We start from the raw sequence: 60,948 nt of genomic DNA on the forward strand, positions 1-60,948 counted from the left end.
TAACCTAATGGATTGTGGCATGACCCTCTATTGGCTATTTCACTTTAGGCACCTAAATAGATAAATTACATAGATATCACATGTATCTGTCACACTGCACGTCTAATTCCGCAATAGCTAGCCTTTTCACTAGACATTTAGAATTTATGGTACAAAAAATTGATCATAAACACGTTTTACTTAGGCATATCCTAGGCTTGTGAGGGACCATTAACATGTGAATGACTAATTTTAATATTTCTTGAAGCAATAATTAAATGTTTTAGTTATACCTCTCTAGCTGATGCAGAAGCAAAGGTGACCATATGTGCCATGGCAGGAATAATGTAAACTGTGAAGCTAACAAGAAGTGATCCAACTGTGGAGTTGATAGGCCCAAAAAATGGGAAGATTATGGCAAGGAACCATATCGGAATGACCACCGGCAATCTGGTTAGAGCGCGCTTGAACAAGCTTTTAGTTTCGTGTATCCCGACAAATTTCTCCCACACGAAATACAGAGGAGTGCACGCGAACCCGAATGTTATAAACTGTTTGGAGAATACATCAATTTCTTCATCAAGGACATAACTTAATTAAAATATAAAAGAAATTAATAAAAATATATGGACCTGGTGAATGAGCATGAGGACTATAGCAGCATCTCTAAATCTAGTTCTTGGTAGCAAAGATAAAGCATTTGACCTATTTAGAAGCAAATCTCCAAAAGCCCAATAAACAGCACTTGCTGATGGAAGGGTTAGTGTTAATACATAAATTGTTGCCAACAAGTATATTAGCTTGAATTTTTGTGGCTTCCACATTGCATGCATTATTTCCCTACACAAAAGAAATGAAAAAAAAAATCAGTATGATCATTAATTAATATAACCAAAGACTGGAAAAAAAATGTTGTTCATGAGGAAAAATTACAAGAACTTAATTTATCCTTTCTAACTCACTCTACTTTATATATATAGGAGGGCGTCTTTGGCTGCAAATTTGTGATAAGAGGAGGAATAAGAAAATATAGGAAAAATATAGAAAAATATTGTCACGTCAATACCTGATGATAATATTATCGTGAACTAGAGTTAGAAAGAATGGAAAAGGGGCTGCTCGGAATGAAAAATCATCCTACTCAGCAAAAAAAAAGTGAAAAGAATGAAAAAAAATAAAAATATATATTTTCTACCTTTCTCATTAGTGAGAACGCCTCTTGCCTCTTCATGCGGAAAGTGTATATGTTTATTAATTTATGTGTATTTTAACTTGTTTAAACAACCTTCACCTTGAACCTGAATCATGTTTTTACTAGTCTTTCATTTTTCTACAGAAGCTTTGACCATGTTTCCATGAAGCATAGGAAAAAGTGTTAAAATCCAGCTATGAACTTTTCATATGGATATGCAACTTGCATATAATTAATAGTACTATAAGTTTTCCAATCCCTCTCTACTCTGTCTCTCTCTCAAAAAAACAAAAGTGAAAATTTGAAGAAACTCACACTGTGACAGCATGCCCACCAAATGTATAAAGAATGTTTGTAGCTCCAGTAAAGTAGAGAACCATTTTTGCTGGCCCTGAGTGCTGCACTCCTTCAACCTTCACTTACCAAGATCCAGTTCAAAATCATTATCTGATTAAATAATTCTTTCAAGTCCAAATCAGGCCAAAGTTCCACTTTAATACCATGATTATATTGAGGTAATTAATACTAGTCCAATGAAAATTATGATAATATTTACTTTAGACAAAAAAAAAAAGAGTTAACCTGTCCATGTAGGAGGGAAGCTATGGTTAGGTACCATGCTGTATAAGTTGTCATAATAAGGCCCAAAAAAGACCAGATCCTGTAGTTATGGAATGATGGGATGAAAACAGTTGTAGCACAGCATGCTCCAAATATGTATGTCCAAGTCCTCTTATCAAGGTTGTCATTTATGTAATAGATGTTACTGCAAAACAACAAAGGAGAAGTTCTTCACTATTCAACCTTTTTTCCTTTTTATCATTTCAGATATAAATATATAGTTGCAATCTCATGTCAGAGAAAAGATGAAAGTGATGGATGATCACGATAGATACTGCACCCACTGAAATTTAATAATAGTATCATAACAATTAGCTAGACAAAGATTTATGATTGTGCCATACCTTGCACATGCAATGAGCTGAATAACAGATCCAAATAGAAGGAAAGTGCAGTTGAAAAAAAGGCCTATGTTTCTCCAGTGTTTCCCCAGCAGCCCATCAAGAACCTCAAACCACTGCAATCACACACATATATATATTTCCATAATTTAAGAAGAAAAATAATAATAATAATGGAGATGTTGAAGCTTCAATTCATCCAAGAGTAATTGAACCAACCTGGATGACATGGTTCCTAAAATCAACCTTCTCTCTCTCCTTCCTAGTTCTGTACTCAACATAAAGCACACTGATAAGATAAGCAGTCCAGCTCCCCATCAATCCATACAACAGCTGAAATACAATCCCAGATGCCATTCCAAGTTGTGAAAATGAATAAGGCAGTGTAAGCAGCACTTGAGCAACCTGAAAAAATGAGTATAAATTTAGTGTTACTTTTTTTCAAGATCTTACAACATTTCCAATAACATAGAAAAAAAAAAAAGTTGCCTGATTAGAAGCACAGCTGAACCATGCATCATAAACTGAGCCACCATGCCAAAATATGCTTGATAATTTGCTCTTGGTGGAGGTGGATTTCGCATCTTCTTCTCTCTCCATCTCCACATAGTTTCCAGCAACCACAGTTTCCACTTTCTCTGAAGCCATTTTTTTCTGTTCAGAGAGAGTTACAAGAAAAGCAGTGGAGACTTTGAGGGAGTTTGCATATATAATAGTGGAATTATTTCATTTTTTCCTTTTTAATTTTTTAAGGAAAAAAAATATTCTGAAACGGAAAACGTTATTATAGATTGGTCATATAGTATATGCGTGCTTGTACAAAAAAATGTGTAGCGTTTCTTGAGCAATGATTGGGTCACCCATGAAGGGACCTGGTTCGCTCAGCTTGCAGCATGTTATTTTATTTTTTAAAAAAGCATTTAGAATGTTATTCATAAATCTTATATTGAATTTATATGTAATTCGCCATATTTGTTGAGTGTAGAGTTTAGTATAATTATTTTATATGTTCAATACAATTATTTTATAAGTTAATTAAGTACAGTAAATCTCCCAGTAAGAATTTTTTTAATTGAACCACTCCATGTATATGTATACCGTTAATTGGCTATGTGGAAAAAGATTATGAATTTGTATATACGTCGGTGTGTGTGTGTGTGTGTGGGGGGGGGATGAGATCCATAAAGTGTGATACACTGAATCTCATTCCGGGTGGGGGAGAGGAATATTAGTTTTGTGGTGATTTTTTTTTCTTTTCCCTTTTGTTGGCATAATTTGGTTGATTTTAGCAGCAGAGGCAGACAGGGGAAAAGGGTATATATGTTAATTTTATATCCACCGTTTATATTTTTACATAAATTGGTATACACTGATGCATATACAGATGTAATATAATGAATATGTTTTATTTTACATAATTCACTCAATTTAACTTCTACTATAAATTGAAAACCTACATGAAGAATATTGATTGCAGTTTGATACATCTCCTTTTCTAGAGCATCTTTAAGGTAATAATACTATTCATCAGATTTTCTAGAGCAGTTTGATACCGTATTATATTATTCATCAGTTCATAACTTAACTCTTATGTCAAGAACAATCAGTTGCAAATATTCTAATTCATTCATTGCTAGGATTAGCATACAAGGAAAGAATGGGATCGATTGGATCTTTATGTTATGGGTTTTTTCTGTTTCAGTGTTTTGAAACATATCATCAGCAAAAGATATCATGGTTTGTTTGTGAATGATTGAAATTTTTATTTAAGAAACATATCTTGCTATCACTAGTCACGCATGATTTCACATGTGACAATGTTATAAACTTATAATGAACTAATTGATAGTTACCATTCCATATTATCAGACTTAATAGTTTTGCAAGTATTGTAAAAATAGTGAAATACACTATTTGCTCTAAAAATAATTAAATAGGATTATGATACTGGAAAATTGAAGAGGCACTTCTGGTACATTTTGTTTAATTGAATCTTAAATTGTGATGAATAAATTCCAAATAAAAATTAGTATTAAGTTTTAATTGGAGATTAATAAATTTTAATGAAAATTGAGAATTGCTAAACTCCCCTACCAAAACAATTGAGAATTATGGCCTATTTTTTTTTAGAATTGTTAAACTATAATTAAAATTCCAATTAACCCTCAATTAACTATTATTTTATAATTAATTCATTCGTTACTAATAATTTTAACTCAATGCGACCACACGCAAACAGAAATAGATGGTTCAAAATCATTAGGCATTGTGCATCAATAAAACAAACGACAATATATATAGAACCAAAATAAATAAATTAAATAATTCGTACAATAAGAAGATGGGATTGGAACCCAAAATGGTGCGTTTCTCTTAAATAATATGCCCTCAAACAAGCATGGCCAACTAATTAAAATAAAATTCCTAATTTCAATCTCATCAACATTGATTATTTATTAGAATCTTGTCACAATCGCATATCTTCTTTTGCTAACGAGTGCTACAGTCGAACTATAGTTGCAACTAAGATATGTCCAAGTCGCAGGGGGGAATGACAGCTTTACCCCTCAACTACTATTTTCTTTTCCGTTGATGGGCCTAATGGTAAGGTTCATGGGCCTCGCCTCCCATGTTCGCACGAGCGGGGTGGCCCACAAATGATAAACTTTTTCTAAAGCAGCCCAAATGTTTTTATACCACTAATTAGTCATGAATATACGCGGCTGCAAAAAAGTATAAAGGCATAAAATAATAATTTCGAATAAATATAAAGGAGGAAAAATACTTTATTTTATTTATTTTATTGCCATGTAAGGGAATTAAAGTGTAATTTGCCATATAATTAGGCAGATATATGGAGACAATGATAGCATAGGGGATAGGTTTAGTGGTAAACATGATTAATGCCACACGTGTGACAACTGGATTCACAAAAGGAGATCTAATTAAAAGCTACTTTGTTTGGATTTTTATTAGGATAAAGCATTTTGTAATTTCGATTATTGATTTTCAAAACCATTGTCTATGTATTAATTTCTGCTTTTGGTCCCCAAAATGAAGTTCTGCTAATCATGATCACCAGGTTTGGGGGGTAGGACATTAGAAAAAAGTTAGCACGTCAATAAATAAATAAATAAAATAATGTAAGCACATCTTAATTCGATAACATTTAGAGAAGTTTCAGGGTTAATTTTTTCTCTAGCATTGGAGATATAACGTATACTTCCGATGTCCTGTAAAAATAGTTCCAAGAGAAAGACACAAAATTTAATAAAAATGATTAATTATATGGTCTTAATTTAAAAATAATATTAATAATGATAATTAATTATATTGTGAGTGGAAAAATGATACTCCTTCTGTCCCGCTATTCATGTCTCGTATTCCTTTCGGGTTGTCCCACCAATAATGGCTTGTTTCTACTTTAGGCAATAATAAGGGCATACTTAAAAAAATTAACTCACTAATTGTAACAGTAATAAACCCTTAATTATTTTCGGATTTCAGCCACCCTAATTCATTTACCCTCTATTTTGATTCTCGGTTCCGCCGCACCAGAAAACCCAAAAGGCTTCTCTCTCGAGAAGCTTCCCCCCCTCTGCGTTCATCCTCTGCCTCTCCACCTCTCATCGCCTTTCTTGGGTATAAGTCGCTGCCCCTCTGCAGTCATCTCTCACCTTTTCTACCTCCACCATCACCCATTCCCGAATAATCCTTGTGATGTAGATCCACCTGTAATCTGAAGCCCTCTCTCTTTCTCTTCCGCCTTTCGTCGAATAATACTCTCCGGCTATTTTCTGAGGGATTTGACTGAATAAATGTCGAAATCCTACGGAGATAAATATGATTTCGAATGGATGACTGAGTTGGAGGTTTGGATCAAAATGTTGGTGATTGAAGATGGATGCAGAGATCGGGTTCGCCAGGCTTTAGCCCAAGAAGGTAAACGGCCATTTATGCCTTCTAGCCCCTCTTTTGTGATGAACTCCTGTGAAGAATTGGTTTCGTCTTCAAACCCTAATTCTTACTCTGATTCCTTTTTTTCTTTTTGAGGAAAATGGCAACACAGCGAAATGAGCGACGACGAGTTGAGGATGTTGAAGGTCCTGCTTCCTGCCTATTTTCTGGTGAGATCTACCCTAATCTCTATTCTGATATTGGCTGTTGTCGATCCCTTGTTCTTATTGTTTGGTTTAGGCTGTTGGATGTGGGATTTGCAGTGTTTGTACTATGTGGTATGTGTGTTTATGTGGTCTGAAATGATGAATTAATGCTCATATGTTCATATGTTATGAACAAAAAAATGCTCATATGTTATGTCCTTGTTGTATTTTAGAACTATGATTGAATTTACTGAAAATGAGATGAAAAATCCCTGATTCTTGACTGTTCCCATGTTCTTATGATTTGGTTTCCTTAGTTCTAGTTTGATTGGGTTGTTTGAGTTGTTGGTTGGCTGTTGTTTGTTGGTGTTGTTGGTTGGCTGATGTTTGTTGGTGTTGTTGGTTGGCTGTTGTTAGAGTTTTTGCATTCATTCATTCATAATGTAACCTTAATCACAACTTTACAAATGTAACATTAACATTTTCTGCATTCCTTCATTCATAATGTAACTTTAATCACAGCTTTACAAAATGCAACCTTTACAAAATGTACTTCTTGACCACATCTTCATTTTCAAATAATTCCTTCTTCTTCAAAGGCCTGCATTTTCAAAATGGATCATTCTTCTTCACAGTACTTCAATTCCTTGAATTTGAAGGTGATGCACCATCATCTCAACTTCATCTGTGCATCCTGCATGCACTCTCAATTCCTTCATTAGTGTATCACTAATTGACAATGCTCCATTGTCAATTAGGTAGGATATACACTCCCTAACAACTTCACTTATTATCTTTGTAGATACCACACAACATATTATCTTTGATATATTAGCTTATTTACTTATTTTACCATATGATGTACTCCCCACTACAAAAAAATGTGTAAATAGCGACGAAAAATAGTGACGGCGCCGCCGCTGCCGAAAATTACCGACAGCACGGCGGCGGCAAAAACGACGACCCGTCTTTTGCCTATTACCGGCACATTACCGACAGCAAAATAGCCGCCGCTAATTAGCGGCGGTTGCGCCGTCGCTAATTTAAATATATATTATTTATTACCGACGGCAATTGCCGTCGCTATTTACCGACGGCATCCGGCCGCCGCTAATCACCATTGCCGGTGACATCCGGCCGCCGTCCGGTGGAAATTACCGACGGCGGTGGCGCCGCCGCTAATTACCGACGGCAAATGTTAATTACCGACGACATTTGCCGTCGGTAATTAATTTTTATTTTTTTTTCATTTATCATCTAATAAGTTGGTCAAAGATAATAATACAAAAATATTAAAATTAAATATATATTGAAATACAAGTGAAAACTTAAACATTGATTATTACTAATCTAAGATTATTACTAAGAATTCAAGATTCTTAGTATAAACTTATAATTATAACTTAAGAGTGTTAATTTGATTAGTGATTCACTCATCAATCATCACTAATCTAAGATTATTACTAAAAATTCAAGATTCTTAGTAAAAATCTTATAATTATAACTTAAGAATGTTAATTTGATTAGTGATTCACTCATCAATCATCACTAATCTAATATTATTACTAAGCACTCAAGATTGTTAGTAAGAATCTTATAATTATAACGTAAGAATGTTAATTTGATTAGTGATTCACTCATCAATCATCACTAATCTAATATTATTACTAAGAATTCAAGATTCTTAGTAAGAATCTTATAATTATAACTTAAGAATGTTAATTTGATTAGTGATTCACTCATCAATCATCACTAATCTAATATTATTACTAAGAATTCAAGATTCTTAGTAAGAATCTTATAATTATAACTCAATGGCTAGTTTGATTTGCTTGTTATGGCCTTATTAGGTCCTTTGTGTTTGAAAACCTATTAAAATAAAGCTGCAGGCCCTTTAAAAACACTTGGCCCGGCCTTAAATCATTGATTTCTCGAGGAAAGCTAACCGAAGGCCTCCCTTGGTTAGCTAATCTTGGGTTTTACAGAATTTCGATTAAAATACTTTCTTCCAATTTGCCCCTCTTTTTCAAATTCAACACTTCTTCATTTTTTACATCCGCCGCTTCTACTGCGAGAGCTTTTCAAGGGACCAGGGCGCAGCAACGAGTTCACGCCATTCAACACCTTTTTCTTCAATCTGTGGGTATGTTTGCGTCTCTACGAATAGAGATTTCAATTGAGTCAATTTTTGAGGAGCAAACTCAATCAAGTTTTTCTAGGATTAATAGAGATCTCATTCCTTCATATTTCGTCATCTTCAATGGTGGTTAACCGGTGCTTGCATTGGATTACAGGGACGCACGATTTGCTGGGCCTGCCATCGTCGAATTCGATTGGCGTGTAGTTGTTGCCGGGTGTCGTCCAATTGAACATCTACTCACTGTTGTCATCTAGGGTTTTCTGTCCTGTGAGTTTTTCAAATCCATTTTATTTGCAATTAATGATTTCGACCTGTGGAGCACCTGTAGTGCGTGTGATAATTGACAAAATTATTCATATTTCGTGGCAATTATGTGTCTCAGTATACGTGCCTTCTTTATTTCTCTGTAAATTTGCCAATTCGAAAATACCTTACTGTGGAATTGTATATATGGTGCAATGGTGAAATTGATGTTGTGTTGTTGCCATCATATGTATGTACAACAGTTTACTGAGGTTTGTGGTGTGCATTTGTGAATTATTTTTGATTGTATGTTGTATGCTCAGCGTCATGGATATTATACGGCATAAGAAGGCTTGTGTATATATGGCCGTAGAGGAAATTTTGCATGATCAGATGATGCAGATAGCGGTTGTCCTTGATGTTGTTGATAGGGCAAGGTCCTGGAAACGTAAGCGTAGAGTTCTAGTTGTGCCATATGGGATGCTACATAGAATCCCTGATCAAGTGAAGCACCTTAATCGAATTATAGGTTTTAGCGATGTCGATTGTTTAATAAATTTGAGGATGGACCGAAATTCATTCGGTAGACTATGTCTGCTATTGAGAGACTTAGGTGGGCTGAAAGATTGTAGATTTGTGACTGTGGAGGAGCAGGTTGCGTTATTTCTGTCTGTACTTGCTCACCACAAAAAAAATCGTGTTGTAAAGTTCGATTTTTGGAGAAGTGGGCAGACAGTGTCACACTATATTCATGTTGTGTTGAGAGCCATCCTGAGTCTCCATGTTATACTGTTGGTAAAGCCCACTGCGGTGCAGGAAGATTCAACCGACCCGCGATAGAAATGGTTTAGGGTATGTGACAAAACTATATAACAAGCAGTGAGATATATGTGCATATATTCTGATTTTATGATAGATTTACATAATTACATTGTTTTCAGGGTTGTTTGGGTGCATTAAACGGTACATACATCAATGTTATGGTGCCGAATATTGATAAAACCGCGGTATCGAACGAGGAAGGGACAAATTTCAACAAATACACTTGCAGTTTGTGACAAAAATATGAAGTTTGTGTACGTTTTGCCGGGATGGGAGGGATCAGCGGCGGATGCTAGAATCTTGCGCGATGCGTTGAACAGGCCTAATGGATTCAAGGTACCCAGGGGTAAGTTGTAGCCATATATCACAATAGCTAGTAATGTTATATCTGCAATTCATTCAAAATTAATATTTCATGCTTTGGTGTAGGCTCATACTATCTCGTGGATAATGGATATGCCAATTGTGAGGGGTTTCTCGCTCCCTACAAGGGGGTTCGGTATCATCTCAAAGAATGGGGACCGATGGCTGCACGACCACAAAATGCTGAAGAATTGTTCAATATGCGCCACACGAAGGCTCGAAACGTCATTGAACGTGCCTTTGGTGTTATGAAGATGCGATGGGGGATTTTGAGGAGCACTACGTTTTATCCCGTGAAGGTTCAGAATCGCCTTATTATGGCTTGTTTTTTATTGAATAATTTCATTAGAACGGAGATGGATGTGGATCCTCTCGAGCAAGCATTCGATAACTTACCACAAGATAATGAGTTCAGTGAACCAGAACATGGAGATTATGTGGATGCAGTTGAGCCGTCTCCTGAGTGGGCTGCGAATCGTGATGCCATTGCCCAATCGATGTGGCAACAGTATGTTGCAATGCATTGAATTAATTAGGATCTATAATATTGTGTAATTCATTCGTGGATCTGAATTATGAATAGTTTGTGAGGACAAATTGATCTTGTTTGTGACATTTTCTAGCCGCTATTTTTGATATATGCAAAAACTTGGTAGTTTGTCGATTTTTGATACTTTGGTGCAGGAATTTGTGTTGCTCATTTTTTGGACTTTTGGAATAGGTGTCTGATGGATAATCGTGCAAGGTATCCTGCCCCTTTTTGTTGCTGTGGTAATGGAAAGATGTTGCTGCGGTGTGCAGGATGGAAGGCTCGAAATGTCGGCCGTTATTATTACAAATGCCCCCTTAAAGGTGGCCATGAGGGAGAATTCTTGTGGTTTGATGAGGTCCACGCCCAAGGTGAGGCAGCATATTCCAACGCACCACCGCCTGTTGCATCATTTACGAGTAACTCAGTTCCACGATCTGCAAATTCCTACACAGACGACACGGGCGTGGGAAACACATTCCCTGAAGTTGGCAGGACAAGGAGAGACACTGACGAACAAAATAATTTTATGTTCATGGCGATAGTGTTCATCTTGCTTGGATTTGTTGCGGGAAAACTTGTGTAATTTAATTTCGTATTAGGATGGCACGAAATTTGTTCCAAACTATTTTGAATTATGTGGAATCTATGTCGGATGTTATATTGCTATATTTAAGTATTGGGTTATTAGCGCCTAAATACACCAACTTTGGGGTTAGTTTGGTTTTGCACATGAACTTTAAAAGGTGTAAAAAAATACATGAACTTTAATGTTGTAGCAATTTTATCACAAATTCAAATATTAGATATTTGAACTCCATAAAAATCTTACGATTTACAAGTTTAGAGATGTCTTATACGATATCTTTTACAAATGTCTTATACGATGTCATAAATTCATTTTTTTCTCAAATTAAAGATGACGTGGCAAGTCGAAATATCGACGTGTATTCAGCGGATGTTTTAAAAAAAATACATCATATAGGACATGTGTAAAAGATATCGTATAAGACATCTCTAAATCCATAAATCGTAAGATTTTTATAGAGTTTGAATATCTAATATTTGAATTTGTGATAAAATTGCAACAACATTAAAGTTCATGTATTTTTTTACATCTTTCAAAGTTCATATGCAAAACCAAACTACCCCCAAAGTTGGTGTATTTAAGAGCCAATAACCCTTAAGTATTTGATGGTGTTATGAAATATCATATTCGGAATTGATTTTCTGTTGCAATTATATTTTAAAATACCATATTGAGTTAGATATTTTGAGAATACACTGCCTCTTTTCGATGAAGATGTCCAAATAAACTGGTTGCCAATGAGATAAAATCCTTTGGTCTCAATTTCATGTGTGAAATTTATATGATTAAATCCTTTGGTCTCAATTGATTATACCCTATTTTCTTCTCACTTGTACATTTCAAAGCACATTAATGCTAAAATAGGATTTGCTCAACTACCTAATTATTCGTTGCCATTAAGAAACCCCTCTCCAAATATACCTATATTCTTCCATAAATAGCATGCTACTCCGTCTTCCCCATCCCACAGAAAGTTTTTGCAGACGAAAAAGAAGATGATTTTCGAAGATATTCCCGACCAAGCTTGGTTCTTCTATGGGGGCGAATGGAAGAAACATATGGATTCGATGATGCTGCGGCGGATCTTCGAGATTGAAAGGGAAACGGGCTCCATACGTAAGCTTCTTTCTATAACATCATATTTTCCATGACAATGTTGGTGAATTGTTGCTCTTTAATACCTTATGCTTACTCATTTTCCTTTTCACGAGATTCAGCCGGATGGGGTGTCAATAACACACATGCAATACTTACTGTAACCGCCGAACTCAATGATGAGTTTAGCAAAGATTTCACAACTGTTGACATCAAAGAGAGACTGAAAACGTTGGAGGGCCGATTCAACACCTGGATCAATCTAATGAATAGGCCAGACACTCATTGGGATCGACCGTCGAATCGCATCATTGCGCTCGATGAAGTGTGGGATCAAATATTTATGGTGTGTCACCTCGATGTGGCATTTTTTTTTTGTTGTTATCTGACAGATATATATACATTTGTTCACCATTTTCTGTGATTTCAAACTGACACAATATTGTATACTACGCGCAGGAGAATGTGTGGGCGCAAGCTTATTACTACAGTGGTGAGCCGGAGTACTACAAAATGTGTTCTTTATTTGGACCGAAAAGAATCAAGCGTGAACCAAGCTGTGAAGTGAAACCAAGCTGTGAAGTGATCAATATCAGCTCCTCAGTGCGAACAATAGTTATCTCCGATGATGATGATGTCACTTATCCAGATGCGAAAGAACCGTAGCCTGTTTCCCGCAAACTCTTTCCCGAAGATGACGATTCTGGATTCAACCCCAAACCTCCTGCCCATACTAGACTTGGGCACATGTTTTTGAGTTGGCCTTCACTCGAACCGAACAAGATGTTCCCACCACGCAAGCCATTACCTAGGCTGCTCGCTACGGCTGCCAGCCCCGATGGTCCTGCCGATGACAGCTCTTGCGCAAGCTCAAGCCCATTCAAATAGATTGGGCTTTAAAAACAATCAGCTTTTGTATCCTTTGCCACCAACTATGCTGTCAAATTTTCAATGTTCTTGTGGCCTTTTTTGTTCTTAAGAAACCTCAAGTTTGTTGTTAATGAATCTTTTTCAAATGGATATGACCATTTGAATTTATTATATTTGAGTTTATGTTATAAATTATTTGCTCGTACCAATGATAAAAAATTAAAGAAAAACATAACACAGAAATGTGAATTACTAAATTGATAGAAAAAGAAACATACCAATAGAAATCCAACAGCAGAAACAATGTCACACTTGTTCCAACACCAAGAATAAATGGCATGAAAAGGAAAAACAACATTGACCCAAGGTCAGCAACTATTAACTACTAGATAGATAAATGCATTCAAAGTCTATGCAAGTTCATCAAAATAGAATCGACTGCACCAAGTTTAAAATGTGCCAAGTCTTTACCAAAAACCTTCAAAACACTACCATCATAAATCACTTGAACCTCCCCTCGAGGAAACGCCTCGCACTTCAAAAGATATCCTAATCTTTATGAACAGTGTTTGCAGATATGAAGATTTACAGTGTTTGGGGGTATAAATAATATCGAGAATTCGCGAATTTGGAGACGCTTCGCATTCTCGGCGGGAGTTTGCTGAAGGACACGCTTGGTAATAACAAAAAATGCAGGGGATAATATGGGCATATCATTTTATAGGCGTGCAATTACCAAATCATATCAAACGCTGCGCATGCCATAACACTAGGTTTAATGATGTATATCAAACACACGGCCCATTTACCGTAGCAGCCGAATTTGTATTACTTTACATTGGGTTACGTTAAGTGGGCTTAAACCAACAAACAAATCAAACACGGCCTAAGAATGTTAATTTGATTAGTGATTCACTCATCAATCATCACTAATCTAATATTATTACTAAGAATTCAAGATTCTTAGTAAGAATCTTATAATTATAACTTAAGAATGTTAATTCAAGATTCACTCATCACTCATCACTAATCTAAGATAATATTCATAGTAAGAATTCAAGATTCTTACTAGATTGATAAAATACTTATGGTGTATAAACTAGATTGATTAAAAAAAATTGAAAATTAATAAATAAATATTTTTCCGACATAAAAATAAGAACGGAAACGAGCCCAATCCGTAATTAACAACATTTTTTGTATATCATCTCGACATATTCTAAGGTTATGAATATATATGATATTGTATATTGAAGTAGACTTTAAATGAATTAATAGATACTATATATATATCAATAATACGAGTGTTCTGTACTGATGACCATTCGAAAAGAACTTCAAGGTTAAGCGTGCTTGACTTAGAGCACAACTAAGATGGGTGACCAACTGAAAAGTTCGTCTAAATTATGCTATACTAAATTATGTTATACTGTATAAATACGAAAATAAATTATGAATATAAAATAAAATAAATAAATAAATAAAATAAAATAAAAAATAAATTAAAAAATATTACCGAGGGCAAAATGTCGTTGGTAATTAGCGACGACATATTGCCCTCGGTACTACCTTGGCTAACTCCGGCGTGTGCGCCACCGCCGTCCGGTGGAAATTACCGACGACGGTGGCGCCGCCGCTAATTAGCAACGACATTTGCCGTCGGTAATTTTTCGGCAACTCTCCGCCGTTCAACGGTGAAAATGCCGGCGGCAGCGTCGTTAATTGCCGGCGGCGGCCGATCGCCGTCGGTAATAGCGTTACCGACGAGCCGATTAGCGATGACAAGTTGCCGGCGGCGCCGCCGTCGGTAACATTTTTCACCGGCGGTCGTGCCTTATTATCGACGACATTCTGTCGTCGGTAATCGTGCGTTTTTTTGTAGTGCCCTCTGTCTCGCTATTCATGTCTCATTACTTTTCAGCACGGAGATTAAGGAGAAGCAAATTAGGTGAATAAATAGTGTGGTCCACATGTTTAAGTTTGTGATTAAGGAATAACTAATTATTTCTATTTTATCAATATCAAAAAAGACTTATTTTTTTATTAATTCAATTTTTAATAATCTGTAATTAAATTAATCATTTCCTAAAATTCGAAATATACCAAAAAATGAAACTTATAAAAACTGATCACAAACTTAAAGCTACCAAAAAAACACAAATCTGCCAGCATTCTTCGAGTAAGCATAAAACTGAAATCTGCCAAAAAAAACTAAAGAAAATGGCGCAACAATTCAAGAGTAAATTGGAAGAGCAATTTTCATAGTAATTTTCAGAATTTTCAAATTTTCCACATTTTTTTTCTAAGTTCAGAAACTACATCCCTTTATAAATAGGGTAGAAACTACAACATTCAAAACCTACACAACTCCTAAAATAAAAAAAAAAAAGCTCCAAGATGCCTAGAAGGAAAGATCTTTCTTCCTTTGAGAGAGTTGTCACCATCCAATCCCTTCTTGAAGGAAGCAAAAGTGGAAAACCTGATAGAGGCAAGATAACTGCTGCGGTGCAAAAGTGGAGCTGTTCGCAATGAACGATTAGTCAACTTTGGGCAGCTGCAAAAAAACAAAGTGAAAGTGGTGAGGTAATTAGTTCTTTGAGTAAGAAAATGTTAAGACCAAGGAGAAAACTTGTAGAATTTGATTTACATTTGATTGCTAGCTTAGATTTGTCAAAAAGATCTACTATTAGAAGGCTAGCATGTGGGATTAAATGCAGTAAAAGCACTGTAGGCAGGTGGATAAAATATGGACTGATCAGGGCTCATTCAAATGCGATAAAATCCGATCTTACAGCTCCAAACAAGTTGCTTAGGCTACGATTTTCCTTAGAAGCTCTAGAATATGACATGATTCTTAGGAGTTTGACATTTAAAAGCATGCACAACACAATACACATTGATGAGAAATGGTTCTATATCACAAAAAGTGCACAAAGGTTCTATTTGACTCCTGAAGAGATAGAACCTCACAGGACATGCAAGAAAAAGAAGCTCATCACCAATGTGATGTTCATGTGTGATGTATGTAGGCCAGTTTTTGGGGTTGATGGTAGCCGCTTGTTTGATGGAAAAATTGAAAATTTTCCATTCACTGAATTGGTGCCAACCAAAAGAAACAGTAAGAATAGGGCTGCAGGTACAATGGAATGGAAACCAATTCAAAGCATCACCAAACAAGTAGTGAAAGATTGCCTAATCAACCAGGTACATAGGGTGAATGAAATATGCTCTAAATGTAACAATAGCATGTACCAAGTTCAATTCATTTCAGCATATGCTTAGTTAATGCAATGTCTTGCTCAATGTATGGATTTTTTTTTAAATGACAGTGTTTATGCATGTGTTTCAAAGTCTGAATACTTTTTTTTTTAATTCAGATTGTTCCTGCTATTAAAGCAAAGTGGCCAGCAAATGCTAGCAAAACCATCTATATACAGCAAGATAATGTTAGGCCTCACATTCAAGACTCAGACCCAGATTTTAGGGCAATAGCTTCAGCAGATGGCTTTGACATTCATTTGGTGCATCAACCACCAAACTCCCCAGATACAAACATCAATGATCTAGGGTGTTTTAGGGCAATACAGAGCCTACAAACTGAATTAGTTTGTACAAATATGGATGATCTAGTGAATGTTGTCATTAATTCATGTAATGAGTTAAGCCCAAACACTTTGAATAAAGTGTTTTTAAGCATGCAAAGTTGTATGGTTGAAATTCTGAAAGTTAAAGGGAGGAATAGCTACAAGATTCCTCATTTATGGAATGATGCATTAATTAGGCAGGATATGCTTCCCTTGAATCTCCAAGTTCTAAGTGAACTTGTTAGGGAGTGCATATCCTACCTAATTGGCAATGGAGCATTGTCAATTAATGATACACTAATGAAGGAATTGGGAGTGCATGCAGGATGCACAGATGAAATTGAGATGATGGTGCGTCATCTTCAACTTCAAGGAATTGAAGTAATGTGAAGAAGAATGATCCATTTTGAAAATGCAGACCTTTGAAGAAGAAGGAAATATTTTGAAAATGAAGATGTGGTCAAGAAGTACATTTTGTAAAAGTTTGAATGTTTTTGTAAATGCAGAAAATGTTAAGGAATGCAGAAAATGTTAAGAAGTATATTTTGTAAAGGTTGCATTTTGTAAAGCTGTGATTAAGGTTACATTATGAATGAAGGAATGCCGAAAATGTTAAGGTTACATTTTGTAAAGCTGTGATTAAGGTTACATTATGAATGAATGCAAAAACTCTAACAACAGCCAACCAATAACACCAACAAACAACAGCCAACCAACAACTCAAACAACCCAATCAAACTTGAACTATGTAAACCAAATCATAAGAACAGGGGAACAATCAAGAATCAGGGATCTTTCATCTCATTTTCAGTAAATTCAATCATAGTTCTAAAATACAACAAGGACATAACATATGAGCATTAATTCATCATTTCAGACCACATAAACACACATACCACATAGTACAAACACTGCAAAACTCACATCCAACAGCCTAAACCAAACCATAAGAACAAGGGATCGACAACAGCCAATACCAGAATAGAGATTAGGGTAGATCTCACCAAAAAATAGGCAGAAAGCAGGACCTTCAACATCTTCAACTCGTCGTCCCTCATTTCGCTGTGTTGCAAATTTTCCTCACAAAGAAAAAAAGAATCAGAGTAAGAATTAGGGTTTGAAGACGAAACCAGTTCTTCACCGGAGTTCATCACAACAGAGGGCTAGAGGGCATCAATGGCCGTTTACCTTCTTGGGCTAAAGCCCGGCGAACCCGATCTCTGCATCCATCTTCAATCGCCAACATTTCGATCCAAACCTCCAACTCAGCCATCCATTCGAAATCATATTTATCTCCGTAGGATTTCGACATCTATTCGGTCAAATCCCTCAGAAAATAGATGGAGAGTATTATTCGACGAAAGACGAAAGAGAAAGAGAGAGGGCTTCAGATTACAGATGGATCTACATCACATGGATTATTTGGGAATGGGTGATGGTGGAAGTAGAAAAGGTGAGAGATGAATGCAGAGGGGCGGCGACTTACACCCAAGAAAGGCGACGAGAGGCGGAGAGGCAAAGAATGAACGCAGAGGGGCGGAAGCTTCTCGAGAGAGAAGCCTTTAGGGTTTTCTGGGGCGGCGGAACCGAGAATCAGAATAGAGGGTAAATGAATTAGGGGGCTGAAATTCGAAAATAATTAAGGGTTTATTAGTGTTACAATTAGTGAGTTAATTTTTTTAAGTATGCCCTTATTATTGCCTAAAATAAAAAAGAGTCATTATCGGTGGGACAACCCGAAAAGGAATATGAGACATGAATAGCGGGACGGAGGGAATACTTTTTAGTTGAAACAATAACTACTACGATGTAATTTGATTTTATACTAGTATTTTTGAAAGAAAAAAAAAGGGGAAGCTTTTTTTTTTTAGAATATTTATTTTTATAGTATTAATATTCGCTCTATTTGTTTCTCCTTATTATGTCAACTCGTTTCTTCTGTCATTTAAACTTTCTTTTGTTGCATCAATTAATCATTTTATAAGTATTTAAAGCCGAGCATCACTTTATTAAGAAAATATGCAAGTTTAAATGAGTTTGAACTTTCTCTTAGTTCTTTGTCATAAATTAAATACAATAACTCTATATATAGCTACAAAAATATTTTAATCTATATTACATATTATAGCCATTTCTTCTCTCTTAATTCGATTAAACACATTTATTCATTCGAATGTCTTAATATTTTCACCATTCATGACCTGGTTCAATAATCTACAAGCTAACAAATCGAGATTCTGAGAAACACTTATGAGGAAACCTTTTCAGAGTTCTAATTAATTATGAGGAAATTTGAAGGGTGGGAGAAAATTTTGCTTCTCTTAAACTGCCCTAGTATACTCATCCGTGTAATAAATGGTCATCATTATAATTAAATGATATTATAATTAAATAAATATTAATATAAAGCAGAATTTATAATTATATAAAGCAAAAAAATTGCTCTTTTTTCTCTTCCTTCTTTTTATAACCTTTTTTTTTTTTATCAAAATCATATTATTTTGTTTAGAATTTTGAAAAAAGAAATTGCAACACAAACTTTAATTTAATATATGATATATAAAAAATAGATTTAAAATTAACAAATTATAAACATTTAAAAGTTCAAAATGAATTATACATATTTAGGGTAGCCATTCTACAGAAACAGAGCTTATACAGGAAATCAAAAACATTGAACATGACAGTTAATGCTGTTGAACGTACAAATAATTTGTTGAACTTTTGGGGGCGGGGTTCGATGGCTGTTCATGTTCAACAAAATTCCGCGTTGAACGTTGAACGAACAAACGTTGACCGTTAGATTAGATAAGATCAACGGCTAAGATTCCGTCTCCTTTCTCTGCCTATATTTACGTTTCTATAGAACTTTGCCCTATTTATATCTATGTATATATACATATACTAATTTATACTCCCTCCGTCAGCCAAGATTATGTAAAAATTACTATATCGGGTGTCTGCCAAGATTATGTCACTTTCCTTTTAAGGCAATGGTCCCACCATCCTCTTTAATATTTTATCCTTACTAACACTTTTTATTTACAAAAAACTCACCTCAAATTCAATCTCAACCACACATCTTTTATATAAGGTGGTGGAACCTTTTCTCCACTACATCATAATCATCACCAATTTTATTAAATCTTGTGCCCAAACAATTTTACATAATCTTGACGGACGGAGGGAGTCCTATGTATTTGTCCTCAATCTCCTCAAATAAAAAGTAAGAACCCATTAAAAACTTGTGTAGATCAAAAACCTTATTTCAATGGTCCGATTTGCAAAATTGGAGAATGCATTGCATTCTACTAGGGTTCCCAACTTTTGCTAATGGAGCCTCAATCTCATTGGGATTGATTTGGACAACAATTCACAAATTCACTGCATAAAAAAAACCCTATTCAAGAATAATTAGGATAAAAACTGTAAGGAAAAAATAAATAAAAAAGACGTAGCAAGTGATGAATATATTAACCAATCAGCAGTTTCTGCAGATTGTATGATCACATGATGCTACAATAAATAATGGTGATAGTCTACTTCACACAAACAATACAAACTTATCTCACTATATTCACCTGATTTTTATGTATAAGTGTAGTATCACTGACACAAAATTGATCAGCAGAATTCCAATCTGCACGGTGCAGATCGACCGATGTGGATTCCGATGGCGACGGCGAGATCCAGTTAAAGGGTGGAGCAGCAGAAATCCCCAACTATCTCCTGCTGTTGGGAGCCTTCACCTTGTTCAGGTTGGCCAATTCTTCAATGAGCTTCCGCTCTTCCCCACTTAGCCGTTTTGGAATCTCTACTTGCACTTTAACCAGTTGATCACCCCTCATATTGTTCTTGTTAAGAGACGGCACACCTTTTTTCGCCATAACAAGAGTCGTACCTGGTTGGGTGCCGGCTGGAATTTTGAGGTCGACTATCCCGTCTACTGTGGGCACTTTCACTGTGGTTCCTAAGATGGCGTCTGTGTAAGAAACCTTACACGTGTAGAGGATGTTGGTGTCATCTCGTTTCAGAACAGAATCTGCAAGAACTTCTATGAGAACGAAAAGATCCCCAGGTGGCCCCCCTCTCCGTCCAGCATTTCCTTCAGAGCGGACCCTCAGACGACTGCCAGAATCTACCCCGGCTGGAACTTTCAAGCTGATGCGCTTCGACTTCCTAACCCGGCCATCCCCACCACATGTATTGCAAGGAGTGGAATTTTCTCCAGTGCCACCACAGGTGGAACATGTCATAACCTGTTGAAAGACACCCAGAGGAGTCCTCGCTGAGGAGACGACTTGCCCTTGACCACCGCACGTGCTGCATTTAGATGCCTTTGTACCTGGTTTTGCCCCTGATCCATCACAGGTGCTGCAGGTCTCGAGACGAGTTATTTCAATCTCCTTCTCAACACCAAATACAGCTTCTTTGAAGTTTAATACCAGATTATAAACCTGGTCTTCACCCTCCGCGGCTCGGTTACGAGAGCCTCTTCCTCCCATGCCCATGCCACCCATACCGCCCATTCCCTCAAACAATGACTCAAATAGATCAAATGGGTTGCTGAAATCCTGTAGCAGCCGAAACAGATGTAAGCATACTTTTATGGAGAATAAAATGCGACTCGGGAGATCTTTTCCTATTCATCTACCATGACTTTAAGGCTCCTATTGAGGCAAAAAGACTTACTCCCATGCCAGCGCCAGCACCTTTAAGTCCTGCCTCCCCATACCTGTCGTATATAGAACGTTTCTCGTCATCCGACAAAACCTGTAATAACACATCGTCAATGAATTATCAAATTCTAGGAGCTAATTATAGCAAGCGCATTAGTCAGAAAAGTATACACAATTTTACAGTGATCAGATTATTCTACCTCGTAAGCATTGCTGATTTCCTTGAATTTATCTTCTGCTCCAGCTTCCCTGAAGTTATAATGAGATAGTTCAGCAATATAAATTACATGTACATTTCTTATGAATCGATTGACATCTATGATTCTGTTTGCAAGGTTTTTGCCAAATCTAATTTTAGCATAAGACAGCAAGTTATGAAAATAGTAATGAGAATTATGTGGAAAAAACAGTGATTTTCCCCCAACAATGATGGTACAAGCATGGAAGACGAATTATTGGTAGTCAAGCTCAACCATACACGTCTAATTAAGCAGCAACTAAACAAGGTTTGTATGTGAAGACACCAATTCATCTACAGTATTTCATCGTCTATGCTACCACATCCAGCTACTACATACATGTGAGGAAACAACAAAGCCGACCAGAAAAAGGAACTAACATGGTAAGATATTATGACTTACTTGTTCACGTCTGGATGGTAGTTCCTTGCCAGCTTTCGATATGCTGAAAACAAAATAATAATCAGAGGAATTGTATTCATATTATTAATCTGGAAATGCAACAATCACCAGAGATGTCCTTAGCGTAGAGGAATATGTACTAGGGTGTATGCGTTAATGTCAACAAGTGAAGTTTCAAGATCTTCAACCCATTGAGGACATCATAATAGAAGAATATCAAACGAGAACATAGAATGACATGTCAATCCAAAAATGCAAGGGTTAATTATAGTTATACTAAAATGGTGATAACATGTGAAACTCTCATCAACTAATCTAAGCCAGCTATGCGACGAAGTCAATGCTTGACAGGTATAAGAGAGGGTAAGACTTACCACTTTTGATCTCAGACTTGCTCGAATTTTTTGACACACCAAGCACAGAATAGTAATCCTGTGCATAAAAAGTAGTTAACATTTATTTCTAAACATTGAGAATCAGAGTCAAGGACAGAAGATCTGTTCATATTCGATTCCTGTATAGAGAGATATTCTGCCATAAATCTCTTGCAGAGCACTTGAAAGACCTTTACCTAAGAAGACAGACAGCTATATGAATCCATTTTATGTTCCTCTTGAACAAGTGTGCGTGTTCTTCTGTTTTGAAAATTGAGGGGGGGTGGGGGGGGGGGTCGCAGGCAATGGGTTTTCTATAACAACAGTCAACACCAAAAAAAATCTAATCATCTTACTCTCTCAGCTCTAACAATCAGCCTAGTTCCTCTTCTCTGACACCGATTATTGTATGGCCCTGAACTGAAAAGTGCATTCAAAGATTCTTGAGCATAAAAGGCTGAACTTTGTGATGCCACTGCCAGTGACCTATTCCTGCTTGATGTACTGCAAAAAAAAATAAAAGGTAATTCAATGAATGAATAAATTTTTTGGTTAAGTATATACGTAAAACCCTGAAAGTTAAAATACCATATAGATAACGTCAATTTCTGAGAGGAGGGAATACAGAGGAGGAGCCTTTATTATCTCTTTCCCAGATTCAAAATGAGAAGAATATATAATTAAATATGTGCAGACAAATATCCTTTCATACAAATGGGCAGTTACTAATATTGAAAAAACAACCAACTCATGGAACATGACAGGTGGAAATATTCAAGAACTAGGAACGAACATTTGAAACTAAAAGCAAAATAGAAAGTGAACCATATAACCAAAGTTCTGTAAACAGTCCAGGAAACCAATCCTGACACCAACACATGATGACAGATTGAAATTCGTTTTCAACACATCTAAAAATTGAAAAAGATGCTGGCATTCTAAATGGCCGTCACCTAGGCGGTGTAGGCGCTAGGTGGCCCCTGGCTGCCCCCTTTTCGCTCAGGCACCCATTCTACATGCCAGGCCTCCTCAGTGACCAAGACAGCTCCAGGTATGTGTGTGCGTGCGTTTTATTTTATCTTATAAATTAAAATTAACAACAATAAGAAATGGACGAACTAAGTCATTACAAAGGGATGAAAAATCCCTCAAAAAAGTGATGGCCTCATTGTATTTGTGCCTTAGTAAATTTTGTTTCAACCATACCACCAAAAATGACAGCATTTTATCTTCACCCCCCCCCCCCCCCAACAACACACGCATTACTTTGATTATGACTTTAGATATATATAATAAATATATGTTAATTCTTGAATTAAAAACAATAAAATAAAAAAGAAGCTATAACGCTAACTAGGTCAATATTATTCTCAAAGCTAATACCATAATAAATGATGCTGAACCATTGGATTAATTAAGTGAGTATATTCATTTTTTGGTGAATATTTATCTTAAAACACTGGGTTAAAATTAATTGGTACAGTTTAGTTACTCTGCATTTGTTTGCATATATCAAAACTATGAAGAGTCGGATCCAAAAAATATTGAATGTTAGTTCCAGTTCCGCTTAGGATTCTGGGCCTTGATTAAGACTGAAGACAACCTAACAATAAGAATGAAGAAATGGTAAAATTATTTGGTGGTTATAATCCTAAAGAAAATAATATACATTGTTATCCTGTCACGACATTCAGTTCATCAAATTAGTGGATCCCAGACCTACTTGGTCTTATTCAATTGTCACTCAGACCCTAGTTAGATGGTTCCCAAATTCCTTATTTGACAGAGGAGAAATCCATAATGTTTTAGTAACACTCATTTACTGCTGTATACATATAAGATGGCAATCACTATTGATATCACCTATTTGGACAGTATGATCTAGAGAATCTGCAGGAAACGTGTTATACTTATTACAAAGGGGCCCACTTAGACAGAGCAATGACTTGGGTAGAAACGATGTAGATTTGGATTTAGTGGAAATTAGCGAGATAATTGATTCCCATTCAGGAATAATGAGTTCAAAGAATACATCTGTCCATTTGAAACCACATCTTCATTGAGTTCATCTTCTGTAATGTATACAATGCTAACCAATCATAAACATATCCGAGCGCTTCTCTGTACTTAATAAAAGAGATATCTTTTCTTCCGAAATCATTAATAAGCATGAAAAACCATTTCTCCGAGTTTATACTAGGTGAAGCTTACATTTAGATTTAAGCCATACTTGGATCCTAAAATTAAATATGATTTGTTCGCACCAAATAATTATGTCAAGATTGCAACAAATATTTATCATGAAACTACAAAAATACGCCCCCTAGCACAGCAACAAATAACAAACAAAAAGTCACTAGAAACTGTAATTGCAAAGCTAAACATCACCGAATAAGCCACTAACAAAGTGTAACATGCAAAAAAGAAAAGAAAAGATGCAAGGCGTCACAAATTCAAGCCACGCAAAAGAAAGATCAAGATGGTCCAAAACAAGCAAATTGCGAACATTTCAAAAAAATTAGTCTCGGAAAAAATAAAAATAAAACCTTACCAATTCGGGGATGCCAATAATCTATTGGTAGTAGAGGGTCTTAGTATGCACTGAGGCTGAACTCCCCACCGGGTCAGCCATGTATTTCCACAAGGTATGATTGTCATCCAGTCACCTGCATATTCAAAGCATAAGACGCCAATTTTGTCAAATATCAGAATACGCATTCAAGAATTATGGAATCCACTGATTACCTAAGAAGCATGTAGCTCAATCATGAATTTATGATAAAACGTCGGTTCTTTAAAATTTCAAGTAAAAAATGATTGGAAAATAAAATAAGGTTCAAACTTGAGCGGGTATGCATCAGTTTTATTAATCTGTAGCAACGACACTTGACAAGTTTCTGTACAATTTCAAAAATAATTATGTTTTTGCAGCTGCACTGTATGTATGAAAAACTCATGCCAACATTTCCGGCTTCCCATCATTCAATTGAAGATAAATTAGTGGCACTGAGTGTGTGCGTGCTGGGTGAGAGACTGTGTTTAAAAGTGTAAAATCTCGAAAAGAGGCTAACAGTTATAATTCCTAAGTAGCAGCTTACCGTCCAAAAATGGTGGCCGGTGGTGAAATTGGAGCCTGAAGCTAATAAGAGGTCGGGGACAACCAGAGAGGGAGAGAGAGGCTATAAGGCGCTGTGCAATTTGCACAGGCCTATTTTACTTCTAGAAACGTACTTGTAACTATACAAAAAAAAAAACAAAAACGTTTTAGGGCTTAAGAATTTAACTAAAACGTTTGGCTTAAATGGTGCGTTTAGCTTTAGCCAACTAAAATGGATTCTTAAGCCCTAACTTAATAAAGAGTAGATCATTGTTGATATTTTGTAACCCAAACGTTTTAGTTGATATTCGAATTTAACATAGTTTTTTTAATAATGGAAATTGGTTAATAAATGGTGATTAAATTTTTTTATGGTAAATTTGTTGGAATTTGTGAAAAAACAATTTTATATTTGAAATATACGTTTCGAGCAATAAATTTAATATATTTAATTATTCATTTCTAAGTTGAAATGAATGAATAAATTTTTTTTTGGGTCAAATGAATGAATAATTAATACACAAATTTTAGTGCTTGAGAATGTAGGAAATAAAGTATGTGGAATCAGTCGTGCTTTTAGATATATGATTCCACATTAAAAAAATTGAGAAGTTCAAAGTCATTTTTTGACTAGCCCAATTTTTAGTTCATAAGTGTTGTCGAATGAGATAATTAAGTGTGCACTACTTGTGTTAATCATTTTTTGACTAGCCCAATTTTTTACAAAGTAGCACCATCTGAGCACCTGCACGTCGCCCTTATCCCATTAAATGCTCTGAGGCGGCAAAGTGACTCGTGAAAGCGGTCAGGTGATGGTCTAGAGCAATTGTTCACGCCTATTTCAAATTCACACCCATGCAAGGCAACCACTTCCTCCTATAAATAAAGTATATTGAAGCAATATTAATTCCATTTTCAAAGCCATATAGTATTTGATATTACGACATTTTTTTATGTCAATTAGATATTTTTAAGATTATACTTTAAAGAAATTTCAAGATTACATCTTAGAATCAAGCAAGGTATAATATCCTGAACATTGCATAGAACCTGATAAATTTACATTAAGTTGTATCCTAAGCAAAGTTATAAACATCTATTAATTGTTAATAGCACGGAATGCTTAAAAATCAAGAAAAAAAATAACAATAATGGCATTATCATCATTTTTACTTAAAATCTGAGCAACCTAAAAGCGTGCTCAGATATCCTTCCGACTCCATTAGTCCAAACGCGACTCTACTGAACTGAACTACTCGTTTGACTGATTTGTACTTGGTGCTTTAACAGCAGTACACTCACCAAATTCCTGCAAATTAATGGCACCCCACTTCAGGTAGAATTGGTAATTGAAGCTGCATTTCTTTTGCTCTGATTCTCAACATTTCGGTTAGCTCGGAAAGTTTCGAACTTTCCTCTGCCGGATCTCTCATGGCAGTCCCAGTAGAGGAAGCCATTGCTGCACTGTCCACATTTTCATTGGAGGTAATTGTAAATTCTGTAATTATAGCGTTGTTTTTGCTTTAATTGCTGAATTCTGTGGATATTAAGCTAATGCGAACTTTAATTCGGTTTAGGACGATCAACCAGAAATTCAAGGGCCTGGATTTTGGGTGTCAACTGAGAGAGGTGCAACTATTAGTCCAATTGGTAAGTTTCTATTCTTGAAATTTTGTTTCCTTATAGGTCTGTGTGCTACAGGGAAATGATTTTTGTGAACTTTTATGCAAATAATTTACGGGTATCGTTTGTTAATTGAAGTTCTGAACTATGATGAACTCGAATTTGAATTTCTGGGAAATGTGAAGCTAAAGGGAAGGCAAGATATTGCGTGTTATGAAGTACATTATGCCCCTGAATAGCATATTGTAGTGAATTTAGGTGTTGTGTAAACTAATTTTCATGCAGAACTTCAGCTCATGAATTGCAGAAAGCACTGAATGTCCGAGAAGAACTTCGTGCCTTGATAGTTGATACACAATGTAGAGCAGCATATTTGTTTTTGTGGTTTCAAGTATCTTCTATCAGCTAATAGTTGTAATTTAAAAATAATTCATGTGTGAACTGGTTTAGACATTTTCTTGTAACACAGGGACTTAGCCTGTTAATTAAAAGCTCCAAGCTAGCCCCAAGTTGATCTAGAGATAAATAGAACAAGTAGTTGAATGTTACTTTATTTTTTTAGTGGTGAAAAAATACCCTGGAATTATATGCAATCAGTACTTTCAATTTTTTGGTTAATAAAGATATAAAGTAAGATAAAGTCAGTTCTTTCACTGACAAAATGGAGCCAAATGAAGATGTTGTAAGTACTTTCTTGGATCACCTAAAGGGTTTTGCATTATCATATCAAGATCTATTTATTGAGCTTTACTTGATGTCTTGTTCTGAACTGTTGGCATGCTTTTGCAATCAAAGCTATACTTTAAAAGTGGTACCCTTCAATCTTCCATTTCCATGTTCTGATTGCAGAATATAGTGATGTTTCCGCCTATCGCTTATCTTTATCTGAGGACACTAAAGCCATTAATCAGCTGGTATGACAATTTACTCTCTCATGGATCCTCTTTGTAGAATAATTCCATCGTTCTCAGTATATTTTATCTTTACCTTAGACTTTGTGACTGCAATCAGACATTGTTCTTGCATTTTCCACTCTGTAATTGGCTTGCCATGACTATCAATTGATAACTTTTGTCAATGGTTGTAGAATTTGCTTGTCCGAGAAGGCAAGGAAATGGGTTCAGTGCTTTATACATACCGGAGTTGTGTTAAAGCCCTTCCACAGGTCAATTGAATCACCTTCGTCCTCTGAACTACTTCTATTTTTCAGTTTGTGATTTCATGCTTCCACATTTGTTCACGCTTTAGATTTATAAAACTTATCTTATAAAATCTTACATAATTAAGGCAAAAAAAGGACATCAATGTCTAGGAAATTAATATATTGTTGTTCTTATGCATTTTGAGCATTATAATGAGCTTATGAATTAAATCACGTTTTCCCTTTAATTCCTATTTTAACTGCTGCTTTTGATTTATTTATTTGCTATAATGGATGAGAGGCTCAAGTGGGATAACTGAGTTGAGCGAGCTCTGTAGTTCCTTAGGTAACTTATGTTTATATAGGTCTGATATAGAAAACTGGTGTGTGCTACCTGAAAGTCATACTATAAAAGGATATCTGCTCTTGATCTTCATATTTTACCTTATAGCATAATAATTCAAGCGTAATCATGGCAGCTTCCAGATTCTATGAAGCAAAGTCAGGCTGACTTGTATCTGGAAACTTACCAAGTTTTAGACCTAGAGATGAGCCGTTTGCGCGAAATTCAGCGATGGCAAGCATCAGCTTCATCGAAAGTATGACTAGATAACCACCTGTTTTCTTGTCAAAGTTTTAGTTCTTCTTTGGCACATGAAGATGATTTATCTTGATACAGCTAGCAGCTGATATGCAACGTTTCTCTAGACCAGAGCGACGCATCAATGGTCCTACCATAACACATCTCTGGTTTGTTGATGGCATCATTTCTTTTTTCCGCTATCAAGTCTTTATATATATAAGTTTTACTTTATACACCATGTGTAATAGCAGTTTGGTTAAGCTATTCAGCATTTCAGCTTTAAGTTTCCTGTTTTATATGTCAGATTTATTTCTGAAGTTAATCCCATACAGTGAAGTAATGCTTCTTTAGGCATCGTTATAAAAATTGAAATATCTATTGCAATTAAAATCTAGCAATTATTCAACCAGTTGTCCATATTCCGGTTACTGAAGCTTGCTGACAAAAAGTCACCCTTCTTCTAAATTTTGTACATTATACCTAATCTGGGAAAGGTAGTTAGCTAATTGCATAATTCATTGCAGGTCGATGCTGAAGTTACTAGATGTGTTAGTCCAACTTGATCATCTAAAAAATGCAAAGGCTAGCATTCCTAATGACTTCTCTTGGTACAAAAGGTATATCATGCATTTTTCAATGAACAAATAGTAAATTTTATGCTTTCAATTTTTGTTTTCTTACTCTTTATTCTGATATCTGGAATTATTTAAATTTTGCTAACCTATTAGGATCTATCTGTCTAAATAGATTGTCTTGCACTATTCTAACTCAAAAAATTTAGTAGGGATGTAATGGCAATGAGTTCTGCATGTGAAGATTCCAAAATGCATTTAGATGTTGCAGTTACCAAGACACTGAGTCTGAATAGGAGTAAAGTTATTGAGCAATAATAACTGGCAGATAACTTAATAGATCTTATACTGGGAATAACTAACAATGTATTAGTTTTATCCATTTTGTATCTGCTTTCCTTTTCATGAAATTTGGTTGAAGTGAGCCGCCCTTTACCATCAGTCACTATTCTCTTATATTTGGATCCTGTTACATTCTTAAAGAACATAGAATGTCAATGTTCTTTCTTTTCAATGTCCCCATGGTGATGTTGCTATTTAAATTGTGTGTGACGTTCTTGCTCAGAAATCTAATACAGGGAACCTATATTTTGGAACGAAAATAGAAAGAAAGAAAGACTTCACAGTATACTAGTTCGGTTATTAATGTACATTGCATTAGCTGAGATAATATAAAATAGATGTCTCTGATTTTCTGATCAGCTATAATTAGGAAATTGTCTTCTGAAACATCATAAATAAGTGCTAACCTTCTGCCATGATCTTGCTTTAACTTGACCATATTGGCAGATTCTCTTTCCACTGATTGTATTCTTCAATATACTTCTTTCATGGGTTTATATGTATCTTCACAGATTTCTTAGCTGCTAAACTTGCAATTGTATTTAATGATCAGGACATTTACACAAGTTAGCGTGCAGTGGCAAGATACTGATTCAATGAGGGAAGAGCTAGATGACTTACAGGTGAGAGTTCAACTCTTCATTGTCCTCTGATTTTTCTTAAATATTGTGAAAAAATGTGGGTTTTGCTGTGATGAAATTTATTTGAATCTTTTTCCCCCCCATCATATAATAACATACAGTGTTATGTATCTTGACAGATCTTTCTCAGTACAAGGTGGGCAATTTTGTTGAATTTGCACGTTGAGATGTTCAGGGTCAACAAGTATCCTTCATGTCAATATTTTCTTGTTCATATTGGCACACTCATCATCTTAAGTTAACATATCTTGCTTAAGTTACTACCAACTATGCACACTCCACATTTTTTTTTCTTTTACAAAAAGAATCTTATTTCAGTTTAAGGCCCATTGTATGTTTTCCATGATGTTTGAGAGATAGTATCATGATTGAGGTTTAAAACAAAATCCTTCCATTTCTTTGACTATCTTGACGTAAATTGCTCAGCAAATCCTCCTTCATTCTTAAAACAGACCTTCTAAGGAAAACATTGCTGGGCTGGGCATGAAAACTAATTTTTACTGGAAGCTCTTATGACATTTTTCTGTATATAATCTCCACGGTGAGTTGTATGGTATTATTGAAATTTGAAAAGTACTACTCCCTTTGAAACGTCCTACTTTCTAATTTGGGGCGTCCCATTTGAAATGTCTCATTCCATTTGAAGACACCAACACAAAACAAACACCCTCAACATAACTCATAAATTACATGATATGCCACAAAAAAGTTTCTCTGCACATTATCTCTCTTACTTGATTTGACAGAAATACCCCCCAAAAACTACTTTCTCTTTCCAACTATATTATAAGCAATTCACTTTATACTTAAATCATCTACACCGTAATACCCTTGCTCAAAAGAAACGAGACGTTTCAAATGGAACGGAAAGAGTAGTATACAGTCAAGTTTTCCTGTTATAATTTCTTTCAGATATGTTAAATGTAAGATTGATTCTAATAACCCTTTCCTAGTTAAAGCGATTTGTTATTTTCATATTCCTATAATTTTATCTTTTCCTTGAAATTATATTGTTGCTTCAACATATGCTTTGTAAACCCCTTAACTTGCAATAGTGTTGAAGACATTCTCCAAGTTCTCATAGTTTTTGCTGTTGAGTCACTGGAGTTGAATTTCGCCCTTCTCTTTCCAGAGCGCCACATTCTTCTCCGTGTTTTGCCTGTTCTTGTTGTCTTGGCAGCTTCATCAGAAAAAGATAGCGAGTCTCTGTACAAGAGAGTAAAAATCAACAGATTGGTCAATATATTTAAGGTACAAAACTGTTCGACATATCTGTTGAGTCTGCAAGTGTTATTATCACCTTTCCAGTTCTTCTGTATAAGTTTGTAATGGATCTATCCATATTTATGTAGAATGATCCAGTCATCCCTGCATTTCCAGATCTTCATCTTTCTCCGGCTGCGATACTAAAAGAGTTGTCAACATACTTCCCAAAATTTTCGGCTCAAACTCGACTTCTCACTCTTCCTTCACCCCATGAGCTGCCACCTCGCGAAGCACAAGAATATCCTTGAAATTATATACTATATTTTATATAACTGATTTGTTCTTTAGTGTCTTGATTATATTTTCTTCTCTTATTGGTTTACCTGGAGTCATGCACTCATTTTATAGACAATTGATTTAGATAGATATATATGATCATTTTCCCCAATTCAGTGAAAGTAACCTAGAGTTTAGCGACGTGAATAGTAGTTCCCTTGACTTCATTTACTTATCAGCGTCACTTTTTAATCATCAACCACATTGGGGCAGTTCGTGCTGAACATGACGACTTCTCCATTCGTTTTGCTTCTGCCTTGAATCAGGTGCCTTCTCTCTCTCTCTCTCTCTCACACACACACACACACACAGAGACACACACATACATACTCATACACACATATACACATTCATGCGAATCTACTCCCCCTCCCCACCCCCTATTCCCTCTCCCCTATTCCCTCTCCATCAGTAGTTGATTCAGTGCATTTTGATCTCCTCTTGTTTCTGCCATGCTAATTTTGTTTAATCATTTTCCTATTTGCAGCTTGCTCTATTAAGATCAATGGATGGTGCAGATATGGAGTTTGCAAAGGAAGTCAAAGGAAATGTCTATGATATGGTTGTTGAAGGTTTTCAACTCCTAAGTAGATGGACTGCACGTATTTGGGAACAGTGTGCATGGAAATTTTCACGACCGTGCAAGGAGCCCGTTTCCACAGAGTTGCATGAGCCATCATCTTTTTCTGACTATGAGAAGGTCTTAATATTTCTTTGTTGTTCATCTGGAAGAACTTTAGAGTTGCTTATCATTGTTCATTCTATTCATAAGCTAGAAATACAACATTGGTTTATGCACTCGCATCATCAGGATCTGCAGAGTCCATGATCGTATGTAATTTTTGTTGGCATAAATTTAAGTGGAATGGTGGAACCTGAAGAATGGAACGCAGACTTTCTCCTTTGATGTCTAATAATCTCTCAAACAGAAGTGCTTAATGAGTTAATTGTGCTGTAGGTGGTAAGATATAATTATAGTGCCGACGAAAGAAAAGCCATGGTAGAACTTGTGAGCTATATCAAGGGAATTGGGTCATTGATGCAGAAGTCTGACACACTAGTCGCAGATGCCTTGTGGGAAACTGTTCATGCAGAGGTCCAAGATTTTGTGCAAAATATACTTGCCACTATGCTGCGGACTACCTTCCGTAAGAAGAAGGACCTTTCTAGGTAATTTCTTTATTTACTTATGTAATTTATCAAAAAAAAAAATAAAGACCTTTCTAGGTAGAACTTTCATGATCTTGATTGTATATCAGTATATGTAATATGAGAATCTCAGACTGCTAACAACTTTGGTTACTCTTGATTTTTAACCTGCAATAGATCCATTTGCTTCTCTATAGTGAACTTCATTTGACTCAATTATATGTTATCTTTTTAACTACGGATGCTTATCGCATATGACAGCATCCAGGTCAACAATCGATCATCTAGTGCATTGCCCACATCACTTTGACATGCTTTTATTGTTTCTATACCCTCGCATGTGGATCCGTACAATTTTACATAATTTATCATTAACTGTTTCACAAATAATATGTGGGGATTATTTCTGATAATACGTTTGTTATTTGCAGGATTCTTTCTGATATGCGTACACTTTCAGCTGATTGGATGGCAAATACAAGCAAACCTGATTCTGAAATGCAAGCATTCCAGCATGGAGGTGAAGAAAGTAGAGGAGCCTTCTTTTATCCAAGACCAGTAGCACCTACAGCTGCACAGGTTTGTGTTTTCATTTCTTATTACATTGGTTTGGAGATGAATAATGCACAGCTCACATGAGTATTTATCTAAATGAAACTTTGTGACTAAAGAACATACTTCCATGTATAAAGTAGTCTATACAATTGAATAGATATGTTCATTTTTCCTTGTATCATGCTATCAAACCTGTTAGAAACCGTATAGCAAATGACTCTTTCATTCTATCCATGCATGGGTAGAGGTTGTTTGACACAACCATCCTTGCTTGTCCGATTTTACTTTTTTGAATACATTACGACCTTGAACTAACACAGAACTCTGTCTATCTGGTTACACTTGCCAACCCAGATCCATTGTTTACAATTCTTGATATACGAGGTGGTATCAGGTGGCAACATGAGGAAGCCTGGTGGCCTTTTTGGCAATACTGGTTCTGAAATTCCTGTCAATGATTTGAAGCAGTTGGAAACATTCTTCTACAAGCTTGGATTTTTCTTGCATATATTAGACTATACAGGTTTTGTTAAACATGTTGTTCAATTAATTCTCCTCTCTGGGCATATATATTTCATGGCATCAGAATTTCTTATTTACTTGTAAGGATTCCATGAACAACTACAAATCAAGTTTCGACATTCTTTATCTTGCAATGTGAAAAACTAATTATGGTTATGGACAAGATTTTTTTTTTCAGCACTATCAATATATACCAATTAACTGCATCTTCCTGCATTCCTTTACTGTGGACTTTCAAAAAGTGTACAGATATAGATATGATTACATTAGATATCTTCTATTTATGCATCGACATTGCTGTACATCCTGATTAATATCTTGGCCTGAAGAGATATGTTATTGGCTTAGAAAAGTCAATGCCCAATCAGTTAACCTTCTTTACTATCGTGCATTATGACTCTCATCCTTAGATCACACATCACCATTAATTACCATGCATATCTTTGCTATACTCGGCTAACCTTACTGTTATGTTTTTGCAGCAACTATTGCAAACTTGACAGATCTTGGTTTCTTATGGTTCAGGGAATTTTATTTGGAATCTTCTCGGGTTATCCAGGTAAAAGGGGTTTGATGGATGTTTTGGAGTATTATAGTTAGGGATCGTTTGACATTATTATTTATGTACTTCGTATAAGCACCCCTTGGTGGTGGATGAGGATGACTACCCAACATTCTCTTAAATAACTTCATCATCGTCGTCTCTGCCCATTAATATCAACTCCACAAATTATTGTGTGACTCACTTATGCCTAAACCTTTTTTCTGTGATCATGTTAATGTATGAACTTCAAAAATAATTAGTAACAATAACATGTGGTTCTCAAAGCTGGTCTCCCAATTTTTGGTTATTCCTAATATTCCAGCTGAGCTAATCCATTGTGAAGTTACTTTTATGCATTTTCCCTCTGGATGTTAAGAGCATTCGTGCATAATTTTCCTGCAGTTTCCTATTGAATGTTCCCTTCCTTGGATGCTGGTGGATCATGTAATAGAGTCTCAAAGTGCTGGTCTTCTTGAGAGTGTATTGATGCCCTTTGACATCTATAATGATGCTTCTCAGCATGCGCTTGTAGTCCTCAAGCAACGATTCCTTTATGATGAAATTGAAGCAGAGGTAACTAAATATAAACAAGTTACAGTATACAACAGTCATTTTCAGAACTTAGATAATTTCCCCAGCACTGACTTGGAAATTGTTTGGCATTGACTGAGGATGCTACACTTGCTAAATACTAAATAGTACTCCCTCCTTCCCATTTCAAATGTCCCAAAACTATAGTATTGAGTTTTGGGACATTTGAAATGGGACAGAGGGAGTAGCTCAGAGATGATACTTCCACCAATCCTTTTGTACTGTCTTTCCTTTCTATTGTGCTTGAATGTCAAGCTTTAGAGAAAAGGCTTCTGTTTCCTTTTCAGGTGGACAATTGCTTTGACATATTTATAGCAAAATTATGCGACACCATCTTCACATACTATAAGAGTTGGGCAGCAAGGTATTTGCGTCAAGCTTTTCACACGTAGCTTTCTGGCCAGATTCATTTCGTTGAAATCTAATGGAAGTTTTTGTTTCCAACTTCAAAGTGAGCTGCTGGATCCATCATTCTTGTTTGCCTTAGACATTGGTGAGAAGTTTTCAGTTCAACCAATGAGATTCACTGCACTATTAAAGATTACTAGAGTGAAGGTAAGAAATTTATTTGTCTCCTCTTTAGTCAGTATGCTACTTTTCTATTGTTGAACTGGTCCATCTATAGTCTTCTTCATTTTCTTGTGATATTGGTTTCTCTGCCTGTTTTGTTTTAATAATTTTTTTCGTTGTCTACAGAACTCGAGTCCCCCCTTTTGTATCTAATTTATGCTAAAATTGATTTTCCATGGTGTACAGTTGCTTGGAAGGACTATCAACTTGAGAGATTTGATCTCTGAAAGGCTAAACAAAATATGTCGGGAGAACATTGAATTTTTGTTTGATCGATTTGAGTCTCAGGATATATGCGCTATTGTGGTGAGTGTTCAGTTGAAAAACTTTGTGCGTCTTATCTTAAATCAATTTCCTTTCTAAGTGACCACCTTGATTTCAGGAATTGGAAAAGCTCCTTGAAGTCTTGCAACTTGCTCATGAATTACTTTGCAAAGATCTGACTCTTGATTCATTTACTCTCATGTTGAGTGAGATGCAAGAGAATGTATCTCTTGTTTCTTATTCTAGCCGACTTGCAACACAGGTATGATGATGTGCTTATTGTATTCATTGACTGCTAATCTTTTCTCCTTTATATATTGCATAGAGCATCCAGAATCTCTTACTAGTAAATTGTGTTACTAAAAAATATTGAACACCGAGTCACCGACAAGACAGAACTCCCTGATTAGCTGACAACTTATTCTCAATCTGAATTGTTGGAACATGTTAAGAAATTAGTATTAGCAGTTCAAACTCATTTCAATCCTGAAATGTTGGAAATGTTGTGCAATTGTCAATGGATTATTGGCTAAGAGATAATTAAATGAATTTTCTTCATATTTCTAACTCCGACATTTATGCAATGTTGAAACTCATCACAGTAACCAATTGAAACTGTAAGCATTGCCATCCTCCAAATGGCAGGGAGTGAATGCTACCAAATTGATTCCGGTTGATATGGCAATATGTATATCATGTGCCACCTACCAGACCATTGTATCAATTGATGACTGCTACTACATGGATTAGCTCTTGTTTTGGTTTTTTTTGCCTGACCATCCAGATACTCCAATTCTAACAAATTGCTTGCATAACTTTTGTACTTTCCAGATTTGGACAGAGATGCAAAATGACTTTTTACCAAACTTTATCCTGTGTAATACAACTCAGCGCTTTGTTAGATCATCAAGAGTGCCTCCTATTCCTGTTCAAAAACCATCAGTTCCACAGGCAAAGCCAAACTTCTATTGTGGTACCCAAGTAAGAAATTTTAACTCATAGCAATACGCAATTTCCTTGTCATGTAATCTCTTAATATCACTTCACTTATTTCTTCAAAAATAGTGTTGCTAAATGAACTAGTTCTGCAAAGCGTGTGCATGATGAATCGATGATCATAATTTCTTGTGTTTTAAGTTATTTTATCATTTCAAACCGTACTTTAGTTTCATAGATTTTTTTTCAGTTTTTAACAAGAATCCATGAGCATGGTAAACCTTGTGATCGATTTATGTATACGTAATGCATGTATTTATACATACACACACACACATACATATATATTGTTTTCTGTCCTTCAAAATCTAGCTTGACTATGTACAGATAATGGAATTCTTGTCATTTTCACTAAGTTTTTGTTTCACAGTGATTTGATTTCTGATGTGTCAGTTTTATGTGTGTTTGGTGCTACTATCCTAGTCTGATTCATTGACTCCACTTCCCTGTGTTTGCCAATCGAAGGACCTAAATTCTGCATACCAGAGCTTTGCCCGATTACACAGTGCATTTTTTGGCATTCCTCACATGTACTCCATTGTCAGACTTCTGGGGTCCAGATCATTACCATGGCTTATCCGAGCACTATTAGATCATGTGTCAAATAAGGTTAGTCTTATTTGCCTTAAACTTTTCTTTATCTTCTGACTGTCTGCATGTCTCGGTTTTCCATTAGAGTAGACAAGTAGAGTTAATATGCCCTATATTATAAGTTTGATTCAAAAACATTATTCATTTTATCTCCTGCTTATCTCTCTTGATGACTAAAAAGATGAGATTGGTTTCTAGTAGTTTATCATATAAATGTTTGACCTACCATTTGTAAAATCTTCTGTCATTACCATCAGGCTTATCTACTGTTTATCTAAATACAAGCTAGTGGCATTTGAATTCTTCTAAATTTCTTCTGTAGATGACAACTCTTGAACCAATGATCACCGGCTTGCAAGAGGTTCTACCTAAGTCTATAGGACTGCTTCCTTTTGATGGTGGTGTATCAGGTACATACATGATGTATCATGCATTACTCACGAGCTAATTTTTCCTCTGCATTTATAATTCACATTTACATAAATATACTCCAGATGAAAGCTTTTGGAGAATGTTTTCCTTCACATTTCTAAGATAGTAAGAGCTTTCTCCGCGTAGTGGTCCACGGTGAAAACATACTACAGTTTCTTGTTTTCATATAAAACAGCAGTTGAAATATCAGGCATTCACATTTTACCATAAGAATTGGTTTACTTGCACCTCGATTTGCTTCTACCTTTTATTAGGGGCCAGTAGGACTACTTTTTCTCATTGAAGATTCTCTGTAGATGATTTTCATAGTAAGGTGTGCAGGCCTGATTCTCTGAATTTTTTCCTTCAAATAAACTATGTTCTTAATTCTAAAATGATGAAAAAGATCACTTCAGTAATTTTTCACTCTACCTTAGTCATCATGAGTTATTGGGAGATGCTGCATTTTCTTTTGTTAATAAGAAAGGCGAATAGCATTTTCGTTTCAAAATAAAAGTTTCTTCTCTTGTCTCTAAAAAAGATCTAAAATTTATTGGTTCTTTAGGAAAAAAGGTCCCCCTGCTAGATAAGTAGTTTCTTTCTTTTCTCCCTCTGCTTCTTTTCCCCCTTCCCCCCACTTTTCTCTCAGTTCATAGACTCTTACTTTTTATGCATCCTTGTCTTTTTTCTAGGTTGTATAAGGGTTGTTCAGGAACATCTTAATTGCTGGCAGTCGAAATCAGAACTGAAACTTGAGGCTCTTCGTGGAATAAAGGAAATAGGAAGCGTCCTGTACTGGATGAGTCTGCTTGATATTGTTCTGGTCAGTTTCTTATGGCCATTTCTTTTAACGAGATCTAGGAGATTTACGGAATTATAATGAAGCATCTACAAGAATAACAAATGGTCGATCGACCAACTATGAAGATCTATAAAACTCTTACAAATGATTTACCTACATGTCCTATGACATGTGTTTCTTGAAATATGCGACGACATGCAAGTTAGTTTGCAAGCTGACACTTGAACTAAATCAACCCGTCATTTGCACTAGATCAAAGAGAAACAAAATGACCCCTTTAGCAAATAATGTAAGTCAGTGAAACTTTAGTTAAAAAAATTGTCAGCTGGTATGGTGCTACTTTGATGAAGTTAACTGCAGTTTTTATTGCCAAATCTGCCAGTGTACATAATTTTTTTAGATATTTCTTATGCCATCTGACCATGAATGCCATCTATCATGGTTGCATTGGTTTAATGAGAAGCTTGTACGAAAAATCATTTTGTGATGGTGCTTCTAGCTTCTTATACTCTTAATTTCTTTCTCTAGAGAGAAGTAGACACTAGCCAATTCATGCAAACTGCTCCTTGGCTGGGTATAACTCCTGGTGTGGATGGACAAGCAATACAATTCCAGGATGGTGAAGATAGCCCTATCATTGGTCTATTTAAATCGATAGCAGTTACAAGTGTTTCGAATCCTAGCTTCCCGAATTCATCATCTTTCAGAGTCCTGTCAAGACAAGCAGAAGCTGCTGGTATTTATTTATTTTTTTATCTCCTCATCAAACTAGTGTGCGCACAAAGTATAGTTTTATGATCTGAAAGCACATTAGACTCGTTCAGTTTTGTAGGATGAAGCATATATCCGTTATAAAATTTATAATATTAGTCTGCACCTCATCATCTTCATCTGATACATAATCGTGATGGCATATTATGCCTTTATCTTATGTGGAAAACAATGAGCTCACTAGTCACTACTACGTTTTAAAAATTTTAAAAATGGCCCATTCCTCATACTAATATATAAGCAAAATGAACGCTTTACATTCACCTCAAGCAGAATAATAAGATGTTAACACTGAAATTGGTGAGAGTAGACAATACTCCCCAACAACTTAATGCTATTGAGTTTGTTCTGTCTTCCACCTTTTTCCATTTGACAAGTTGTCTTTTTCTGTTCCCTGCTTATCCTGTATTTGTTATTTATCTTCTGTAATGCAATATAATCCAGATTATAATTTTTTTTGCAGACCTGTTATACAAGTCAAACATTAATGCCGGAAGTGTGCTGGAATATTCACTTGCTTTTACAAGTGCAGTATTAGATAAATATTGTACCAAATGGAGCGTGGCACCGAAGACAGGATTTGTCGATATTACTACTTCCAAGGACTTCTATCGTATATATAGTGGCCTCCAAATGGTAAGAAACAGCTCTTTTGACTCTTATTTTTGTACTTGCCAACAAATTTCTGCAACTTGGTTTAAACTAAAGGGCATCCCATTTTCTTCTGTGATTTCACTTAAACTTCTCTTTTCATAGAATTTATTTCTTCAATTTTAGCCTTCTTCAAAACCTGAATGCAAAACTGTTCAAAAGAACCATCATATAAACTGTACATGCATTCACCATTCTCATGATGAGAATTCATTTCAGTGTCATTAGCAATTCGAAGATCTCTTCCTTCTGTATGCAGAAAAAAGCTGACGTAATTTCCCTGCATGTATATGACAAAATGGTGTCTATATCTCAATTTTTTCTTGATGACGAAATGATTGGATTTTAGGAGGCACAAATGTGCATCTAACTGTGCAAAGATGAGCATAATGACTTTGACGCTCATTGATGGCTTCCAAAAAAGTTTAGTATTACGGAAATCTTAGAACAATGGAGCATTTGTACGAGGAAATAAGTTGTTTTACAGCAGTTGGCTTTTCCTCTTCTGATATTATATGATTATAATAGATATTGGCAGGCTTGTGCTCAATCTGGCAAAATACGTTATACAAAATTGCAAATTGCTTCATTTCTTGCAACTGCATCTCAAACTACGTCGTTTAATTGCAGGAATACCTACATGAAGCTGTTCAGGTACAACCAGGCCATCATGGAATGCTGGGGGATTCAGTTGCTTGGGGTGGCTGCACAATAATATACTTACTCGGCCAACAATTGCATTTTGAGCTGTTCGACTTCTCACACCAAGTCCTCAACGTTGCAGAGGTCGAGGTTGCATCAATCACATCAGCCCATAGGAATTCACACTTCCTCCAAGTATGAAAATTTCTCCTTTTTTTTTTCTTTCATCATCTCCGATTCACACGACAATGCACACTTACACTCACACACGATTTGTCTGGTTTCTTACTGGTGTACCTATACCTTGATGGAAAAGGGTTTCGAAGGCCTATTGGAAGCCATGAAGAAAGCGAGAAGACTGAATAATCATGTTTTCTCAATGTTGAAAGCACGCTGTCCATTGGAGGACAAGCAAGCTTGCGCGATCAGGCAAAGTGGGGCGCCACTGCATCGAGTCAAGTTTGAGAATACTGTCTCCGCCTTCGAAACATTGCCTCAGAAAGGTGCCTGAGCATACCAGCGGGTGACATGTTGTTCTTGGTGATTTTTCTGTTCCCTTTAATGTGTTTATTGTAATATAATACTAGTATATCTTATGATGTCAGAGAGTGACAATGCTAGAAAATTAAATTCAATTGTTTGGTCCAAATGGATATTTTCTTTGTATGACTACAATCTTCTATCAAACGATATAGTCCTCAAATCTAAATTTATCATACCATATTCTTTTTTAATTTATTAAAAAAATCTGAAAACCCATATTGAAAGTTTGTGTGCTCGGATGCATATTAAAAAGAAGATGTTGATAACAACGTTTCAACAATTAGAATAATAATAGCAGCGGAAATAAACGAGACGAATATGACGTGACATTTTCAAAAGTTTTGTACATATTTAGGCGATAGATTTGTCATTTTAGAGATTTCGACTAATCGAATTAATCTCAACTCATCAGATAATCCAATTATAAATTTTTAATCACATCCATATAGAATAAGGATTGAGGACTTAATTTTCATTACCAAATGAAAGGAAAATAAAATTAAAGTAGACTCGAGTATCATCAATCACTATAAGTGGTTGGTTCAAGTAGAGGAATGGAAAGAGAATAGAATTAAATAAATTAGTGGAATGGTAACAATAACTATTACTTTAATTGAGTGTTTGGTTTAACAATGTGAATGAATCATTAGTAAGGAATTCCCTTTCTTTTGTTTCACCTCTATTTTGAGGGGTAACAAATTGGGTGATTGGGTTACCCTCATGTAAAGGTAAAGATTAACTCATTATCCAAACCAAACAATAAGTAATGAATTCAAGTAATTGAATCCATTTCCAACATTTAAAAATACTCAGGCAAACGTGGGCGTCGCAAATTTTCAATTCTATTTGCCATTTATGTTTAAGGTTATTGACATATAAACAGAGACGGATCTAGAGGCCGGGCAGCCTCGGCGGTCGCCCGGTCAAATTTTTTTTATATTACCTATATATATGTATATATTTTGATGAAATTTCGGCGGTGGTCCGGTCTGTTTTCTTTACTAAAAATTTATTAAAAACATCCGATGAAATCTCGCCAGGTCCTAATTAAATTCTTAGATCCGTCCCTGCATATAAATATACGAACTTTGAGTACATTCTTTAATTGCACATTGACTTTAATTTTTCATAGGACAATACATAAACTTTCAATTTGTTATGATTTACCCTGAAACTGAAGTCTTCAAATTTCATAAATATCCAAGAGAATGATGCGTAAATTTTCATTTTTTATAGTATTGTTTTAGCTTGAATTTGTTCAGTGTTATAACTTGTTTTTTCAAATATTTTCAAATTCATGAATTTTAACTTTATTTTTTTTACTTAATTGTTTTTGAAATGGATTAAAATTTTAAAAATTTTAATTTTATGATATATTATCTAAATATCAAAATTAAAATTCATATATTTACATGTCAATATCTCCTGTGTTTACTTATTTTGGGGAACTTTCACTCATGGTACAAGTAAAGTGGAGGAAAAGAAAAAAAACACGCAAGTCCTAAATAAAATTAGATTGGCACGTGGCTGTTTTATATTGGCTGGATATACCTGCGCGTATGTAGCAAGCAGTTCATATTGCACATATAATCTTCAAAATTACTGAAAAATAAGAAAAAAGATTTAAATACGAAAGAGATGGCGAGCGGTGGCGCCGGCGGCGGAGGTGGCGGAAAGGTGTCGTTCAAAGTTACTCTTACCTCTGATCCGAAACTCCCATTCAAAATGTAAGGCTTTTCTGAATATTCTCTGTAGATTATTTCATGATCTATTAAAGAAACGTATGTTTAATTATCTTATTTTCTCCGTAAAATTGAAAATAAAATGAAAATAGATTTAGCGTACCGGAGGCTGCCCCTTTTACTGCAGTTCTGAAATTCGCCGCCGAGGAATTTAAAGTGCCCCCCCAAACCAGTGCCATCATCACTAACGGTATGTTATCGACTTCCTAATTCTTTATCGAGTTTTTATAAATTCTCGCAACTTCATGTTTTCACTATTGGCAAATTAAGTTTCTTGTGGCTGGTTGCAGTAATTTTATATAAATTTTAAGTTTGATTATTTCCGTCCCTTTTTTTTGTAGAGTTTATGATGCATGATAGTCGTGAACTCTAGTTTGATCCATGTCCCTTTTTGATCTAGGATGAATTAATAGTAGATCATGTTAATGTAGAACTATTTTTTATTACAGCTGATGGTGATGATAATATGGAAAAATTATGCGTTTGTGTATAATTTTGAGTTTGATTTATTAATATGTCATTGTAGATGTTGGCAGTGCCCCAGTAGAAACCATTCTTCTTAAAAAAGATTGTTATTTATAAGTCAATTTTGTTCTTATTGTGTTTTTACTTCTCTATCGTGCGTGTTTGAATTCTAAGAATTGCTTCTTGTGCATGTTTAATGCTGTTGTTTGCAGATGGAGTGGGAATCAATCCTCAACAGAGTGCTGGTACTTAAATTCGGCTTTACTATTTAGCTTGTTTTGTTACATATTCTCTATTTGTTTTTCTGTGTTAAGTGTTTCTCATTATTCTGAGATTGATTGGGGATTTGTGTTCTAGATGGCTATGTGGAGAATAATAGCATTGTTTGGTTAACTCATGTCGTATGCAGCTAGTTTTTGTTTATTAACCTCTGTTTTACCATCTGACATTTGCATCTAGTTTTCACCTATGTCTTTTTAGCATTTTTATCTATACCTGAACCCACCAACATTGCTTTACTTCTTTAAACCATAAATAGAAGAGATTTCTGTAATTAATTACCAGCTTCTTTTGGAGCTTGATACCTGCTAGAATACAGCTTTTCTTCTCCTTTGGCTAGACCTTCTGTATGTGGGGTTTGTGTAGATTCTGTTGAAGCAACTGAGTACATCTATCCTATACTTATTCCACTGTACACTTCCAAGCTCAAATTTTTCCACAAAGATTTCATACTTCAACAAAAATTATCTCAAGCCACCCCAGTCATTGTTCAGGTATAACAGACTTGGCTAATTTTGTCACTTAGGTTATAATTTGATTTTGTTGTTTGTGATTGTATATGTAATACAGCCAAACACAGTCACTACTATATTCGAGATACAGAGTTTGTTATGATATACATGTAGACCTCTGTGAATCAAGAGGTAGCATGGCTTGCTTTGGAATTCAGTTATTATGTGCTAGGAATTCAGTCATTATGTGCTTTTGTTGTGGCATTTTACTTCGGCTGTTCTGGGATTTTGAATATCGTGTGTTTGTGTGCTGAGTCGATGCATGGTTTGCACCTAACTCTTCTTATGTGAATTGATTTCTTAGGAAACGTCTTTCTTAAACATGGCTCAGAGCTGCGCTTAATTCCCCGCGACAGAGTTGGTGCCTGTATGTAAGCTTGAGGTCGAGTTCTATATGGTTTTTACCATCTGCATTTCAATATGTATTCTCTAGACATATTCCCCAAATCGAGTCTGTTTTGTTTTGCTACCCAAACCTTCAAAAGATGACGGTCCTAGTAAATTTAACTCTTACTTAACAGAGATGGAAAATTCTTGACCCAGTTACTTTAATAATTTTGTTTTCCGTGATAATTAATAAATGAGTAACACTGTTTTTCAGTAGTATATAATCATGTTTCTGTTATTTTTGCTCTGCTCAACTTCATTCTGATCTTCATTGATTCTTCCAAGAAAGGTGATATTTTGACTATAGTTTCTGGTAATAATTATATCAGGTATAAACGTTGTTTTTTTTTGTCCTTTTATCACCACGTCTTCCTCAAATAATTTGTTGCTTGGAAAAGCGATGGTTTGTGTCGGTTACTGCTGCACAAGGTGTAGTGCTTCTTAGATCTCCAAGATTCGATTTTTTTTATAAGATGTGAAGCCCAATTGTAATACAAGAAAATATTTGACATATGTTGTATGATACATAGGATGAAATAAAGGACACAAGTAGAAGTAGTTGTGTTGATGGAATGGACAGTAAGTAGAGTAAGAGGGTTGATCCATGTGACGAGTACCAGTCTTTTTAAGCCTGAAATAATTGCCATTTAAAGCCATTGATGCAAGGTGAAGGTCCACAACTACTACAGCCTTGTCGGTTGGTACGAAAAGTTCGCAAATTTTTTCATTAGATTTGAATCTCACCTCAAATGTTTAGTGAGAGATGAACAATAAATCTGCATCCTGTCTTCACTGCAGTACAATGCTCTCTCTCTCTCTCTTTGCACGCATCGTTTCTTGACACGACTCGGAAAAAAGCTACTCTCGGGTATATATTGTTTTATACATATATGAGGGAATATTAAGATGAAATAAGGGTGCCTTTACTTTGATTATAAAACTTTTATTGGAAAAAGATGGATAAGAAAATATTATATTTTTCTTCTTTTTTATCATATGTTTATTATAGATAAAACTATTGAAAAATGTAAAAAATTATTTTCACTAATACCTAAAGATAATAATAATATTATCCAACATTTGAGAGAAAATGAGTGAATGAGTTGCTCGAGAAAATATTTCGTCGTGCTCGTAGAAAATCTTCTATCATAGTAAATATGTGAAAATAATAAAAATATTCTTTCATTTTTTATGAAGGTAAATGAACTAGTAAATCCAGATTGGAAAAGTGATAGGAGTGGGGCTTGTGAGTTTTGCTCCTTCTAATACGAGTTAGTATCAATACGAGATTGGAAGAGAGTAGCATCAATACGAGTTACTCCATACATCATACTAATATTTATAGCCTTTTTTTTACATGAATATTTAGGAACATGTCATGTTATATAGGACGGCTCAAAGAAAAATACAAGTCATGAATATTAGGATGGAGGGAGTATGAGTTTTAATATCTAGTCAAAGGGAAAGTGTAAAGCATTCAACATAATGGGAAGAAGAGCTAAGTGCATATTAGCTTTGTTATGATTAGGTTAATGTGGTAATACAGTCCAAAAAAGTTGGATGAAGCTGCTAATACAGATCTAGGTTTTTTATGTCATATCTAGTATGGTTACATGTATCTTGTTTTGGAATAATTGGAGTTACTTGAGAGAGCGATACTGCAAAAGAGCATGTTGTATTTTAGGGAATCCACTTTTTTTCTTTTTTTCTTTTTATTTTCAGAAGCTACTAAACTTGGATGAATTCTCTACCACTTAAAGAAATGAAAGCAAATCACGTGCCTCTATTTCTTGTGATTCCACTAATGAGGCAATAAAAACGTACAACACCCACAACCACCCACATTGGAGGTGAAGCAAATCACCTACACTTCTCTCTTTCCAAATTATGAAATGATGAACTTCACTCAACCGAATACTCCAATATTGGAGTTTGCAACATTCCATTCACCTTTATAAACCACAAAAGTGGAATTCATGTAGAACCAACACCATAAAATATCAAGAATCACACAACGGATTTGTGGTCCTAAAAACATACTATGTAATGTGCAACTTTTTTATTCTACTTTTTGTTTGAAAAAATAAATAGTAAAAACACTAGGCGTTATTTAATTGTCTGAACATATTTTTCTATTATCTAAAAAAGTTATCTAGCAAGTCATTTTTATACTTAAATGTTCAAGAGTCATTTGTAACTCAATCATATCAAAACTTATTCCAAAATGTCCAAAATAGCTTCCAAAAACGAAAAGTTTATAACGCCTACAAATCGAAACCGTAATACCGAATGATTCTATAGTGTTCGAAGGGACATGTGGGACTTATTTATTGAAAAAGTTTGATGAAAAAGAAATAGAACTCATATATTTAATTATGTGTAGCTGGCTTTGCTTTTAGACTCAATAGTTTTGACAAAAGTTCAATTTTTTAGTGAAAATCCTAACAATTCAACCGTGAAGTCCGGCGGAAAGTGTAAAGTGGCATGTTAGTCTTGAAATGGCATTCGCGCCGTAGTCACAACTCCTTGTAATTTCACATCGTAATTTAATTTAATTATAATATCGTTTTGTTATGTTTACATGCCCATATATTTTAATAAGAAAATGTTTATTTCTACTTATATATATATATATATATGTGCTAAATATAGACGACGAACCACAGTATGTTGGTAAGACAATTTACCTTCATCTAATAAGTCGGAGATTCGAGTCACCTATAAGGCTAGAGTCTGACTGTGTATTTTTTTTTATATAAAATAATTTAAGAAAAAAAAATAGTATGGGCTAAATATATCAAGTGGCAGTATACTGCACATGACATGTATAGATAAAATTAAAAATAAAAATAAGGGCGTGATGAGTTACAAGATTCTTGGCACCCTACTGCACATGTATAGACATTCATCAAAATTAATGCAGATTATCATATTGGCATGACTTAAGGTGTTTCATTTCCCTAATTTAATAAATATTGCTACTTCCGTAAAAAAACATTAATAAATATTGCAACTAATTAATGTTTACTAGTTTGAACCCGACTTGTTTTACGGGCACCAGAGTGGAATTTATGTCACTTGAGTATTTCATTTAATATTTTCCTAAAAAGTAGTATTAACCAAATCATAAATTATTGTAGTATGTTTACTTTTTGAACAAAGAAGGTTTGGTTTCGGTGGTGAGGGGAAAAAGACGCCATATAGTTCCAGAATATATTAATTATATTTTGACGGCGACAAACCAACACAGCCAAAATGTATTATAAGGACAAGCAATAATAATGCCACATTTTCACATTTATTAATAAAGATTTTTTTGGTCAAAGTCAGGTTACATTCCTCCTCTTCCAAAAAACACTTCCAAACTGGCCAACAGTAACAAGACAAGGGAAAAATATTCTCAATTGATTTTTACTTTCTCATTTTTCTTTTTTCCATTTTTCGGAGGAGGGGAACTCGAAATCGCCACTATTAGAAAAAAGAGGAAGCTAATTAAATTATGAAAACTATAATTATACACTCTTTGCGATATTTTCTTCGCCACAAAAACAAAAGAGGAGTGTTATTTGAATAAAATATGTTCGGATAAAATAATGTTAAGTATTTTAAAAAATCGATTTATTTAAAAGTTTTGGTTCAAATTTAAAAAGGATTAAGTTAGTTTTATGGTTTTTCTCTAGATTGTAGTTTTTTGTAATTTTTTTTATTTTTAGTATTATATTTTTCTAATGTGTGTACTTTAAAAATAATAAAATTAAAAAAAAATCCAAAAATTACAAAAAAAAATATAATGTGGAGAAAAAATTTAATTATTTTTTAATTAAAAAATTTAAATACATTATTTTTTAAAAAATATTTAATTATTTTTTATCCGAATAGTATTAATGAAAACAAAAACATAAAATGACAGCAGAAAAAGTGTTCCCGTATCTTGGATCGATTCTCTATGGTTGTCCCTTTCTGAAAATTTATGTTATATTTAAATGTGTTAAAATTTGACAATTACCTTACCACTAGTTAATGAAATATATAAATATATGGATAGTTTGTGATATAACTAAAATAGTGGTTGCAGTTCGAGTACCTTAGTCGGTATGATCCACTAAAACTAATGAATCTGTGAACAAAGATTACATTCTATCAAGTCATTTGTCTTAATCGTCCATGAAAATTGAAAAGAGAAGGTGGGTGTAGCTTTCAATTTATTTATTTTTCTAAAAAATGTTGTAACGCCTGTAACACGTGACCATGACATAACTCCACCTCTCAATATTGATCCCTCCACAAAAACAAATTAAAGAATCTCTAATCCAATCATGCACATAATTAATTATACTTGTTCTTTTTCATTCTTTAAATCGAGGTTTTGAAGATAATGAAATACGTTTATAATAAAAGGATTTAATAGGAAAGGTTGAAAGTGAGAACTGTTAATTATTTTGTTAATTATTGAGGATATGAATAATCATTTTCAGTAACACAGTTGGTGATACAAAATTTAATTAATCCATTATTTTATATATTTAGTTTAATGCAATGTTTTCACGTTTTTTTTTTTCGAAAAATGTGTAATTTTCAGTATAAAAACGATAACCAACCACAGATTTAATCCACAACTAAGTAAGTAATTAAATTGACTTATTTTGAGTGTTTACTTAGAAAATGATTTGAAAAGAATGAAAAACATGAGACGCTCCACCCCCATAAATAGGCAATTCGTATCAACCCATGATGAACAGCAAACCATAAAAAATTCTAGAGAGAGAAAGAGAGAGAGATCCAGCAGAACACACCACATTGCATGGCGTTAACGTACACCACGGAATCCGCCGCCACTACCACCGCCGCCAGCAGATGCCGGCGGAGGCTCCACCTCAACTGCAAGCACCGACACCGGGGGGTCGTCTGCTTCTTCTACGCCGGAATATTCCACAAAAGATACCTCCTTTTCCTTACGCTTCTCTACATTATGGGGCTGATCACCTGCGCCGGTCCCCTGCTGAGCATCCTGCACCCTCCGCCGCCGCCGCCGCCGGGATCACTCTACCGCAGCCAGGAACTGTTCCTGAAGCTCTGGCCTGAAATTCAGTCAGATAATTCTTCCGCTGTTGAGGTTTTTCCTGCATCTGTTGCTGCTTACCATACTTTACATTGCTCTTGCTCTGATGTATTAGGAAAATTTATTTTTAAATGTGGTGTTGTCAAAACTTATTTTCTACTTTTTTATGGTTACTGTGGGAGCGTGCTTTTTTTTTTTTTTTTTTTTCACTTTATGAAAGTAAGGAGGGTTTCTTGAAAGGATCTGTAGTCTTGGAGATCAATCTTGATATGGACTAGTAGAAAAGGGTTAGAAGATTTGGTGTGAAGTTATGCTAGAAAATCTACTCTCTTTTTTTTTTTTCTTTTTTTTTGTCATTGTCACTAGAATCCCCTGTTTGCTTTTGGTTGCTGAGAATTCTGGGAATTTTTGTTTTAAACAATTCATTGGAGCTTAAGTGCTTAAGTTGAAGGCCCCAAGATTCTGGGAATTTGGAAACATATTGGGAAATGTCAACGGTTTGATGCGGCATGTATAAGATTTAAGTTGGAATTTGTGAGCATGTTAGAGAGAGAGAGAGGAGCGAGGAAGGTGAATTTTATAATGAACAAGTCAAAAGAATAATAAATATCGAATCTTTCCCATAGATGTTATGATCCGTCTAAAATGCAAAATATCATGATCTAATATGTTTTGAGGATTTCCTACTTGCATAGGGATTGCTTGATGCAGATTTGCTTAACTTGTTAGTAATTAGAGGCTCATCTCTTGCAGTTGGATAATCTATGGAGATACAGAAGAAAGCTGAAAGAGCAAAGGCTTTGTCAGAATGCTAATGCTCATCATCAACCAGGTATATATATGATGCCCCACAGTTTGATGATGGGAGAATTACAATGAATATGAAGAGATGTATTCAATGATATTGTTGATTTGATTTCTCATTGTCTCTTTCCTTTCATCAGTCTCCCCTAGGCTTCAGCGCTATTTGGTGATAGAGGCCAATGGTGGTCTGAACCAACAACGCTCATCGGTATGCAAACCAAGGCTCATTCTCAAAATCTTCTGTTCTGAATCTGATTTGTTATGTCTGATTTGGCTTCCTGAAATGTGCTCATTCATATGTGAACATTACGTATGCACGTTTGAGAAACATGAGAGCCGAAATGGAGGATATGCTGTCCCAATTTCCTATCTGTTAAGAGGAAAATGTTAGTTGTAGCTAAGTGTTTTAAGATGATTGCAGTTTTTGAGCAGATGATGATTAGTGATTCATTAGAGGAAAATAACTTCCATATGCAGGCCTTGCTAACAAGAGTAATATTGTACTGTCTCCATTTTTTCCTTTAATAATCTCTTCTCATTTCTATGTTTCTCTAATAACTATGGACTATGAAATAGGATAACCAAATCTTGTTGAATTTACATGGATACATGCTATTCTTTTGCTGCCTCTCATGAAAGACTTTCTTTCCATACCTTAAGAAAATGGGAATCAATGTCTTGCATTCCTTTTCTGCATCTCTGGTTTACTTTTAGAAGTAGCGCCTTAGCTATTACATTGTTGCATCTGCAGATTTGCAATGCAGTGGCTGTTGCCGGACTGCTAAATGCTACTCTTGTGATCCCTTACTTTGATGTTCATAACGTCTGGAAAGACCCAAGGTAACTTCCATGTTCACAGCGCCACTTCTTCTTCTTCTTCTCCTTCAAAGTTCAGACTCATTATGAAAAGAGCAACATGCTATAAACCTTGCTTGCTCTTGCTTTCTACATCAAATATAGATTACTGGAGGTTTCTGTTCTGGTTTACATTCTTTGTACATCGGGGACGAGAACTGCTATCATGCTTAGTGAACTCTATTTTGCTGCACAATATGCATCGCCTCTGTACTTACTCTACAATCTCTCTCTCTCTTGGTACTTCACAGTAAGTTTGCTGATATTTATGACGAGGATCACTTCATATCCTCCCTAAAAGATTACGTTATGGTGGTTCGTGAACTACCAGGCGAATTGATGGAAAGCTACAATTTTAGCATCAGCGCTATCCCAAGCATTAGGGTCCCCGCTTGGGCATCTGCTCGTTATTACATGGATGAGGTTTATCATATTTTGCAAGAAACAAGGTATGGCATGAAAAATATGGAGTATGGTTAATCTTATGACGTATCTTATTCAGGATATACAGTTGTTTCTGACATAAAGTTCACATTATCTAAGTCAATAATGAACAAGGTATCTTGATCAGGAGATTGCCTAGTAAATGATGTGCTGTATTTGTATTCACCTCATGATGCAGGGTTGTCCGAATTTCCCCTTTTGCCAACAGATTGGCAACGAGCATTCCACCAAACATTCAATTTTTAAGATGCCTAGCAAACTATAAAGCTCTGAGGTTCTCATCAACCATAATGAATCTTGCGAAGATGATTGCCGATCGAATGACTGATAAGAGCTTGAGTTATGGAGGGAATTATGTCTCAGTTCATCTCCGATTTGAAGAGGTAACCTCTATTCCTTATTTTTTAATATCTTCTAACTTATATGATTGTGAACATGTTAAAAAAAGTCTAACCACTTGAATTGGCCTTCAAAGTAGGACATGGTGGCTTTCTCATGCTGTGTGTACGACGAAGGAGAGACAGAGAAATCAGAAATGGATGTAGTGCGTAAAAGAGGCTGGGGGAAAAAGTTCACGCTCAAGAATCGGGTTTCTGAGCCTGGTCAAAATCGCGTAAATGGAAAATGCCCGATGACACCAGTGGAGGTTGGTTTTGCTTTGAAATTCTGTTTATCTTTTCTTTCTGGCTTGGTCAGTGTGGCAGTAAGCCATGTGAGGGTATCTTCCAATATCATTCAAATCTTTACCTTTTCTTAGACAAACGAGATTATTACATTTAAATGATTCAAGCCCCCACAACCATGTTGTCAGCATAGGTTGGTTTGATGTTGAGAGGCATGGGATTTTCGAACAACACTCCCATATATCTGGCATCCGGCAGAATATACAAGGAGGAGAGGTACTTAGAGCCTCTTCGAAAGATGTTTCCTCTTCTTGAGACCAAGTGGTCCCTTGCCACTGCTGATGAACTTGCTTCCATAAAGGTAATAACATCAAAGTTTTCTTCTAAAATCTTGTGTTTTATCTTTACCGCATTTTTGTCCAAATTCTTGATGCCCCTTGTGTTTTTGCAGGGCTATTCTTCGAGGCTGGCTGCTCTGGACTACATGTTATGTTTGTATAGTGAAGTATTTGTGACCACTCAAGGTGGAAACTTCCCTCATTTCTTGATGGGCCAAAGAAGATTCATCTACAACGGGCACGCCAAGACCATCATGCCTGACAAAACCAAGCTTGCAGTCTTACTGCAGAACACGAGTACAAGGTACTAATAATGTCTGTCCAAATTCAAATCTCATACAATTTGAAAGTTTTCATGATATTGACATATATAGCCTACTTCCATGGCTTGCAGTTGGGATGGTTTCAAGGACGAAATGGAGACGATGCTAGCAGAAAGTGACCGGAGGAGCATAATGGTCCCTAGAGTTAAGAAGTCGACCAGAAAGGGCTCCATATACTTGAACCCTTTGCCAGAATGCAGGTGCCTATGGGAATCACAAAACTCCACCTCAAGATCAGATTTGTTCTTATAAGATACATGTACAAAGGGCCCATGCCTACATATATTTTATTTGCTCAAACATCGTCCTCGGCTTTCACGCTGCAAAGAGAAGTACGTAGAGATGTTGCAGAGGGTGAATGGATGTTTAAGGTTACAGAGTTGAAGAGGAGAGAGTTGACCAGCTTCTATCCGATCATGCCATGATGAGTTTGGTTGTCTTTTTACCAACCGAAAAAACTGTGGAATCAACAATTTTGTTTGTTGCATAAGTTTGGAAGACTGCTACTTGCTGTTTCAAGAGCAGGAATTTGTGACATATTTTAGGCTATTTGTGGGATTGGATTTATTTGTGTGCAGTGTTTATGTCGTCAATGACAAACTCTAGTGATTAATTTAGGATCCAAACTTGGACTGTGAGTACATATTAGTGTTAATTATTGACATCATCTTTATTTAATTGACAACTCTGTAGTTATTCAATCTAAGGAATTCGAGCCGTTCGTTAGGCAGTTTCAATTTATTATTTATCAGTTGTTTAAGAGTTTTGAATTTGTGATTTTAGCGGTGGAGTTAGATATAACTAACATTTGCATCCGGACCATGTTGAGAAGTATTTTTTATATTTTATATATATATATATATCCCTCCGTTTCATTACAAATATTCCATTATTTTTGGACAGAGATTAAGAAATGTGTATAAAGTAAATAAAGTGGGTTGTCAAAAAATGAATGAGACATTTGTAAAGTGGAATATTTGTAATGGGACGGACGGAGTATCAATTTAGTTATTCTATTAAAAAATTATAAATATAATAAAAAATACAATTTTAACTGAATATATTTAAGTTTAATGTGGAACAAAATAAAAAAGAATTCACAATAATAAAAATTTAATATAATAAAAAATAAAAATAAAAAGTTAAAAGAAAAAATAAAAAATAAAAATAATAGATTTATACAAAAAAAGAGGAGACATGAGAAATAATTTTCTTAAGTTTAATCTTTAAATAATAGTATAACTTTTACATTTTAAAATCTAATATTTACATAAAATATATGAAATTAAAACTTTTGTCGTGATTTTTAATTTGATATGCATATAAAATATTTTATAATTAGTTGAACCATCAAATCTAATGCATCCATTATAAAAATTAATGCATTCGCTGTTAAAATTAATGCACTCAAAAAATAAAAAAAATTGTTCCCTTCAGGATTCGAACCCAGGATCTGCATTCATCCAACAAGATGATGCATCCACCGTAGATCTTGATAATCGAATGGCTAAAAATGGTTCTCCGTTCTTTTTTTATTTAGTGGTTCTTTCTTAAACCTCTCCATATATATATATATATATATATATATATATATATATATAGGGTTCAATTCAATAGAAAAGAACCCCTTATATTAAGAATTAAGAACAAATCTATACCATTCAATCTATTTGATCCAACGCACCAGATTTAAGGAATTAAATGGTTTAATTTATTTTGTATCAATATGGAAATTAATATTCTGATTGAAAAGGAGATATATGTCTTTTTAGTTGAGTAAGATTTGGGAAAGTTTCATCAAATCCCACCATTTTCGCTCTTTCAATGTTTATGAAGTTGATTAACAAATTTCGACGAATCTATTTCTTTGATCTTCTTAATCTTTTTTGATCGAAACGTTGTTTTCTGTTCGGCGCGCGATGGATATCGAGAACTCTAAAGGTAATTTTTTTTTGCTTACTTTTTGTGTTCGGCGCGCGATGGATATCGACGATTAAATTTGTTTATGAAACTAGGATTCATGATTTCTTGATTGTGTCTATATTGCTAGGATTAATGTATTTCAACGATTTCTTAACTTCCAGAACTCATAAATGTTAGAAATCTCTTTGAAATAAGATCTGGTGTTCGTCGAATATGTCCATGGTTAGCGTGATTGATAAAGGAAACATTCTTGGCTTAATTATGTTTTTCTTCTATTGAATTTGGAAGCTACGATTCATATATCCATGGCTACACAGAATGATAAAGGAAGAATCTTAGGATTAATTTTTTTATTATTATTATATTGATTTGCAAAGCTACGTTTCAATAACCATGGTAATATTTATGTGTAGATCCATGCATTGTAAACCTTGCTCACATTATTGGGCTTAGTTTTTATTTTTGTTGACTGAATAATTCTATATATTCCCTGCTAATAATTCTATGGTAATATTTCTGTGAATGCATAATGAATGTAGTATGTGAAATTATGTTAGAATAATACTTCATCTATTTTGATTTCAAACTTTGTAATGAGTTGATCAGCCAAAAAAATCAATTAATAAATAAACATTATTAAAAAATGTTCTTATATTTTTTATTATTATATATTAACAAATGTTGTGGATAGACAACGCAAGAAGAAACAGAGAGGTAAAGAAAATTAATTTGTAACACTTTCTATGATGTGTACTTTATTCTGTACTTTATTCTGTATGTATATGATAATACACCTCATATTTTTTGTAGTGTCCTCAAAGACCAATACAACGATTACAAAGCAAAAGGCGACGCGTCAGAAGGAATTCAAACATGGAAAAGGTGGTGAATGCGACACGTCGAGTACATTAAATGTATTAACGTCTTTTGTTTAAAACTCACGTACATATTATATGCTTGTGGGTAAAGGCACGATTTTAGGAGCATCTAGTTCCAAAAATCCAAAAGAAGACGTGAAGGGGATGAAAAAGCGTGGTATATATTAAAGTTCAACATGATCAGAAAACAAAAATTTGTTTTTGTTCTCAATGATTTTGATAAAGTTGCATTAATACTTAATTAACGATCTTCAAACTGTTCACAAACCTTAGCCGATACCTATCATCAACTATAAAATAAAATGATTTACTACATTTCGCAGGCAGACCTAAGAAGAAGGCCGATTCTGAAACTGAAGAAGACGACTCATCGACTGAATCTTCTGGTGATGATAAAGACACCTTTGTCCAACAAAAGTCTGATGAATTTCCTGCCCTTTTCACCCGTACGTCGCCTGTAGCCTTTCACAATGCATTACAACAGTTAAACACAATACATCGTGCTGCCGTAGAGATGGGATTTGGGTATATCCTGGATCTTAAGGTTAAGGATCTTCCAGCCACATTGGCATATTGGGTTATTGAAAAATTTGACTTTCGTAGTTGTGAGTTAGAAGTGAAGGAGAACTCACGTGTAAGGGTTACTGAAGATGATGTTTATAGAGTATTTGGTTTGCCGAAAGGTTCGCAAAAAATATCTCCGTTCAGGACTTCTTCCAACAATGCATTAATGGATGAGTGGGTGACCTATTTTAATGTTGTCAAAAAGGATGACATAAAAATCTTACGTGTGTTGAGTAGGATGTTGGAAGGAGTAGACGGTGGAAAATGATTCAGAAGAAATTTCATTATAGCTATGGCTTTCTCCCTGTTCCAGGACCGTTCAAATGGAGTTGTGCATCCATATATTATTGAAACACTTGAAGACATGCTCACACTCGGATAATGGAATTGGGGAGAGTATGTTATGAGATGCCTAGTGGATCAAAAAATGAAATGGCTAAAGAATCAACAGACTGTCTTTGTGGGGCCTGTGTTGTTTCTAGTAGTAAGTTTACTGTAATTTTTTTTATCTATTAATTCTTTTTAAATATTTTACAAAATATTCAAAAACAATAATGTGTGGTCTATTTGTTTGGAATGCAGCTCTTCTATGCTGATAGGATTGAAGTTAACATGAATAGGGACGAGAGGTTGTTTCCAATTTTGATCAATTGGGACAGCGGCGCACTCCGAAAAAGGCAGCGCCTAGAGAGAGATGATAAGTTTTTTGGTGGAGGCTGGATACGTGTGCCTATACCACTTCCAGACAACTATACAATGAAATTTCAACCAATGCAATAAGTGGAGGATCCAGTGGATATAGTGTTGCAAATCAAAATGGTGAAGAAGGCAAAGAAATCTCAGAGGGCGTGAAACAGTTGAAGTCGATGTATGCAAAAGCTTCAGTGACCGAACGTGAGAGTCAACTTTTCAAGAAAGCGATGTTATTAATTTCAAGTATTTATGGGGTGAAGTTTGCAATAGTCGATGGTGTTCCTCATATTGCACAAACTGATATTAATATTGAATCTTCAATATTAGTAAACAAAGAGGCATTCCAGGTTGCCGGGACAAGTGGGACGTCTGACGGGTTTAGGGAAATGGGAGAGGTATGCCAGAACTCGATTGAATTTGGTTGTTTATCGAATCGGAACCATAAGGATTAGGTTTTCGTAGTCTTCATATGTGTATTATCTTCAATATATTCTATTATGATTATTTACTACTAATAAACAACTATTTTTTCAGGGTATATCTATTGCTCATTCGGTTGGAGTTGGCAACTTTGTAAGTGGTGTTTATAGTCTTATTTGTGCTAATCATTCATTTTATATCAATATTATTCACATATTTATTTTTTCCACTGCAGCAAAAGGATATAGTGTCTGATGATTTGTATCCCATGGATATGGGCGATGGTGGTGTTAGATCTACAAATAATGAAAAGGTAACCATAACTTCATTAACTACTATTGACATTAGCCATATGATATTTACTGTAAAAACCTGTTGTAATGGTTTTGGTTTAGTTTCAAGCATAGGTATGCATTAATAACTTACATTAGTTCCTTACTCAATCATTTTTAGCACAACTTATGGTTCAGCATAAAATATATTTAGTAAGAAATTATTTATTCTTGATTATGTTGGTCTGCAATCGTATTGTAATTACAGGTTCAATAAAAATATTAGATAAGTTCATTAAAATAATATTTGTTTCATGTAGGTAAATTTCATGGAGACTGATGAATTATGTGCCCTGTTCAATGATCACGTATGTGTTCAATTTAGTGATTCAACATAAATATAATGTTCATCTTGCAAAATGATAGATTAAAAGTACAATATTGTAAACTCATTTCTGGAAATTACGTATGATTCGTTTGTTAAGAAATGAAGATGTTTAAATTAAATTATTATATTGATTTTAATGTTTGTGTTTATGTATCTTAGGCCAATCAGTGCACTGATGCTATGGATCGTGTCGACGATATGGTAGATGTTCCTAATGTCATTGATATGGTAAGATTAAAAGTACAATATTGTAAACTCATTTCTGGAAATTAAGTATGATTCATTTGTTAAAAAATGAAGATGTTTAATTTCTTAATCTTTTTTTGATTTTAATGTTTGTGTTTATGTATCTTAGGCCAATCAGTGCACTGATGCTATGGATCGTGTCGACGATATGGTAGATGTTCCTAATGTCATTGATATGGTAAGATTATAACTAACAGGGTTTAATTCTATTGAGAAGTTGTGAATGAGATTAATGAACATATCAATAAATTCTTTGAACTTCTTAATATAGCTGACGAACCCACAAATCTATTTAATTTGTTAAAAACGACGCTACCGCCAAGAATTGAACCCCAAACCAACCGCGAGTTCATAAAAATTTACAGTAAAGTTCATCAAAATGTACTAACTTGTAAATTCCTCCTCAACTTCTCAACACAATTGAGCTACTCAAATGAACTTTGCCCATAACTAACAAGCCATGTCTTTTTTTATTATTATTATTACTTGAAGGTCCAGACTTGATATAATTATTCATGATATAGCGATAACAAAAATTCTTGATAGGGACCGATTATCGGTGATATTGAAAACTGTAGTTCGGAAATTGTACTTACTCCATCGGTGATGGCAAAGGTTAGTAATATTTTATATAACATAATGTTATAAAACACTATGAATTTTACGAATGAAGACACGTAAGTGTTTATTGTAAAAATTTAGCTGTATCCATTATAATATTGAATAAATTTCGATATAATCACTTTCGTCGTGATATATGTACAAGTTCATAAGATTAAACTCACGTGTTCGACATATATATGACCTATTGACAACAGAAAAATGAGAAGAATGTTATGGGCAATGTTCCAGCAAATGTTCAAGACATCGAAGGCGCGCATACGAAGGTAAATATTATAATTTATAGTACCATAACAATATTGAGACGATATAATGGTATTTTTGAAAAGTATGTATATATCTTTTGCACGTATACTTTTAACAAGCATTCGATCAAACATTATCTCCTTTTAAGTTCAAAAAAACGTGAAAATATGTTCATTACTTCTAACTTAGTCTGCCATGGTCAAAAAGATGTGACAGTTCTGAAATGAGTGGTACTCCAATAAACTTAAATGATGTTAAAAGTGAGCAAACAAAGCAACTATGATAATTCTATTAAAATTGTTCCTGCTGATACAAGTTAGTAGCTTGAGTTGTACATAATCACTCATTGTAGGCCAACATTACTGATCAAATTATTGAAGATGGAAATTATGTTGAAGACAACAAAGGAGTGAGGGGAAAGGATATGAAGAGAAAGGGCAAAGATAAGGTTAGGACATAATGAGAATTAATCTGATATATGATTAACATAAATTAAATAGCTTCATAATATTTTATGTAATTTAATTAATTTTAGTTAACATATTAATATTTGATGACAAGTATCGGCTAAGGTTTGTGAACAGTTGAAGATTGTTAATGTGAGGAAGTCGGAGAGGATATATGTTGCATAAACTCATCTGAAAATTTTAGTAATGTTTTTTTAATCAAAATTACAAATTACATTAATTTTACAGGTTAGGTGCAAAGGAGTGGTTATAGCTGAGGTGGATAACGAAGATCGTGAGAGATCACCAGGAGTGATAAAATATACTTATGATAGGAGATCTAAGAAAGTATAGTTCGATGTGGTTGTAAATTAAATATTTAACTACTATGATAGGTGTTGGGCGAACCACTAAGTACTTCAAAGATACTACGTTTACCCATATGCCAAATTGATTTTGATGTAGGTGCATTTGAATTATGCTCATATTTTTGTAAAAATTACTGCATCATATTTTGATGTATGAATGACATGATATTTTGTTATTCTAAATTTCTAATGATTGGTATGTATTAAATTTAAACCTGAATGTTTCATGAAGCATGTGGAGGAAAACCATATCAGTGAACCAGAGTTCACTGAAATTAAGCCAAAAAAGAGTAAATGTATGAAAGCAAGTACATTTAAATCGCCTTATGTCCAAAGAGAAGTGAGCGTGTCAAAAAAGATTACCCAACAGGAAAAGGAGCTTGGGTTATACAGCTTGTATTGCGATGTTTTAGACAGATAAATTTTATGAAATAAACATTATTTTTATGAAAACTGATTTTTCACCAATCTTTAAATGTATACTAAAATTGTGTATAGGTTCCAAGTCCTATTCTCAAACTATGGTTTGGAGATAAGTAGATACGAGATGCAATCATTCAGACGGGGTTGCGTGATAAGCATGTCGTTGGTGAATGCATGGTGTAGGTTGTTGAACGAACAAGAGGATGTCCGATCAAGTTCTTCACCACTCAGATTTTTTGCGACGACGCATGTTTATGTAAGTGTGATTAATGAGATTGTTTCCTATCCACGTAGTTCGATTTGGTTTTTTGGAACTTTATG

General features: G+C 34.9%; 7 protein-coding genes across 10 annotated transcripts in view; 5 read left to right on the forward strand and 2 right to left on the reverse strand.

Annotated features, from left to right (window-relative positions):
* Positions 1 to 3,036, reverse strand: part of LOC131011929 (auxin transporter-like protein 3) — a 3,732-nt gene extending 696 nt beyond the window's left edge. Inside the window, exons 1-7 of the mRNA XM_057939829.1 lie at positions 2,623 to 3,036; positions 2,353 to 2,538; positions 2,137 to 2,249; positions 1,754 to 1,937; positions 1,487 to 1,584; positions 612 to 819; positions 273 to 530 (exon numbers count right to left, since the gene is read on the reverse strand). Coding sequence (XP_057795812.1) covers positions 273 to 530; positions 612 to 819; positions 1,487 to 1,584; positions 1,754 to 1,937; positions 2,137 to 2,249; positions 2,353 to 2,538; positions 2,623 to 2,781 — 1,206 coding nt within the window. The 5' untranslated portion in view covers positions 2,782 to 3,036. The remainder of the gene's footprint in view (positions 1 to 272; positions 531 to 611; positions 820 to 1,486; positions 1,585 to 1,753; positions 1,938 to 2,136; positions 2,250 to 2,352; positions 2,539 to 2,622) is intronic.
* Positions 3,037 to 15,284: 12,248 nt separating this feature from the next.
* Positions 15,285 to 16,861, forward strand: LOC131009654 (uncharacterized). Its single transcript, XM_057937066.1, has 3 exons — positions 15,285 to 15,408; positions 15,553 to 16,091; positions 16,265 to 16,861. The coding sequence occupies exons 1-3, from the start codon at positions 15,285 to 15,287 to the stop codon at positions 16,859 to 16,861; spliced, it is 1,260 nt and encodes a 419-aa protein (XP_057793049.1).
* Positions 16,862 to 19,911: 3,050 nt separating this feature from the next.
* LOC131011930 (chaperone protein dnaJ A7A, chloroplastic-like) lies at positions 19,912 to 25,423 on the reverse strand. The gene is made up of 8 exons (XM_057939830.1): positions 25,264 to 25,423; positions 24,717 to 24,831; positions 22,522 to 22,669; positions 22,166 to 22,223; positions 21,792 to 21,834; positions 21,351 to 21,399; positions 21,164 to 21,244; positions 19,912 to 21,045 (listed from the first exon to the last, which is right to left on the reverse strand). The coding sequence occupies exons 2-8, from the start codon at positions 24,821 to 24,823 to the stop codon at positions 20,194 to 20,196; spliced, it is 1,338 nt and encodes a 445-aa protein (XP_057795813.1). The 5' UTR covers positions 24,824 to 24,831; positions 25,264 to 25,423; the 3' UTR covers positions 19,912 to 20,193.
* Positions 25,424 to 26,549: 1,126 nt separating this feature from the next.
* LOC131011931 (protein PIR-like) lies at positions 26,550 to 41,481 on the forward strand. The gene is made up of 30 exons (XM_057939831.1): positions 26,550 to 26,747; positions 26,840 to 26,912; positions 27,735 to 27,799; positions 27,973 to 28,050; positions 28,506 to 28,625; positions 28,706 to 28,776; positions 29,134 to 29,226; positions 30,077 to 30,146; positions 30,284 to 30,348; positions 31,220 to 31,415; positions 31,517 to 31,668; positions 31,879 to 31,972; positions 32,194 to 32,406; positions 32,665 to 32,876; positions 33,287 to 33,434; positions 33,765 to 33,933; positions 34,415 to 34,491; positions 34,879 to 35,049; positions 35,355 to 35,431; positions 35,520 to 35,622; positions 35,824 to 35,943; positions 36,020 to 36,163; positions 36,733 to 36,882; positions 37,363 to 37,506; positions 37,811 to 37,898; positions 38,592 to 38,722; positions 39,230 to 39,437; positions 39,936 to 40,108; positions 40,754 to 40,960; positions 41,082 to 41,481. Exons 1-30 carry the CDS (start codon positions 26,694 to 26,696, stop codon positions 41,274 to 41,276), a joined length of 3,861 nt encoding a protein of 1,286 aa, XP_057795814.1. The 5' UTR covers positions 26,550 to 26,693; the 3' UTR covers positions 41,277 to 41,481.
* Positions 41,482 to 42,778: 1,297 nt separating this feature from the next.
* On the forward strand, positions 42,779 to 44,912 carry LOC131011933 (ubiquitin-fold modifier 1). 2 transcript variants are annotated; one of them, XM_057939834.1, is made up of 4 exons: positions 42,779 to 43,035; positions 43,143 to 43,240; positions 43,728 to 43,760; positions 44,611 to 44,912. In XM_057939834.1, the coding sequence occupies exons 1-4, from the start codon at positions 42,947 to 42,949 to the stop codon at positions 44,679 to 44,681; spliced, it is 291 nt and encodes a 96-aa protein (XP_057795817.1). In that variant the 5' UTR covers positions 42,779 to 42,946; the 3' UTR covers positions 44,682 to 44,912. The 2 variants fall into 2 exon arrangements, with proteins under 2 accessions (XP_057795817.1, XP_057795818.1); XM_057939835.1 differs by lacking the exon at positions 43,728 to 43,760 and having other exon boundaries at positions 42,848 to 43,035.
* A 4,439-nt stretch (positions 44,913 to 49,351) lies between these two features.
* On the forward strand, positions 49,352 to 53,840 carry LOC131011932 (O-fucosyltransferase 10-like). Its single transcript, XM_057939833.1, has 10 exons — positions 49,352 to 49,806; positions 50,506 to 50,584; positions 50,697 to 50,764; positions 51,308 to 51,396; positions 51,663 to 51,860; positions 52,034 to 52,238; positions 52,334 to 52,501; positions 52,672 to 52,839; positions 52,930 to 53,120; positions 53,211 to 53,840. The coding sequence occupies exons 1-10, from the start codon at positions 49,495 to 49,497 to the stop codon at positions 53,389 to 53,391; spliced, it is 1,659 nt and encodes a 552-aa protein (XP_057795816.1). The 5' UTR covers positions 49,352 to 49,494; the 3' UTR covers positions 53,392 to 53,840.
* A 1,097-nt stretch (positions 53,841 to 54,937) lies between these two features.
* On the forward strand, positions 54,938 to 60,380 carry LOC131011934 (uncharacterized). 3 transcript variants are annotated; one of them, XM_057939837.1, is made up of 11 exons: positions 54,938 to 55,080; positions 55,873 to 55,976; positions 56,264 to 56,988; positions 57,087 to 57,592; positions 57,732 to 57,770; positions 57,853 to 57,930; positions 58,437 to 58,505; positions 58,633 to 58,701; positions 59,342 to 59,410; positions 59,743 to 59,838; positions 60,086 to 60,380. In XM_057939837.1, the coding sequence occupies exons 4-11, from the start codon at positions 57,371 to 57,373 to the stop codon at positions 60,188 to 60,190; spliced, it is 747 nt and encodes a 248-aa protein (XP_057795820.1). In that variant the 5' UTR covers positions 54,938 to 55,080; positions 55,873 to 55,976; positions 56,264 to 56,988; positions 57,087 to 57,370; the 3' UTR covers positions 60,191 to 60,380. The 3 variants fall into 3 exon arrangements, with proteins under 3 accessions (XP_057795820.1, XP_057795819.1, XP_057795821.1); XM_057939836.1 differs by having other exon boundaries at positions 55,873 to 55,944; XM_057939838.1 differs by lacking the exon at positions 59,743 to 59,838 and having other exon boundaries at positions 55,873 to 55,944.
* Positions 60,381 to 60,948: the final 568 nt, after the last annotated feature.

Source organism: Salvia miltiorrhiza, chromosome 2, assembly GCF_028751815.1.
Source record: "Salvia miltiorrhiza cultivar Shanhuang (shh) chromosome 2, IMPLAD_Smil_shh, whole genome shotgun sequence".
Taxonomy (NCBI): domain Eukaryota; kingdom Viridiplantae; phylum Streptophyta; class Magnoliopsida; order Lamiales; family Lamiaceae; genus Salvia; species Salvia miltiorrhiza.

Bases quoted from the DNA above. Each gene is read 5' to 3' on its own strand.
- LOC131009654 (XM_057937066.1), top strand. From the start codon at position 15,285: ATGCCTAGAAGGAAAGATCTTTCTTCCTTTGAGAGAGTTGTCACCATC. The intron at 15,409-15,552 runs GTTCGCAATGAA...TTGCTAGCTTAG, and splicing joins TGCGGTGCAAAAGTGGAGCT to ATTTGTCAAAAAGATCTACT. The intron at 16,092-16,264 runs GTACATAGGGTG...TTTTTAATTCAG, and splicing joins AAGATTGCCTAATCAACCAG to ATTGTTCCTGCTATTAAAGC.
- LOC131011930 (XM_057939830.1), bottom strand. From the start codon at position 24,823: ATGACAATCATACCTTGTGGAAATACATGGCTGACCCGGTGGGGAGTT. The intron at 21,835-22,165 runs GTAAGTCTTACC...TTTTGTTTTCAG, and splicing joins CAAGTCTGAGATCAAAAGTG to CATATCGAAAGCTGGCAAGG. The intron at 21,400-21,791 runs GTAAGTCATAAT...TTATAACTTCAG, and splicing joins TACCATCCAGACGTGAACAA to GGAAGCTGGAGCAGAAGATA.
- LOC131011931 (XM_057939831.1), top strand. From the start codon at position 26,694: ATGGCAGTCCCAGTAGAGGAAGCCATTGCTGCACTGTCCACATTTTCA. The intron at 26,913-27,734 runs GTAAGTTTCTAT...TTCTGATTGCAG, and splicing joins TGCAACTATTAGTCCAATTG to AATATAGTGATGTTTCCGCC. The intron at 37,507-37,810 runs GTTAGTCTTATT...TTTCTTCTGTAG, and splicing joins TAGATCATGTGTCAAATAAG to ATGACAACTCTTGAACCAAT.
- LOC131011933 (XM_057939834.1), top strand. From the start codon at position 42,947: ATGGCGAGCGGTGGCGCCGGCGGCGGAGGTGGCGGAAAGGTGTCGTTC. The intron at 43,036-43,142 runs GTAAGGCTTTTC...AAATGAAAATAG, and splicing joins CCGAAACTCCCATTCAAAAT to ATTTAGCGTACCGGAGGCTG. The intron at 43,241-43,727 runs GTATGTTATCGA...TGTTGTTTGCAG, and splicing joins CAGTGCCATCATCACTAACG to ATGGAGTGGGAATCAATCCT.
- LOC131011932 (XM_057939833.1), top strand. From the start codon at position 49,495: ATGGCGTTAACGTACACCACGGAATCCGCCGCCACTACCACCGCCGCC. The intron at 52,239-52,333 runs GTAACCTCTATT...CCTTCAAAGTAG, and splicing joins TTCATCTCCGATTTGAAGAG to GACATGGTGGCTTTCTCATG. The intron at 52,502-52,671 runs GTTGGTTTTGCT...TTGTCAGCATAG, and splicing joins GCCCGATGACACCAGTGGAG to GTTGGTTTGATGTTGAGAGG.
- LOC131011934 (XM_057939837.1), top strand. From the start codon at position 57,371: ATGTATGCAAAAGCTTCAGTGACCGAACGTGAGAGTCAACTTTTCAAG. The intron at 57,593-57,731 runs GTATGCCAGAAC...CTATTTTTTCAG, and splicing joins GGTTTAGGGAAATGGGAGAG to GGTATATCTATTGCTCATTC. The intron at 59,411-59,742 runs GTAAATATTATA...CACTCATTGTAG, and splicing joins TCGAAGGCGCGCATACGAAG to GCCAACATTACTGATCAAAT.